This window comes from Chinchilla lanigera, unplaced genomic scaffold (assembly GCF_000276665.1).
Source record: "Chinchilla lanigera isolate Chin_1 unplaced genomic scaffold, ChiLan1.0 scaffold00002, whole genome shotgun sequence".
NCBI classification, from domain to species: Eukaryota; Metazoa; Chordata; class Mammalia; order Rodentia; family Chinchillidae; genus Chinchilla; species Chinchilla lanigera.
The window spans coordinates 42,280,077-42,352,165 of record NW_004955403.1 but is presented as its reverse complement, the minus strand read 5'-3'; the positions used below and the strand labels follow the sequence as shown (position 1 = coordinate 42,352,165).

Below are 72,089 nucleotides of genomic sequence, written 5' to 3'. Positions count from 1 at the left end.
TGGCTGTCTTCATGAAGGCATTTTTATGGCCTGTGTTTGGGTGGGCCTGATAAACAAAACCTATAAAGGTCAATCACTCAGCCAAGGATGGAAGAAATCTCTCTCTCTTATCTGCTTAGGTACGTATGCCTCGCTGAAGCATGTTCAGCCTTGCCTTCCAGTGCTGTGCACTGTGATGATACTTCCTTTGTCTATAAGTAACTTGCCAATAAGACACCCTTTGTTGATTCTCCGACTATCATTATATCGTTCACCTATCTCTCTCAGGCAGGGTCTCCTGTCTACCTGTATCTACCACATACACTCTCACCTGCATCTCCCACCTGTAACTCTGCTATGTAAAATACGCATGCTGCAATATGACCTATCCTCTTAGAAAGTCATCTTCCATTTCAGTATCTGCTTTGCACTTCCAATGATGGCCACAGATTGGAGAAGAAGAATATTCTAGTAAGAAGCCTGCATTTTAAACTATAGCCTACCTCCTAGAAACTGCAATTAAAAAATGAGTTATAGGTAAATAAAGATTCAGATTCTGAAGCACATTCCATGCTCTTAGATCATGGGCATTTGATGTCTTATCAATATTTCATCAAGAATGCAATAGGCACAGGATTTTAAACTAGAGGGAAATAAAGTAAGATGGATAAAAAGAACTTTCATTAAGTGCTAGCCTACTACCAAAACATTATTGTCATTATTATTCATTCATATATCATATAATTTTGAAGACTTTATTCTGAGTATGGTATTGAATTATATAGCTATTAACCATGGCTTACTTTTGAAGAATCACAGACTTAGATGTGTCCTGTGAAACACCAGTACCCACAGCATTCAAACTCAAATAAACATGAAGAACTTCACTGTATGAAAAAGTGAAAGAATGTGACTGGGAGAAGAAGGAGGATGACAATGTAGGGAAAATTTAAATTTATTGCTTTCCATATTCACTTTCAGTAATTTTACTTAACTTTCCAGGTTGAACACCACTGCATGAAAGATGGAAACGGCTGTGAGTGGTCATCATTCTTAGTGACAAAAGGACCATGAGGGGTGGAAGTGATTAGCAAGATTGGACAACAGACATGGGCAATGTGGGGAGATTTAGAGCAGTGCCTCACAGAAAAGGTACTGAGGCAGAAGATCCAGGAAGGTGATGGAGAACAAGAAAACCACTACCCATTTTGCCAAGAATGTGTATTATTTTAGAATGTTAACCATCTTACAGAGATGTGATGCTGATTGACTCTTCATGTAGTGTATTTACAGACAGTGCTGCTCCCTATGTGCAGATATTATGGGCTAACTTTACACAGCCTTCACTTGCTCTGAGTGGACTGGTGGGAATTTCTTGGATTATTTGGGAGACAGTTTTCACTGAGGTGTGGATGGTATGGTTCATGAAAAAGCAAAAATGGAAATAAGAAGTAGGAATGGATGGATTGTGTACGCCAGAGTGAGTGCATTACTACCCCACCTCTACCCTCCTCATTGTGAGCCTCGGTACCTACACTCTCAGAGTGCTGACTTCCTCGTATATAACAGGTAAAGATAATAACAGCATTTACCTCATAGTTTTAAAAAATTAAATTATTTTTACACCAGGGCTCACACATTGTTGAGATTCTAGTAGATTTGGGGGAGGAATATTAATGAATTAATATATGTAGCATAGTTAGAAAAATGCTGAGGACACATTAAGAACATTGGAATAGGGGATCAAAACACTTCCCATGATGAAGATGTGATTTATACTCCTGGAACAACTATAATTCACTGAAAATGTTCAAAGTAGTTAGAGAGTTTATTAAAGTAAATAAATTAACATCAATTTCAAGACATGAGCTATTTTTCTGTACTTTAGCAATAGCTAGGGTTGTGGGCTGAATTCTGTCTTCTCTATCCTTGTATATTGATGTCCCGATGACCTAAACCTAAAAATGGTGAAGTGGATTTGGGCCTGAATAATGAGCTAAAGCTGGAAGAGTTTTGATGTTAGAAAAAGGCCAGCTACCCTGAAAGAGACTGTTATTAGAACATATAGGCTACCAAGGTGCTTTGGGCAAGATCTTAGAAAGTAGAGGAAAAGCAATCCTTTTCACGTGCTGGAAAAGAAATTGCCGGGAATGTATCGTGGTGTTTTGTAGAAGGCGGAACTTGCGTGTGATGAACGGCAATATCCTTCTGAGTGTATTTCACGCTAAATGTTGAAGATAGGTCTGTTTTCTCTGTTCTACTTATAGTACAGTGTGAGAGGAGATGGATGGAGGAGAGAATTGTGAAAGACTTGAAAAGCTCTCAGCCTATCTCTGTCAAACAAATGAGAAAGTGTGTTCGTGAAAGAACACTAAGGGTGTGGGTATATAATTTGATAAAGAATTTATGAACATGGATCATAGTTCCAGTCAACTATCTCAGCAGAAAGGCTGCCATTGTGGACTGATTAAGTCAAGGACAAGATGAAATGAAAGAAGTCTGACCTTTTGGATTCTGGCAGGTGGGCCAGTGTGCTATCTGATGAGATATGCCCTTCAGTTGAAGAGCGAAATATTCCCAGAGCTGACACAGATTGGCAGGATAACCAGGGTTATGATGAGCCTAAAGGACATTGGCTGAGAGAGCAGGGTTATCTCTCCCATGGTTCCAGAGCATGGCCTTCTCTCCTTCTTGGATCCAGAGCCACCTCCTTGGTGTCAGTGGGCCAGGTTGCTGCCTCCAGGTTAAGGTAGTGGGACCATGGCTCTGTTGGCCCAAGAGTTGGGGGTATCATCCTACATGGCCTGCAAGACAGAGAATGGAGCCAAAGATGATCATTCTTGGGGCTTAAAAGATAGTGGGATTTACTATTGTATTGGAACTGCTGCTTTATGAATTCTCCATTTGCAGTGGGAATGTCTATTCTGTGCCTTCCCCAGGATTATATATCGAAAGCCAGCAACTCGTCTGCCTTTACAGGTTTACAGCTGGAGAGGAATTTTGCCTCAGTATGAATCATACCTCCAGTCTCACTTATACCTAATTTAGATGATATTTAGAGGAGATTTGGACTTAGATTTGATGCTAGCATATGTTAGGACTTTTGTGGATGCTAGAATAAAGTGGATGCATTCTGCATAAAAGAACATGAATTTGGGGGGCAGAAGGCAGAAGGTTATGGGCTGAATTGTGTCCCTGTCAAACCCATGTGGCAAACTGTTAACATACATTTCCTCAGTATGCAACTATAGTGGGAGATAAGGCCTTGACACAGATAACTAAACTAAACTTCTGCAATATCAGTAGGTCATAATTCCATATGACTTGCATCATCAGAAGAAGCAATTAGGAACCAACAACACATAGGCCAAGAGGAGTAACACAAGGGCATTGAGAAAAAGTGACCTCTGCAAGCCAAGGACAGAGGGCTCAGAAGTCAAACCAGCCAACACCTTGATCTTGGACTTCTAACCTTCAGAATTGCATGAAAATAAAGTCCTGTTGTTTTAGTCATTCACTATGGGATATTTTTCTCTCCCAAATGAATAGAATCGGTTAGAAATACAAAAAGAAGTTATTATTTTAAATAGCCTCCAATTCTAGATTATTAGAGCAATAGTCTTGGGAGTAGAGAGCATGGCTTGTCCTAAATTCAGGGCCTCATGTGGTCACTTGGGCCCCAAAGCCACTGTGACATGTGAAGCATTCATGGAAATATCCATGAGCTTTTGATCTTTGTTTCTCACCCAAGAGAGTGTCAGGGCCCCACAATCACATGGTCATGCCAAAGTCATTCTGCTCTGGGAGCTGCTCCTGCCCAGATCTCTCCTCTCTGGAAGACAGCTCGGCCTCACATTTGCACATCATGTGCAAGGTCCATATGGGGCTTTTTGTTGGAGCAAAGGATAAAGCTGCCCCAAGCAAGATCTGAATCTCAGCACTCAGGAAGGTGGTGGGGACAGGGGAAAAGTCAACCAGGGTTTTGTCTTAGGACTGACAGCAGCTCGTCCATCAGTGAAGAGTTGCCACATCTTGGTATCTAGGATTGAGTCAGGCATTTGGTCATTGTCGCAGTAGACGTATCATGGCTGGCAGGCTTTCCCCTTAATCTCAGACCTCAAACTTGTAACAGTGTACCATTTTTTTACTTTGCATGAAGATGAAATTCAAGGACAGAAAAAGAAAAATGCACTGAGCTTGTTTACTGTCCAGATGGAGGGACTCACGCGGATGAAGAATTTATAAAATGGTTCCCTGGGGGTTGAAAGGAACTTTTCTGACTAGGAAGGGGAGGGTGGTGTTAGGTATGAATGAAATTTGGACTCATTCTAGTTGGAGTGGCCAAATGCTCACATGAGTTTAGGACAAGTTCTGCTGTTTGTTGGTGAAGGAGACTGCTTAATTAGGTCCAGGGAAGTGCTGGCAGAGCAGGTAGATCAAAGGCCTTAGTTGTTTTCTGTTTTAGTTACAAGTCACAGTTTTTAAATAAATCAATATTGGCTGCTTAGAACTAGTTCTTACAAAACAGCATAGTTTTAATATCTTCTCTGTCACTGTTACTGGAAGTACAGCCTTCTACTCTTACAATGGAGCCTTCCTTATAGCTTAGGAAGGCCAGTAATTCTTGATACTTAGTTTCCTCTCTTTTTGTGCCTCAACTTCAGAGTTTTGGAGAGTGTCAAGGTCTGCGATCGAGGTAGGGATAGTCCTTTGTCTGTTGGGTGCTTGCACTCATAGCTTCCTGAACGTGACATGCACTTTTTCTTTCGACATTGTTTTCTCAGAATTAAGAAGTTCTGCTTCATGCCTTAGACCCAGAGAAGTTCCAGCATAAGGAGAGAGCTCAAAGTTTCTAGATGTTGATTAGCTTGCCAGTTATGCCATTCAAATGTCACACTTTTCTCTCTCAGACAAGGCAGCCTCCTGTGTGAAATGTTTCAGATCACACTTTTTATCAATATGGTCCCCTTTTTCTGCCACCTTATCAGATACACTTTATGTTTGGTATACCCAATGTTAAGATATGTAAGATATAATTGACTCCGTGATTTCTTAGTTGGTTTTTCACCTTCCTTCACTATTAAATCTTCCTGGCCCTTCAACTAAATGACCAGTAAATAACCAGGTAAAAGTTTGGAAGGAAGTGGTTTGTGTATAAATCCTTTACATATGAAAATCTTGCCAGATGTTCAAAACTAAGTAAGCAAGTTTGATCAACAATTTGTGTCTATTTAGAGCTGTCCATCTATCTATCTATGTCTATCATCTATCTATTTATCTATCTATCCATCTATCAATCATCTATCTATCATCTATCTATCTATCTATCTATCATCTATCAATCATCTGTCATCTACTTCTGTTGGGGAGAATGCTGTTTCCACAACATTTATCCACTGTGTTAATTGTACAATTCAATAATAACAATCTGTTACAAAATTGTGCAGCTATCACAACAATTCAAGACTGTTTTCATCTGTGCAAAGGATTCTCTTCTTTCTTGTCCCCAGCCATATGGAACCACCTTAGGTGTCTACAGACTTAGTGTTACTAGACAGTTCATATACATGGAATCACATAGTATGTGATTTTTTGTGTTCATTTTATTTCACTTTGCATACTGTTTTGCAGTTCATTGTGTAGCTGGGATACCCCATTCCTTTTTATTGACAAATAGACCACTGTATGAAGATACTACACTTGATTATGTATTCATTTAACAAAAAATGTATTCATCTTTATATCTGTCATTGGAGCACAGTGCTAGATAGTTGATAACACTAGGAGCTGATCAGCAGAACCGTTTATGAACAAATTGGATATTAATTAAAGCAAGGAAATAATTCACACACCAGGATGGCTTTTGACATAGCCATGCATATTAAGTGCAAATGAAACAAAAGGAAGGCGGCATTATTTCTGTCTTGGAGACTTGAAAGGATTTCACAGAAAAGGAGCATTTTTACAGGAATATGAAAATGATTTTGAATGTATTTATATTCTTGTAGGTCTAGGCTGCCTTTTTTGGGATCTCAAGAGGACAAATTAACATTAAGAATGGAAAAAGATCAGAAGTGACCAGAGAGAAGGACTGGGGGGTAGAATGGAGATGTTCTTCACAGAAGTGACGGGAATCAGGATGTAACAGTAGGGTGGGCAGATTTGTTTACCGCTTTCAGACATTTCAGACTGTGGAAATCCTAAGAGCTCAAACATCACTTCCCTGTGAAGGTGATGTTTGAAGAATCAGTCAGAATTAATCCATTTTCCTTTGCCAGGAGATGGAATGAAACATGCATTACAACATGGACTAAAAGCACTGTGTTTTGAGATAGTTCAAAGTTGGATGTTTCCATATCAGATTCCTCCCAGGTGAAGAAGTCAAGGATGTATCTTCTTTCTTCTTACACAGCTCCCCAAAACAGAAGCTTCACGTGCATTCACAATCTGTTGGATGATTTCTAGGAATTAGCATTTTATTGAGAGGTGCTACGGTTTGTGTCTAGATGTCTCCCCAAAGCTTCACGCACTGTTAGATGGGACTTTTTCAGAGGTGGCTAAACCTAGAGTTTAATTGATGCATGTTTCAATGCTAGGATTAAGGGTCCTGGGATAAAGACTGGGTGATTGGTGGATCAGTCCACTGACTGGATTGGCACTGCCCTAATTCTAGCAGTCTGGAGAAGATAAAAGGGAAAGAAAGAGGCTTGTCTCCTTTGTGCTCTTGTTGCTTTTGCTATCTTCTGCTGCCATGATCTGTTGCTCTCTGCCAAGCCACCCTCCTTGGAGCCAGCCAATTATGGACTGAAATCTCTACAAACTGTGAGTTAAATAAACCTTTCTTCCTTTAACTTTGGGTATCAGTTATTTTGTCTCAGCAGTGAGAAAAGTAACTAACAAGGGATGAGTTTCAGCAACAATTCTTTTGATTTTCCTTACGGGTAGCAGCTCTCTAGCTTCTGACTGTATCAGCCAGACACATTCTTTTAGTCCTTTCCATCCATTTCCCTGTTTCCTAGAACTTTTTGTGACAGAGGTGGGAGCAGAGCAATTCAAGTGACCCACGTGCTTCTGCCTTCTCTGTCTTCTACAGGGTTGTTCGTACCACAATCCTTAGTGTGCAAACTACAAGCTTAGTCCATTTAGTTGGACTGTCTGCTCCTATATGTTAAAATTTTGTATCCAACACAACTCGCAGGTGTGCTAGCAACTCTTCTTTCTACAGGAAGTCAGAACTGTCAGATGAGTAGGCTTTGCTTACCATGCAGGGGCTGCTGGTTTCTCCTCAGCTGGGAACTCAATATCAGGCACCCTGGCTGGTTATCCCTAGTCATTGGTATACATTTCTGCACATGAAAAACATACCCTGCATATTGGCACTATCACACAGTTCATTTATTCTTCCACTCGCTCAGGGATAGAATCTAGTTCCTGGCTATGACTTTGACTGGGAGAAAGAACAAAATGACAATGTCCAACAGTATCTATACTCCAGATGTGAATTTGAGATTCAAGAACGTGAAGGTCTCTTCCTTAACTTGCAAAATGTGGGTGTTGGGGCCAGTTGTGTCTGTAACCCTGCCTCTTTGTACATTCTACCATTTGTCATATAAATGCAACTAAGAACCAGAAAGAGAAAATCTACTTGTAATAATAAGAATGTTCACTGTTAGGTCTTCCTGTAGCAGGACTGTCTACAGAGACAAATCCATTTTATTATTGTCAAGAAGCTAGAATCATGCAAGAAATTACTTTATACCTGGCGCTTTCCAAATCCACTGTGACCTCTGGTTCCCTTCCCAAGTGAATCTCCATCCACCAGTAGCTACCCTGCCCAGAGGCCTCCTGGGAGCTGCACAGACAAGCGCCTCCCTTTATTGCTATCAGGGTTGGTTGTGACTAAGGAGGAAGAGGATTGCAAATGGGCATGAACAGACCAGAACCACGTGTTGCAATGACCTCCACTTGTCTTGGTCTTTGTCTATGGGTTTTAGCTTTTGAGCTTCTTTAGTTTCTCAAGCTTCCTGGGAAACTACATGCTAGGACAGGCTGCTGATGGCCAGCAACCAACATTCAGTGATTGTGAAGCTGATTTGTTTGAATTACTTGTATTTACAATGTCTATGCTTTTACTGCACCTGCCTTTCTGTTCTTTGCCCAAAACTAAACTGAGGCCCTTTCCTGGCAAGCTACTCCCTATCTCACATGGCTCATTGAAATTTCCCTCTCTCATACTAGCAAGTTCTCTTGCTAGTATCTCAGCCCAGCCCTCAACTATGTAGTTTTTTTTAACCAGATATATAATTTTTATTGATTAACAATTCTGCCTAGTCATGTGTTTATTTTTCAACTGCACAAAGAGCAAAGTACATGCTTACACAGAAAAAAGTAAATGAGAATCAAAAGATAATGTAGCTACAACATTATCACAGAGATAACCATGATTAACATTTCAAATTTTATCTTTCCAAGATACTCACATATACACACATAGAGATAGAGATACTGCTGCTGCTGCTGCTGCTACTATTGCTACTACTATTATTATCACAATAGTAGTAGTAATCGGAGAGATGCTACTGCTGATAATATTGGGGTGATACTATTGATGGTTTAAGCAGTTCAGAATCCAAATTGCCCTAGTGTGGGAGGTTCCATTCGTAGTGCCACTTACATTCTTTATAATTAGTGCCTCATTATGTCGCTCTTCTTTTGACCACACAAACTAGCACTTTATAAAAGCATCATTCTACATTCTTTGAAAAAGCTGTCAAGATACAATTTTGGAAAATCTCAAGTATGACAGGATCAAAACATGTCTTTTATATCAAAACTAAGTTCCTGGAGCTGGGCCTGGTGGCACACACTTACAGGAGGTTGAGGCAGAAGGATCACTGTGAGTTCAAGGCTTGGGCTACATAGTGAGTTCAAGGCCAGCCTGAACCATACAACAAGACCCCACAACCCCCACCAAAAAACTAAATTTCTATCACAGTGGCACACACTTGTATTCTCAGCTAACTGAATAAAATGTCTAATATTAATAAAATAAATTACAAAATAGACAAAGACGTTACAATGAAAACAGTCACACTGTTCAACAAGATGCACACATATTTGGTATCACATACCAAGTAATTGCAGAAATTGCTCTAGATACAACGATCAAACTGTGGGATAAACATTGTCCAAACAGAGTGTAGATTATGCAGAAACATGCAAAAAATCAAAACTGGAGAAAATCTACAGTGAAAATATTGCTTTTTCTGGCTGTTTATTTGGGTTTTTGAAACAGGGTCTCACCTTGTAGCCCAAACTGGCCTTCAACTCACCATGCAACCCACGGAGGCCTTCAGTTCATGACAATCTTCGTGCCTCAGCCCTTCAAATGCAGGGGCCACTAGCATGCACCACCAAACCCACTAAATATTTTTGTTTTGTTTTGTTTTTTGAGACAGAGTCTCACTATGTAGTTCAGGCTGGTCCTGAACTTACTAAACAGCCCAGGCTGCCCTCCAGCTTACAACAATCCTCCTGCCTTAGTCTCCCAAGTACTGGGACCACAAGTGTGTGCCACCACACCCAGCCTGTTTTTTTCCCTTTTGTAATTAACCAGCTATGTAGTTTGATTTACTAAAGCTGTCCTAACAAAATAACAGCAGACTGGGTGGTTTACATAACAGAGACTTATCACACTTTTAGAGGCTAAAGTCCAAGGTTAAGGTGTCAGCAACTGGATTCCTCTGAGGCCTGTCTCCTTGACTGTCTTCTAACATGGTCTTCCCTCTGTGCATGCACACCCTTCTTGTCAGTTTTATTTGTTTCTCAATTTTCTCTTCTTAAAAGATCAATAGATATTTTGAATTAAAACCCAACCTTATAACTTCATTTTAACTTATTCACCTCTTTGAAGACCACATCTCCAAATAGACATGATTTTTGGAAGACCCAATTCAGCCAAGCCACTAAGTGATGTTAGTTGACCTTGATATTTACTAGCTGTTTCTCCTTGGGCAAGTCTTTCTGAGTCTCAGTTTTCTCACCCATACAGTGTGGATAAAGAAACATATATTGTAATTTGTCACAGAAATAGTAATAATGTAGGTAATTTCACTTAACCCATTATTAGAGATCCAATCATTTTTTTCTGACTATGCAAACCCATGGCACAGAAGTGGACATGCATGAAGTAGAGGGGCATGAAATGATAAGGTTTTTCTGAGAACTGTCTGGAGAGAGGCAGAGAAATGTTGCCAAGTTTAGGCTTATCAAAGCTTCAGGAGGAAGAAGAGTGAATGTATCTCTGAATGCATTGATAAGGAGAAAGAGCATCAAAATGGAATGTCCACTGCATCTAAAGTCCATGTGGTTTAGTGGTCCTCTGAGACAAGTTGCTTGGATTTTTGTTGGTTTCTGATGGAAAGCGAATGGTTTCTGTGGGGGTAGATAGCAGTTTCTAGAATGTCCACCTATCATGGTTTTGATATCTGCCCCTGATTCTCCTTCAGTGTGGGAAGGGACTGGTAACATACCCGGCACATATGTGGCTTCCTTGCCCATGAGCTGAGAAGTGGAGAACTGGAGACAGAACCAGAGTCAGTAACATGGAAAATAACAATATCCAAGTTTCCCCACCTGTTTGTGCCTAAAGTCCTGTCTGGCTGAGTGACAAAATAAGAAATTGAATCTTCTCAAAGGGAGATATTTGTTAATATATTCTAAATCCTATTGAGAAGGCAACACAGAGGGTTGACTTCATTTGTAAATGAAATTTGACTATGAGAATATGGTGCTATTGCCAGAGAGAGGTTATTTCTTCTGGTGCCACCTGGGGCTGCTATTATTCTTGCCCTTGTAAAGAGTGCTGGACAATAGACATGCTTAGTGACAACTGAAATCCATTTATGACCAGAGTGACCAGTTCTAGAAGGTGGGAAGTGACTTAGACAGTAAACGGTGAGAGAGAATTAACACACCTAGAATTAGAGTTTTATTTGTGTACCTAGTGCCAAACAGACACATTTATTAAGCACCTAGATATTCTTTTTCCCACAGAAACATACAGTTTAGTGGTGCAGACAAAATAAGTGATTGAGAAGCTTTGTATACTGTGACTGGGTTGAGAAGGAGGGTGATCCTAGGGCAATGGGACAAAAGTCATAGTGTTGACACCTCGGCACTCTGGGAAGGACAATGCATGTCTCTCCCAGGACAGTTCTGCTGGGAGGGTGCTGCGATTCCTGCCTCTCACTACTGGCCAAATGCATTGCCCTATTAGATACTCCCGTCCTCGCCTCTCTTTGGGAATCAAGGAACCCAGGCCAACAACCTTCTCTCCATCACTTTCTTAGTAGTGACACCAACCCAGTGGTGTTGCTGCTGAGAGGCAGCCTAGGCCAATGTCTCAGTGAGACTTACTTAGTTTTCAATGTTGCTTTTCTCCAGATCATTATAGAAAGAAAAAAAAAAAAAACTGAAATAAAATCTGTCTCACCTGGGCATAACAGTCTTTTGTATTCACTTTCAGAAGCTGAGAAAGGAAGGGGTCTGTCAGTGTGAGTCTTTCCACCTCTTTGGAGAAACCATATAATGTGAAACCACCTTTTTGAGACAGGCAATGGGTAAATGGAACCAATGGGCAAATGCTTCTCCCCTTCTTCTTTGGGCAGACAATTCCGGAAGTCATTCACTGATGCTCCTTTGTAAGTTCTAGTGTCATGGAGGCATTTGCCAACAGCAGCAAACTTAATGAACTTTCATGTTAATTTTTGTGATTTGCTGTCTCGCTTTCCCTGTCTACACCCTTTCTTGCTTACTGGTGTCACGTCTGAAATGAACTACCTGTGCAATCGCCTCTGAGTGCTGTTGTGGTACAGTTAACTCTCCTTCCCCCAAGTAATCTTTCTTCTTAGCTAACATTCTTCCATTGTAGCCCCCCTTTCTCACTTAACCTTATTGTTGTAGCCACAAGCTAAAGCTGCTTCTGATTACAGGGTACCAAACTCAGGACAGAACATCTGAAAAACACTGCCTCATTATATTAATAGGTTTGCATATTTGTACTTCTCTGTCCAGCGTATCTTGGTGTCTTTTAGGAGACCTATAGCTAGAGTTGCCCTCATCCTAGAGGAGTATCATTAGAGGAACTGTAAGCTCCTCATTAAACAATAGGTTTTGTTATTAGTTGCACTCACTATGAACATATGGAGAACCAGAAACACAGAGAATTGAGGCAAGAGTCATGGAAACAATTCCCAGGAAATATGACTGAGCTGTAAAAAATGAATTGGTCACATGGGCTCAGCTGGAGTTCAGAACAGTTACGGAGTGGTGATTGATTACGGTTTGGTGACCATTATTCAGCTGCTTTGCTTGGAAGTATCCATGGTGGTCATCTTCTGCATCAGAGAAACCTTGTTTGCTTCTGGACTGGATCACAAGTTGACTGGACTTGGTGCTTGGATACTGCTCTTTTGTAGAACAGTTCAGTCTGGGGAAGATATATTTTGCATAGGTAAGAAATATAAATTTTTCGATGTAGGAAATTAACTGTTGAGGTTGTTCCGAAGATGACTATAAAAACACATTACTTCTAAGATAATCTAGAACCTTCTATTTCCACCTTAAGACTTTGGAAGGGCTTACCATTTGTTTATAGACAACAGAAAGTGGCTCAAAAGATGCTACAAACTTTCATGCTAGGTCATAAAAAGTAATCTAAAATTCCTAAATGGAATGGGTGATTACATGGGCTTATTGGGGTAAGTAAAATATTTGAAACTAGATAACAGTGTTGGTTACATAACCTTGGGAATGTTCTAAAAGACAATAGATTGCACTTTAGATAGTTTTGTGTAATGCAAATTTTATCACATTAAGTAGAACAAATAAAAACATTCAGCTTCCATCTTAGAAGCTGAAAGCCTCAGATATAGAATCCAGACTTACCTTGTAAGAAAATATGACTACCCAGAGGCCACCATGCTCACCGGAGGCCACCATGGAGGTTATGTGTAGGGTCCCCCTTGTTAGCACCATTCCAGTTCCACTCATGCTGGTAAAGGTGCTTTTAGATGATTCTAGATCAGAGCCATCAAATAACTGCCAGGAGCAGGAGTCCTCTTTGCTATGACTGTACACTGCAGAGAAGGCAAGAGCTGTCCTACTTTGTGCTTCTAAATTCCAAACTCAAAGAATATATGAATTTTAAAAAATGGTCTTCATACTACTAATTTTGAGGGTAGTTTGTTAAGGTAATTTGTAAGTAGTAGTAACTGTATTCATAATCATTAATCCTTTGAGCTCATTCACCTAGAATTTTAAAGTTTTCTTCTGAATTGACAAAAATCATGTATCTTTCTGTTATAAAATATGTTACTTCATTACAGGTGGGCATTGGGAAATTATCAAGTCAAGCTAATCAGTATATCCGTCACCTTATTTATCATTTGCTCCTGATGAGAACACTTTAAATCTCTTTCTTCTGGTCTTTTGAAATATACATTATTAACTATAGTCACTGTGAGTTTGCTAGGTATGGGTTTTCTTAAGTTGAGGAACATTCTGTTTACCAAAAATACTTAGAGATTTTATCAGGAAATACAAATGCTGAATTTTGTCAAAATCATCTTAGCTGATTTGCATATGTTGAACTATGCTTGCATCCTGAGGAAAAAAATCCCACTTGGTAATGTTGGGTGATCTTTCAATGTGCTCTGATTATTAATTGTGCTATGCCAGCTTGACTTAATGAAGAGCTACCTAGGGGATTAGGAAAGCACACTTCTGGGTGTATCTGTGTAGACCTTGGAATCTACACCTCCTCCCTCAACCCTTCGTCTCTGGAACTGTTCTGCTCAGCTTCCTAGCCACACGGAAGAATGCATCTTTATTCACCTTTCATCCTCCTCCATGATGTTTCCATCTTGGAGTCAATCACTGTGACTAACACCCCTAAAGCCATAAGCCTAATTAAACATCTAAATTGTGGACACTGGGGACTGTTCTCCATTATAACATTAGTACTGAGGTGTTATATTTACCCTGAACATGAGGTGATGAGTGTTCTTTCCTCCTCAACACTTTGGAAGCATTTGAGATGGATTGGTATTATTTGTTCTTTAAATAACTGAAAATTCAGCCATCAACCCATTTGGTTCTAGGCTTATCTTTGATTGAGACCATTAATTAGTGATTTAGTATCTTTACTCATTATTGGTCTACTATGATATCCTATGTTCATGACTCAGTTTTAGTTAATTAAATTTTTCTATAAGTTTATCCATTTTTTCTTTTCTAGGTTAACTAACTTGTAACATAATAGTATCTTGTGATTCGTTGTATTTATACATTATCAGTTGTAGTGTCTCTACTTTCAGTGATGATTTTTTCAGACTTCTTTCTTATTTTCTAGTCTTCTTGAGAATGCATCGATTTTGTTTAACTTTAAAAACCCTTCAGTGTCATTTATCTTTTCTATGGTTTAAGTAGTGTTTATTTAACTTGTTTCAATGCTGGTCATTGTTATTTTCTCCATTCTGTTAACTTTGGACTTAGTCCTTGTTTTTCCAATACCAAGTGGTGTAATATTACATTGTTCATTTTAGATCATTTTTCTATGAATTTGCTATAGAATTTGTTCCTAGAACAGCTTTGGCTGCATGAGGTTTTGCATTCTTCAATGGCCTTAGACCACAGAAAACAAACATATAAATATAAAATGAGTCCACTTCCAGAAACATTGTACCAAAGATCAGCGGTTCCACCCAGCTGTGAGGCTAGGCATTTCTCACAATTCCTCTTTCTGGTTTAGTGTAGACAGGATTGGAAATACACATCTATATTCAGCTTTACCTTGAAAACAGAAAAAACTGAACTATACACTTTTGCTATCCCACCTTTTCCAGAAACACCTGAAAGTTCTGGCTTCTGTGCTACTGGTTCTGAAGTCCTGAATGGAAATGGTACATCCTAATCCCCAGTGATCCATGAAAAGTAGAAATCATATTGAATAAACACAAAGAATGAGTGGCACCTTAAAAATTCTTTGGTGAGACAGATTCATGAGATTCATCTTCTTTATTCATTTAGGTCTCATCTGATAAAAGTGAACCTTATAGTCAGGGTTCAACTCTTAAATCTGAAACCTAATTTTACACCTTTGCTTCTCTTTCAAAATACTTTGTTTTTTTCTCTTGTGTCATATATATAATTAAGAAAGAGCAATTTCACTGGGTTTAGGATACTCATCATATGATGTATTTTTCTTGAGTCTTTGTTATAGGATGTTTCATTTTCCCATTCTATGATTTCTTCTGTTTCTTGTTATTGACATGGTCTTGGTTAGAATGTGAGAAAATAATCTGTCTTCTGGTATACAAGAAACCACCTCACACTGCCAAAACCTGAAACAGAACTAAACAAAGTTAATCCAGTAAGGTAAGGAAAGCAGTAAACTGTCATATACTGGTACACGTTTTCATCTGTCTTTCCCATTCAGGCCAGGTTTTATGTCCACTCCTCTGTAAGACAGCCTCTATCGCCATTTTCCCCTGCCTGTTACTTGACTACATAAAATGCACAAGCTACAACATAACCCATTCTCCTAAAGAACAACCCTTCCTTCCAGCTCCAGTATCTCGTATCACCTTATTACTATGACCACAAGCTGAAGAGGGAGAACAACTTATTAGTAGATCTATGCTACACTATAGTCCTCATACTGGAATCCACAGTCAGAAAACGTAAGTTTTAGAAATATAAAGAGTCTGATTCTGAAGCATAAGCTATGCTTTTAGATATTGGGCAACTCATATCTTGTCATTCTGTCAAGGATAAACCAGGCAGGTGACAGTGGGACAGGGATTTTCAAGCTAGAGGGGAACAGTGAAAGATAGGAAGAACAACTGTAGAAGGCAATAAAACAAGATGGAAGAATTCCGTGAAATGGCCACCTACTCCCCCAAACCTCACTTAGTTACTGATATTATTCACGCATCTATATGACAAATATTTACTTAGTGCTACTCTAGGTTTGATGCTCTGTTGTTTATGTATAGTACTCATTACACCTGTGAGGAATTATGTCCATAGATTCATAAATAATTCACTGTTCCCCAGGATTTGGAAGCTGAGTATAAAAAGAACCTATGTGTTTTTTCTCTATGACAAAATATGGAAGGAAGTAAGTGAATATAACTGATAAATAAGAAATCGTGTGAAAGATTTCCATGCAGAAAACATATATCTCTATAGTATATCCAACAAAATTGTTGATACACATTATATTAGCTAGGAATGTTTTAATACACTTTTGAGAACATAAACATTCTCCATGATATGAATTTCACATTTATGATTATCATTATTTTACACATAAATCACATCAATTTACAAGCCAAAAATTATAAATATCATTGCTCCCACATTTAGAAGAACGGTATATAAAGAAATGTAACTGTTAAAAAAGGATCCTAGAATAAATTATTTTCTTTGTCATTCTCTTAACGCCTAATCACATTGTATTAGAGCTGCTATAATTATCAACTGAAGAGATGTGAACATATCCTCCCGGCTTGAGAGCTGTCTTGAGGACCATTAGATTACTGTGTTTCAATCTTTGTTGTATTTAAATCGTCAGTTTTACAGGTAGTACTTTCTAGAAATTAGACATTAGATACACACTAGTGGAGTTTAGTGGAAGCAATAGTCTTACTACACCCTTAACTACCAGTACAAATTGGCTGTGAATTTAGAAATAAATCAATACCAGAAAGCTTTCCAGCATGAATCATTATGGTTCACAAGATAACCACATCACCACTAAATCACAAGTATGATTAAGTTTGCAAAGGTGGGTGGTTATATTTCTTTAAAAAGTCATTTAGTTTTGTCTGCTGACATTTTTTATGGGTGAAATGGTCTTATGTTGAAAGGGTGGAGGGGATGCAATAAATCATCAGTTAATGATCAGTGATCTGAATGTCCTATATAATTGCTTTTGTTCCTTTAACCATACTTTGCTATAGAAATGTAACTGTTAAAATGTTTGAGATTTCCATGCTAAAGTGTTTAATTATCTATAGCACATTGAGGAACATTTCTGTTGCTTATCTAGATAGAATATTTTAGACCACCATATTTGGGCACAAGTTTTTTCTGTAATGAAATACCAAATACTGTTCTCAGTACTTCATCTATTTCTTCGTCCTGCAGTGTTTTAAACTCTACAAGATCTATGTTGTCCTTATAACTGAATCTCGTATAGGTGAGAGTCCAGCCCACTAAACAGTAAAACCCTTCTGGAGTCTGTATGGAACACACTGACTTGGTTTTGAACACTGATGTTGGGGATGTCTGAAGGTAAGTATTTATTGACTCAAAATCTTCAATTGTTCGAGGTTCCAGAGTAAAAGAATAGATTTTCCGATATTTCTTCATTTCCAGAAGATCAGAATCAAGAAATTCTGGGTTTGAAATGTATTGTTCTCTTCTGATGTGGTCCAGATACCAGGTTTCATTTTGTTCTGTCAAGTGGAAAATGGCAGGCACTTGAGGTTGATCCTTCCCAGAAATTAATTCCAGAGGCTCCCAGAACTGGTAGGAGCGTCCAAACCCAGCGTCAACAATGTAGTTTCTGCCACTGATGGTCACCTGTACTACAAGGTGAACCATATTACTGCTATAATTATCAACTGAAGAGATGTGAACATATCCTCCCAACATTGTGGTCTGAAACCCCATTGTGGTCAGAGCCCAGTACAGAACATGATTGACCTGGAGGCACCAGCCACCCCGGTTCTTTCTCACAATTTGATCAAAAAGAGTCTCTAAATCCAACTCCATGGACTCTCCACAGTGCATGTCAAGGTTCTCAACGGGAACAGCTCTGATGTGGTGCTGAAATACATCAGTTAAGGTTTCCAAGTCCAATTTGCTCTTAAAATTCTTATAACCAATTCTTTCCAAATATTCTCCAATATCCATGGTTTCCTGCGGCAAGGGGAACAAACCAAAAAGGAAATATCATTAAATGTGACTTTGGGCTTTCAGGAGGAGGATTATTATATCTAGAATTCATTTTAAATACATAAATACAATGTTTATTGTAAACATCTGAAATAAAATATATGAATTGATTTATGTTCCTAACTTCATTAAATACTCTCGGTGACCTTAGCATAAATTTATAAGAACTTTCTAATTGCTTTCATGTTTCCAATATCTAAATATTTAGATATTGGAAATCCAGTTTGGACTGAGGCAAATCATGAATTTAGATATGGATTTCTTGTGATGAAAGAAAAGTATATTCCAACTGATATCCACTAAAATAAGCTTCTTAACCACTTCCTTATTTAAACAGGTAATTATCTAATAGAGTAGAAGGCATTTATGGCAACTGATTCAGTAAATTTAGCTATTCACCAAAATTTATATCAACTTCTCCATTCAAAAATTAATATACATTCACCCATTCATTCATTCCTTCATTCATTCATTTGTTTATTTCTTCAACAATTACTGTACTGGGCTTGGGTGAAATTTGTTGTTAGACTGTGTGCTTAACAGATGTGATAGTCTGACTCCAAATCCCAGCACCAAAAAAAGAAAATCACTAAAACTTTAAGGATGTAGGAAATGTGTGGTCAGGATGAACTACCTATGTTTATATTGTTCATATCATTTCCCATTAAGCTAGCATTTCTTCTCTTCCTTAATGGCAGCAGGACATTTTTGTACTTGCACAAGCTCTAAACCTCTGGCACTTAGGCTCAGAAAGACTGAATTGGATGTGGTCAGATTTACCTAGTGCTTTCTTGATTCCTTACCAGAATCTGTGCAGGACATACCTGGAATAGAAAACAATGCTGATGTGGAAGAATAGGGTGACATGCACAATGGGCATTTGTCGTTTGTGACATCAATCCCTGCCATTCTTTTTAAATTCTATAATTTGTTTTCAAGTTTTGTTCTTTCTTACTTGAACCTTCATTGTTCTATCCCACTCTTCCTTACTCTGGTGGCTTTGGTACATCTTTTGTTGACGATAAAATATTGAGATGGAATTTAATAATTTCAGGTCCCTTGGATTGAAATCAGTTTCTGTTAGGAACCTCAACACTAGCAACGTGTTGTAGGCAAATAATGGTATTCTGTGTACAAATTGAAAATATGTTGTACTCCTAAAATGGGATGCAACAGGAAGGCCCTTTGGAAAGTAGCTACCACAGAAAGACGTGAGTGGAAATACCATTTGCTTCCCACTCGGATCGGGAACATCTCTGTGCAGGAACAGGCTTCATTTTAGTTTGATCATCCACACAGGAGATTTGCAGAAAGCAGAGCGAGCACCCTCAGGGAGCCCACTGAAAACCCTCAGGAAGGCAACTTGTACCTGTTTTGGCAAGCTGAAAGTTGCTGATTGTCAGTATTAATTCAGACGTCTCAGAGGATCTCTTCTTCCTGGCATAAATTTTAAAAATGTTAGGGAAGACAGTTTCAAAAAATATGTAAGATTTTTTCTCAAAAATGAAAGGGTAGTTTTACAGACCACTAATTTTGAAGAACATGTTACCAGCAAGAATAGGCAAAGTTCACACAATGGTAAAGTAAACAATTGAGTTTCCTGGCAAGGACATGGGAAGTAAAATGATGGGAGATGGAAGGTACCCTGAAGGGTGTAAGCCTGGGAGTTTGGGAGCCCCTACAAGGCATCGCTGATGTCACCATCCAGATGTTTGCTATGGCAGTGGGAAGGAGGACTGAAGCATGTTCCATGCCCCTGGGTACTACCAATGTATTTAGCAGACACAGCTAAGGGCAGTATGTAGTGGTAACACCTGGCTTCACTTAGATGGGAAAGCAGCTATAGCTGGGAATACAGGGACAGAACACGGAAGAAATGGTCTTAAAGAAAACTGAGTGAAGACAGCTCTAAATACAGGAATACGATGCTAAAACCTATGAAAATATAGTATGACACTGGGATTAAAAGAAAAGATGTAACATGTAAAACTTAAATACCAAAAAACACAACCAGTGCAAGAAGAACAATGAATAGAAATGAATTGAAAGAAGTTCTTCTGAGGAACATGGCAGGATAGGGCATGTAAAATGGATTTATAAACAAAAAATTAAAGAATAAAGTGAAGAAATAATCTGGTTATGCAAAGAATTATTTGGCAACATAGACAATGATTTATACACACCAGAGGTAATACATGATTAATGATAAAGAAAGAACTGCATAGATATACGTAATACCACAGTAATTTTAAGAAAATATATATTCATAGTAAGACATTATGAAAGCGTAGCCATTCCAAAAGTTAACCGGAAACTAATAAAAATGGAAAGAAGACTGTCATATTTTTCCACCACTGAGACACAATACACAATACCCACAAATTAAAGGAAGGAAGGTTTACATTGGGTCAGAGTTTGTAGAGATTTCAGTCCGTAGTCAGCTGGCTCCAAGACAGGGCAGCATGGCAGGGGGGCCTGGCAGAGGACAGAGAGCTCATGGCATGGTGACTGGAAGCAGAGAGAGGGAGAGAGATCCAGGAAGGAATGAGGGAGATGGACCTTTCCCAGCCCGGCTCCCAGTGGACCACCTGCTCCAACCTGGCTTCACCTCCGCGCGTCACACTCGGCTATGACCTCATCAGGGGACTAATGCACTGCTGAACATGAGACACTTATGATGCCATCACTTCCCACAAAGCCCTTGGGGAAACATCTAGAATAAACAATTAAAAGACAATGCAGTTGTTGCTTCCAGAGAAGAAAATTCAAAAGGTGTAACACAAAATACATAAAGGATACATCTATCTCTATCTCTGTCTCTGTCTCTGTCTCTATCTCTGTCTCTATTTCTGTCTCTATCTCTATCTATCTAAATCTACATCTATATCTATATCTATCTATCTGTCATCTATTATTTTCCAGAAATGAAACAGCAAGAAAAGAAGGTGAGATGATTATGGCAAGTTTGATTGTACATGCTTGACACTGAACTGTATTCTTGTTAATTTTTGAAATTTAAAATTAAAAAGAATTACTGAAACATATGCTAGAGAAAGAACATTCTTCACGATGAGGAAAATATCAGGTAGGCAACAGAATGCTCCACAGAAATATCTAAAATGAGGTAAACGAGCAGTGTCTACAAAGCACTGCAGCAAAGTCCAGTGCTCAAGTACTATTTTTACAATTATTTGAATTGAAATGGAGACACAAATACAAAGACAACCTTGAACATGAAAGAGCTTGAGAAGTACTAAAGTTATAATCTGTTCTTTTTTATTCCCGCACCCCTTTTTGAGACAGGGTATCGCTATGCAGTTCAGGCTGGCCTTGAGCTCACTTTGTAGCCCAGGCTGGTCTCGAACATGCAAGGATACTCTTGCCTCAGCCTCCCAAGTGCTGGAATTACAAGTGTGCACCACCATGCCTGGCCTTAAGCTGTTCTTATGAAGTGTTTGCTCTTTAGTGGTCAGTGAAGAAGGAAATCAAAAAGAAAACTAAGGGCCAGGCATATACCTCAGTGACAAAGTGCTTTGCCTGGCAAGTACAAGGTCCAGAGTTCAATTCTCGGTTACAAACAAACAAACAAAAAAAACAAAGAAAAAACTAAGACACAGGCCACCATGAAGAACTGCTATGAGTGTTGGATGATGTATTCATAGGCTGTTGAAAACTGTAGTTCAGCTCTGCAGAGCCAGATATAAGTGAAAATTAAATCTGAAGACCAAGAAAGACCAGACTGAGAAGATCTGATCCAGTACTGTCAACACTGGAACTGTTAAGTGACAAACTCATGTACATGAACATTCTATAGAGCTCACTGGAGTAGACTGCAATTCAGGAAGCAGACAGCACCAGAAACCAGGCAATTCAGTGCTCCAGGTGGGAAAGGAGGGGATGGAAAAGAGGAGCACAAGGGGGAGGAAGAGAAGAAAGACAGACGTTCACAAGACGTGCAGAAACCAACCAAAGAAAATATACTTGGCAGAGTGGAAGTTCCTACAAGTTACTTGGTGGCTTCTGATTGAAAAACTATGGAGTATCCTTTTACTGTTCACCTTGGCAACACAAGCACTGGAAATGTTCAGCCCAATGGCTTTCCAGTGACAATTATGTGTGACCAAACACAGTCACATTAACTTATTGATCTGTAAAGCAGAATCATGTGGGTATAATCAGAGGGAGAAATAGAACCATATAAGAATTAGAGTACACTCCCAGTCTAAAGTACTTTAAGAAAAATCATTAAGTACACTGAGAGTCACATGGAACCCCTAGAGCTTCCTCTCCATCACAGGCACGAAAAGGTAACAGAGTCGTGAATTCTGGTTAGGGGACTGCCGAGGGCATATGGGGGTGATGAATCTTCAGGACTGAAGTTAGTGTGGGGGAAAATGCTTTCTGTTAAGACACCGCAATCCTTTATATTTCTGTTACCACTTGCCTGTTTTCCTGGTCCGGCCTGTCTTGTTACCATGAAGGGCCTGCACATAAGATTCTCTTGGAGGACCAAGCGCTCTTGAAATTGCCTTGCCCTGTTTTGCTGATTGCTGGATGTGCAGAGATTACTGTCCCATCAGAGAAGCCCAGGGACAATAGGTTGTTGGAACAAGGTCCTTTAGCAGAGCTGCTTTGCCTTCAGTCTGGACTGACTTTTTTTTCAATAATTGGTTTTGAACCTAGGTCCTCACATATTCTATACAAACACTTGACCACTGAGCTGCAGCTTCAGCCCTTTTAATTTTTTGGAAACAAGGTCATGCTGAGATGCACCACCTGGGCTCGAACTTGCAACCCTCTCACTTCAGCCTCTCCACCAGCTGGAAGGACAAGAGCATACTACTGAACTGTGTGGAACAAACTTGGAATCAACAATTAACATGCAGGCACAGCTGACTTTCTCCCAGAATTCCCCTCAGTCACTAGGACATTGATCATTGTCCCAGTGTCCAGTGTGGGGGAACTGAACTCAGGTCACCTTGGTGTTCATTTTGGGAGCAGAAATCTGAAACACACAGAAGAAAGCAACTTCTAGAAGGTCTTGCTCCCCTGTGAATGTTTAGCTCACTTCTGCAGATCGTACAAATGTTATCTGGTCCTATGGTTAATATGTAATAGTTAGACAAACAGATGTAATTGATCCCTAAATGACACAGCACTTCCATCATCAGACTGTCAAGAGTAGCTTGACATACAGGACCTATTGTTTGATTCTTAGTTCTAGAATCTCTGCATCTTTCTTGTACAACAGTGGTTTTGAACTTTGGGCTGAAAGAAGAGGAAAGAACACTTGATTTTTCCAAAATGGATTTTTGAGCAGGAGCCAAGTGCAGACTGATCCAGAGGGAGACCTCCTATAAGATGCTGTTGCCATTTCTTAAGGCTGCAAGCAGAACTCATATAGTAGTTAAGACTTGAGATCGAATCTTCTAGGCCTACTGCATGGACTTCTGTCATTACTGAGTAGAAACTCTAAGGAGAAGTAGTGAGTCACTTTTGTCCTCCATGTGTGTTTTTTCTCTCTTCCTTATATGTTTTTTTTTTTTCTTTTCCACAGTGAAGTGCTTAGCAATGACACCACACCAAAAAGCCCTTGGAGTATCTGGATGGAAAAGTTCCAGCTCTGCCGGAGTTCTCTTTACCATATGTAAAGAACATTAGTCAACTGTCTTCAGTGTACAGAGCACCTTCATCTCCCCCATGACTCCCAGCAGCCAGGGTAGTGTTGTGGAGTATTAGCAGCAGACCTATCAGGCACATTGAAAAGGAAACCGCAGCTCAGACTACAGTCAGAGAAGACTACACCAAGGAGGCCGCCTGGCAGGCAGTAGCTAGAAGATAACAGTTAAGAAGTTCCTTCTGGGGCTGGGGATTTAGCTCAGTGGCAAAAGCGCCTGCCTGGCAAGCGCAAGGTTGTGAGTTCGGTTCCAGGTACCGGAGAAAAAACAAAAAAACAAAAAAAAAAAAAAAGAAGAAGTTCCTTCTGAGGGACAGGGTGGAGTCAGCTGTTTTGAATTTAAAACAATTAAAGGAGGGCCCTCAGTAAGGAGAGAACAGTGTATCAGAATCAGAAAGGATCAGGAAGTAGCTAGCAGGGGTACCATGGCAGTTGGCATCCTCCCAGAGCTCAGAGCAATGTGTACTAGGCCCCTAGCTCCTGCAGCTCTTTCCTCGCTGCTATGGAACCTTACAGTCCATGCCCAGGTTGTTGCTTGCCTCTACTGACCTCATGTACTTATGGCCATGATTTTGGTCATTGACAGCTCTTTGAGATCTTCCCCAGTAAGCCTCCTAACAAAGTGAGGAAACTTCCCTCAGGAACTACTCTAGTCATTTCTGATAAAATCAATTAAAATTTGAGGTCATTTGGAGGTTCTGACAGGCTACTTTAGGAAAAGTGGGAATTGTTCTGAATTTTGCCATACCCTGTTGAGGGCAGAGGAAGGTGGACATTGTTAAAAGTGCACCAGGAAAATCTCTTTAAGGAACATACCTTAAACACAGATATTTTTTAAAATATATTTTTTCTTCCTCACAATAAATCTTCTAAGTGAATACTATTATGTGCTATTATTTACTGATGAGGAAGCAGAGTTTGAGAGAATTTAAATGTCTTGTTTAAATTCTCACGGCTGGGAGGTGGAGTGGCTACGACTCCAGCCATGCCAGAGAGTTTGATTCAGGGCTCTGTCATAGTCACTGCTGTACCGCAAATTATTTACAGGATTAGATTCCAAGTTGGTGCCAGCTCAATTTCCTGATCAAATTCAGCATTTGAAATTTAGGGCTACAGTAGAACATAGTCTTTGAGAGTACCTTCTGAGACCGGATTTCACATCAAAGGCACGGGGAGCTCCACTTACCCAGTGTCCTGGAGCTGCAAGCTGGACAGAGTCTGAGTGCAGTCTGTATGTTCTAAGGTCTGCAGAGAAGTGGCCTTTGGCTTTCCAGAGTCCCTGCCCTTTGGCACACAAAGCCCAGAGATCTCCGGGAAATGTTCATCGCAAGGCCCCGTGTTTCTCCTGTGGAGCTCTTGCACTAATTTTTCATGGAAAAGAGCTGAGATTCATATTAACTGCTCATTCTCATGGGTCAGGCTGAGAGGCACAAAGGTAGTGCACAGGGCTGCTGCTCACTGCTCAGGCCAGACTTTCTGTGTGTGATGTGGATGGTTAGAGCTAAAGGGTCAGGAGAAGAATCCCTACCCTGGAGCACACAAAAGAAAATGCAAGGTTTGGTTTACACTTCAGTTTATGACTCCTGTGTCTATCAATTCCCATAAGGTCTCTCTTTGCACTTTTTATTCTTCCTTTCCTCATCCTCACCCTTATTTATCTGTCCACACACAGTCCCGGTGTAATGTCTGAAATTTGTCCTTGCATGTGGTGTGTGTGAGCCAAGTGTCATGTGGTTGTATTTTGGCTTGTTTTTCATGTACATTCATGATATTGGTGCTTAAGTTTTGTTGCTCCCTAGATATTTTCTTCTATTTTTTTTTAAAAGTGTCTTTATAGCCCAGTGACTGTCTGATGCTATCCCTTCTGCAACTCATGTACTAGTATATTCCACTAGTATCTTTCAACATAACCTGAGACTCTCTTCCTGAAGGTTTCCTGGTAGTCTATGCTTGAGCAGGCTCCTTAGACCCACAAAATAATGCCCATGAGATAGGCCCTCATGAGTGATAACTGAGGTTGAGGGATAAATGTTCTTGTTTTTTGTGTGCTCAGTTGGGATTGCTTGCACAAAAGTAACTACTGGTATGGGACATTGTTTTTATGATACCCACATCTACAGGTTACCTACCAAGAAAGCAGGCTTGGCTAATTCTCAATCCATCAATCATTTATCCTTTCTTCCTTATGAAGCATCTTAAATCTACCTGTCTTTAGAATGGCACCCTCACCAATACTTGCCAACTATTAAATAGCCATGTAAATATCTGTTGCAAAATAACCTATTCACTATATCTTCCGGGCCTGACTTTTATCTTTATATTATAATTATAATCACAACTTGAAGAGGGGCAACAATATTGGACTAAGTCTTCAGTATAAACTATAGCTCTCACACTGGAATCCAGAAGCTGAAAATATGAGTTTTAGACAAGTAAAGATTCAGATTCAAAAGCACAAGCCATGACCTTAGGCCTTGGTATCCAATGTTTATTAATATCTCATCAAAGAAGAAGCAGGCACATGACAGTGGGACCATGAAAAAAAAGAGGAAAATAAAGCAAGATGTAGGAGAATTGTCATTAAACACTGACCTAGAAAATATTACTCAAATTATTTACTCATCTACATATATAAATATACATATATGTGTACATATGTACCTAAAGGTATATATAGGTGTATATATATAATTATGTGTGTATTTGTATGTATATGTGTTGCTGGAAATCAAACACAGGGATAGAGTCACAGTAGTGTCCCCTATTTTCTGGTACAAATTCTGTCTTAGTTACTTTTCTGTCATTGTTGGCACAAAATACCTGACACCCAAAGTTAAACCACAACCAACCCTGTTCTTATTCTTGCAAGGAAAACACTATACTGCTGAGCTACATGCCCAGACATGTTTGGGAGATTTTTGCTCCAGGTGTCCTCTGGAATGTATGAGAATTAACTTTGTTTTTATCTTGATGAGTCAGTACCAGAGGTTTATCCAGTAATTTACCTAGCATCCAGAGAAAATGAACTCATATATACATAAAGAACATCATTTTTTTAATGTTAACAAAATGTGGAAAAAACAAGTGAATACAACTGAAAGAGAAGACATAGGATGAGAACAGGCTCTTGCAGAAGCCAGCTAGCCTCGTAATATCCTGATGCTGCCAAAGAAAATAAACTTGGTTCAAATTATATTAGCCAATAATGTTTGATTCTTTTTTTTTTTTTTTTTGTCTTTTTGAGACAGGGTATCACTATGCAGTCCAGGCTGGCCTTGAGCTCACGTTGTAGGCCAGACTGGTCTTGAACTTGTAACAATCCTCCTGCCTCAGCCTCAGTGCTGGGATTACAGGCATGCACCACCATGCCTGGCTAGCCAATAATATTGTAGTATACTTCATAGACAACAAATCTTTCCATATAAGTATTTTATAATTCATAATGATTATTACTTTTAGATATGAATAATTTAATTCTGAAAGGTTTGAATTCTAAATATCAGTGTTCTCATACTCAAAAAATAGTTCATGAAGTACTGTGACATTATAAACTACAAATGTGTGTCTATTCTAAGAAAGCAAAGGGATCAAGAGAAGGTGGAGGGCAGAGAGAGGTGAGGGAAAGGGGGAGAAAAAAGGACTTAGGAAGAATTATATACATGCACCAACTCTATACAAGGGGTGTAAGCATTATGTACTAGTACAATAAAATTTAAAATAAAAGAATTCTAAGAACTGAGTAGTGTGTTCCTCTCTTTGCACCTAGTCACATCTTGCCATTAATTGACTTAAGTCTGGTCTTGAAGACTGTTAGATTATTTAGAACTCATGTCTCATGATTGTTTTTGCATTTGAATCGTACGTTACACAGGCTGTAGTTTGTAAAGGTTATAGATTAAATATATGCTGATTGAATTTATAAGAAGTAGTTTTCTCACTATCCTCTTGACTCAGTTTCATAAATTATCTGTGGATTCAGCAGTAGAGCAAGGTTGCGGGGTTTTCCCTCACATATTAGTATGATTCCAAAGGTAAGAATGTCATCACTAAAACACCGCTAGATGGTAGCTTTAAAAAAGTGTGTGGTTACGTTCTTTTTAAAAAGTCATTTAACATGAGAAAGCCAAAATATGGATGAATTGAATAGCAAAATAAAATATAGATAATAGTAAACAGGGCGATAGACATTTTGCAAATGGGAAGTGAACCAAAAACAGGAAGAAAGAATGGGGGAAAGGAACATAAACAGAATTAAGGTGTGTCACATACACATTCCACAATGAATATATTCCTTGTGTACTGCAAACGCATACTAATAAAAAGTAATTTAATTATGTTTGCTGACAATTTTATGGGTGAAATGCTATGATGTCTAAGATTATCTGTAATATATCTGGAAGTATAGAGGCTAGATGTCATGAATTTATCACTGATGAGTTGGGTGAAATGCATATGAAGGATTATTATTTTATCATCTGTACTTTTGCATACGCTTAAACTTTTTTATAAAGAAAGATTAGCTAGCTTTAGTGACAATGAAAAGCAATTTTGCTGTTTATTCTAAAATAGTAAAAGACTGAATGCCGTGTTTGGGCACAAACATCTCCTCCAGTGACACACGAAATACAGGGTTCAGGACTTCTGATTCTGCCTCATTCAGAGTCTTACACTGTACCAGGTTTATGTTGTCCTTATAACTGAATTCCCCACAGGTGAGGGTCAAGCCTATTAACTAGTGAACCCCAGCGGGGTTTGCAAAGGAAAAACGATGCATTCAGAAACAAAGATGCTAGACAGTTCTGAAGATGTCTATGCACAGACTCAAAATCTTCAATTGTTTGAAGATAGACAGTAAATGTGTAGATTTTCCAGGATTTCTTCCTCTTCAGGAGGTCAGAATTAAATAATTCTTGGTTTGGAATGAACTACCTGCTCTCTTCTTACTTGGTCCAGTACAAGATATCATTCTCTTCGGGAAAATAGAAAATGGAAAACACTTAACACTGAACTTGGGAGCCTGTTGGAAGCTGTTGAGAAGCTGTAAGGAACTGTTGGTTTTCTTGCAGGAGATTACCATGCTGGCTTTCCTGATGAACTTGGCTGTTTTCATTCTCTAAGGAGTTTGGGACCTTATTGGCATTGAGGAATGGCTTCGGTTCATTTTGGGGAAGCTTTGGTCCTCACTTTGAGCATTGCTTCCTGGCTGTAGAGGGGAAGATGCAGCATTGCTCATTCTCATAGAGAAGCTTGTTGCTTTGGCTTTCTTGATAGGAACTCAGCCATCCTAATCACTGGAGGAGCTCAGGACCTCACTGTTGCTGAGGATGGCTGTGGTACTTTTCAGGGGAGCTCTGGTTCTTACTTTGAGCATCACTTCCTGACCCCAGGGCAGATCCCTCAGCCTGCTATCACAGATCCTTCATCTCAATGGCACAGACTTTCTAGATTCCACCACTGATCTTTGGGCCTTTCCAGTGCAGATCTGTGAGACAGGCCTGCATGAGACGTTGTCCTGGGTTCTAGGCCTCCAGTTGGATTCGTGGGAGGCATTTGATATGGGCTCTAGGTCTTCAGCTGAACTCATACAGGATGTTTCCATGGGATCAAGGCTCTCAGCTGGATTCTCTGGTCTTTAGTGTGTGGACAAATTTTCTGCACTTTCTTGTATCTGATTGTTTGGGTAACTACTATAAATAATCTTATAAAATATGTGTCCTGTATTATATTCCTTCCCATTGCAATAAGCCCCAAACTACAACACTCCCCAAAGTTAAAGACCCAATCAAAAAATGAGTAAGCAAGTCAATAGACACATCAGAGAAGAAGTACAAATGGCCAATAAACACATGAAGAAGTACTCAACATTCCTGGCCATTAGAGAAGTACAAGGCAAAAAACACTGAGATTCCATCCTACCCCAGAAAGAAGGGCCATCAGCAAGAAATCAAGTGCTGTAACAACAAATGCTGGGGAGGCTGCAGGGAAAAAGAAAACCCTCTATATGTTGGTGGGAATGAAAATTAGTATAACCATAATGGAAATTAGTATGGAGATTCCTCATAAATCTATAACTAGAAATTCCAATTGACCCAGCTATTCTTTCTAGTTTTCTTTCCAAAAGAGTTATAGATATCATTTTATAGTGATATATGCAGACTCATGTTTATAAATGTAAAATTCATAATAATTAAACTGTGGAAGAAGTCCATATGACCATCAACAGATGAACGCATAAAGAAAATGTGGTATTTGTGCATATTGGGGTACATCTCTGCTATAAAGAAGGATAAACTTGAGTCCTTTGCAGAAAAATAGATATACCTTGAGACAATAATGTAAAGTAAATTAGACATACAAGCTTAAATATCACATGACTTCTCATATGAGAAACAGAGTAAAAATGAAGATGAAAATAAAAATAGCTAATAAGAAGTAGGGAAATAGATCTTTTTTTTTTTTTTTTTTTTTTGGTATGGGGAATCGAACTCATGACCTCAGGGTTGCCAGGCAAGCATTTATGCCACTGAGCTATATCCCCAGCCCAGGAGATAGATCATTCTAAAAGGGAAAAGGGATCTAAAAATGGAGGGAGTGGAGAGAGAGATATAAGGGATGCAAAAAGGAATTAGGATGTGCTATGTACATGTATCAACTCCATACAAGGAATATAAGCATCACGTATTGTAAGCATGTACACAGAAAGGATGATGATCAAAAGATGAGTGGAGGGAAGAGGCAGTGAAGGGAAAGGGGATGAAAAAGGGCTTAAGATGTGTTATGTACATGTACAAAATTCCCACGAGGAACATAAGAATTAGACACTGCGCACATGTACTAACAAACCAGTTACAAAATGACAAGTAAAAAACTCATATTACCACATCATAGCTACATTTTCTGGAGTATGCAAGCTGTAACTATAATGTGTTCAAAATACGTAGAATACAAAGATTGGTTTTTAGTATCTATAATAATGATTCTGTTTATTGGCTTTATAAATTGCTTTTACATGTATAATTTCCTTTCCTCATCTCATTAATCCTAAAAGGAAAGTGTGATCATTTCTTCTGTCTTTCAAGTATCAAAAGTAGAAATCCAGATTAAATGATAAACCAAGTGATAAGAGGTGGTTTTCTATGTAATTTTCTTGGTGAAGAGTAAAAGATATTCCAATTGTTATTCATTAAAATAAGCTTCTCAACATTTGTACATAGGAATGGGGCATTATATAAGACTACCTGATATTCATGGTGTCTGATCCATTTAATTGTACCTGTGAGGGAAACTTACACAAAACTCCTCCTCAAAGGTTTATATTAATTCATTCAATTGTTGCTTCAGTGATGCAGCACATAATTTACTGAATACCCCTATGTTTTTGCTACTAATCTAGGGTTTGCCTGCCCTGAAAAATCACATATGATTTGCCCATTAGATTGACACAGAGAGCTAAGTCAATGAGGAAACCTTGTAATCTGTGAGACCGTGCTATTGCCCAGAGAAAAGTAAAGCCAGAAAGAGGATACCAAGTGCCCAAAGAGCATTTCAATTTCAAATCTGTTGATGAAGGAAAGCCTCATGAGGCTTCATGGATGCTATGCAAGGAACCCAGTGGATATGTGCAGGGAAGATTGTTCTGAGCACAAGAAACAAATTGCAAAATCTCTGTGGTGGAAGCTGCCTAGAGAGGTCAAGAGATTTCTAGGCAGAAATGCCTTCAAATGGCAGCAGATTGTATGGAAGATGAATAGATTGAGATCAGATCAGATAGGTAACAATTTGCTTATGACCAAGCTAGCCTTTTGAACTTACTGAAAGTGAAACAAAAGTCTAAACAGCAGAGAGGCAAGTAGATGGTTATAACATGACAACATTTACCATGATCAAAGTCATCCTTCTGAATGATCACATGAAGTAGAAAAGGACAATGAAAAACAATTATGTATAGGATCAATGCTCGGTCATGAATGCCGTGTGATTCAAATAGATCAGTGAGACTTTATTGAGAAAACTTCATGTTGTGATACAGAGCCAGAAGGTCACAAGATATTAATCCAAGGCTACTGAGAAGAATTTACTGGAAAAAACCCACTAATAATGAAAACAGAAGGAATCATGGGGAAGGACTTTGACAAATCCCAATGCTTTTTTTAAAGTGTTATGTAATGTCAAGAAAAAAGTAGCAAAAACTGTGACACGCCCTCCCTAAAAAAAAGCCATCTGTGATACCACTTCAAATCCAGTGAGGGTAGATTTTATAAGATTCTATCCAAACCTTCCTCTATTGAGACTTTGACAGCAACAGGAATGCACACACCTCAATATTAACTCCTTCAAGATGAGGCAGGCTGAGATGACATGGTACAAAGGGACCTGTCCCTAAGTTGGATGGTGATATGATAAACATCTATATTTTCTTTCTTCATACTATTTCGCTTTTTTAACCCACACACTTCTTCTATATTGTTAGGGTTATAAACAATTTCTCTACTTGATGACTGCAAAACTTTCCCTAAATTTGTGAGGTCCTTTGCACTTCTTCTCATCCTAATTTGCAGTAGCTACTAGCCTGAACATCTAGATACCTTCTACCACGTCACGACTCAGGAACAAAGGGAAAAAATGGCACATTGTCGAGGTACTTCAAATCCACCTGTACTCAACCTAGAATCTGCATTAGGTATATAAGAAAAATGGGAAGACTGTGTTGAAAGGAAATATATGGTTTATTCATCCCTGGCCATTTGCTTATGGCTTAGACCACTGTATCTCCTAGTAAGAAATTTTCTTTTCAAATGCTGCTGTCTGTTTTAATGTCTCCTTTTTACTTCCTTCTCCTCTTTTTTATATGTCATTCTCTGTCCATCCCTCCCAACATCTTCCCTTTAGTTTTTTTAAAAGGGAATTTTTCTTTTCCCTTTAGTTTTTTCAAAGACAGTGTTGAGATGCAATGGAATAACATTGAACTACTAGGAAAAGACACTTTTGTTAGGGGCCTTGCTAGTAACAGTATGCTATGAGCCAGCTAACACTTGGATTATGAAAAAATGTGAGAAATTGAATATTAGCAAATGTGTGACACAAGGTGGGAGGCTGAGAACACTTGGAAGTAGCGACCAGGGAAAGAGGTGGCTGAAAATGCTGCTAATTTTTCATGTTTACCTGTAGCAACTCCGTGCAGGATTAGCCCCTCCATATCAGCTTGACCGTTCATGTGGGAGACAAGTGAAGGGAGATGCAGTGAACGTGTTCCAGGAGCCCATTGAGAATGTGCAGGAAGGCACTTTGTAACTGTCGTAGCTGAATGTAGTTTGACTGTCAATTTAAATTCAGAAACCATAGGATGTTTGTTCTTGGGGGAAATGCTAGAAATAACAGAAATAATAGTTTAAAAATATATAAAAACCCTTTTCTTTTTTATTTTAAAGATAAAAGAATGAAAACGTATTAACAAACATACATACATTTAGAAAATAACACAGAAATACTACAAGCAATATATAATTTTAGACAAGGTGATAGGAAATTAACAGTGATTGTTGTATTACATTTGATATCTTCAAATTGGATACTCAGATAAACAAATATAGATATGCAAGATTGATCAAACAATTAAACATTATTCCTTTCAATAGAGCAATAAAAGTCAGTAGTACAACTATGTTAGTTATCCTGTGTATACATATATACATATTTTCCCCTTCTTTCTTTTCTTTTTTCCTTCATTCCATTTGGTCTCTCCTTTTGAACAGTTTCCTTTCATTTCACAATGTCTATTGTACCTCCTAGATTTTATTCACTCTTTCAAGTTCTTACACTAGTGAGACAATATGGTGTTTTCACATGTGGGTTTGATTTATTTCACTTATGAGTACAGCCTTTAGTTGTGTCCATTTTCCTATATAAGCCTCAAGATTATCTTTCTTTATAGCTGAGTAATATTAAATCATGTAAAAATACCACAACTTTTTTTATCTATTCTTCAGTTGATGGGCATTTGTGTTGATTCCATGATTTAGCTATTAAAAAACTCATTTCTTGAAAGCAAAGGGTTGTTTAGTAGATCACAGATTATGAGGAGTCCCTATAGATCACATAGAGTGTGAGTATTCTGCCTGTTTGATAGCCCTCATTACTACCAATACATACACCTGACACAGGAAAGAGCAGGGGATAGTGGTAACACCTGATTTTCCTTTGGGTGTCAGCACAAACATAGCTGGGGGCATAGAACAGAAAAACAAAACCAGGCTCTTAATATAGGGCCTCACCAGAAAGGAAGAGGAACCACTTTCACATGGGGAAAGTGTCATCAGAATGTTTCACGTCATCAGAGTGTTTCCTGTCATCTTCATTTCATCTGAGATCAAGGAGCCCAAGCCACAGCCAAAGCAGACCCCTCACCAGGAACACTAGGTTCAAGAAAGAAAGAACAGGGGAGACACAGCTACACATACATGAGTATGATGGTGAAACACAGGAAATATACTATGAGATTGGGGTTAGAAGACAATACGGAACATGCACAAATTATTTTCTAAAAATGATGACCACTACAAGAAGAAAAATAAATTGAATAGAAAGTTCTTCATAGGAACTTGGCAGGACAGAGCATGTAAAATGAGCTCAATAACAAAGAGCTAAAGAATATAGTGTGGAAATAGTGTAACTCAGGAAGTAAGTAGAACAAATACACAATCAGTGATAGACAAGAAATATATATCATAATATCACATAAAGTATGATAAGAAAAGCTTGATATTCATAGTAAAAGCTACCGAAAAGACAATGTAATTGAAGAGTTAAGGAGAAGGTAATGGAAATAGACAGCAGACAAAGACAATCCACTTTTTGTGTCTGAAGAAGGGAATTTTAAAAATGTCATAGAAGATGTAATAAGATTAAGGAAATATAGTCCTGTGATGAAGCAGGAATTAAATCAGAAATATATGAAAGTAAGATTCTTGGAATTTTGTTCCCATATGCTTTATACTGCAATGTATTCTTGTTAAAATTTTGAAATTCCAAGTGAAAGAAAATTACTAAAGCCTCTGGCAGAAAAGGCAAAAAAGCACACTGCCTAAAGAACAAAACATCAGGTTGGCAAAAGAGTATTCCACAGAAATATCCAAAGGTGAGACAAATGACCTATGCCTACAAAATATTGCAGGAAAATATAGCCCCCAAGTATTATTCTGTAATTAGTCACAGAATCAGAAAAGAAGCAGTCACACCATCTCCAACATGACAGAACTTGGGAAATGTAGCCAGGAGCTGTCCTGATGAAGTGTTTGCTCTGCAGTGGCTACTGAGGAAGGAAATTAAAAGAAATCTATGAAATAGTCCACAGTGAAGGACCACTGTGAGCATCAGCTCTTTGTAATACAGAGCACAGGGTAGAAGCATGACAAATATGATAGTTATTAAACAGTGCGTTTCTGCTATAGAGAAATAGAAATAAGAAGCAAAAACTTAAATCTGAAGATAGAATAAAAAACAGATCTAGAAAGAACTGATCCAGTATCCTCAACGATGGAACATTCTAATAATAAACTTAAGGACATCCAGATTTTGAAGATTTTATTTGAAGAGACAACAGATTCACGTATCTGGAGCCATCAGACCTGAAATAGTTCACGTTCCTGTGGTGTCATGGTGAGAGAGGAACTTTTATAAGACAATGACCGAAGCAAAACAAAATATGTTTAATTCTCGAGTGTGTCCTCACTTAGAAGTCAGTCCGTGGCTTCTGACTGCTAAATCTGGTTTCTTATTGTTTAACTGAAGAACATGAAGTAGTAGAACTGTCTACTCCATGGTTACTTAGTTATATTTTAAAATTTGTAACAGATCACATTCTGGCTTAACTACTAAATGAAAGTTAAAAAGTATTGAGATGTAGTGAAATAGGGAGAGGTAGAACCTACACTTACATGGAACCCACTGGCCTGATTGGTCTCCACCACTGGTCTAGAAGGATCTAGAGAGTATGCTTAGCTTACCTGGAGGACCCACAAGGAAGTCCTGAGGGTTCAGGTCCTGGCTAGTGTGGGGATAATGCTCTATGTTCAGTCACGTAGATCCCTTTACTTTCTTCTACCATTTGGCTGTTTCTAGCTTGGTCTGCGTCCTTATATTTAGGTTCCTGCACTCTAGATTCTCATTAGAAAACTGAGGGCTGCAGGACCTTTCTCCCTGTCTTTGCCAAAGGCAAAAAGTCCCAGGAAGATATCCTGCTGGAACAGCTCTGAGTCAAGGGCCTGTTTGTGCAAGATCCTAAGAGCCCAGCTGCCTTGCTTTGAGTCTGGACAACTTGGGAGTTAGAATTTGCATCTAGTCGTGGATGTGTTTCTTGTAACATTTCATGGAGTCATATGCATGTGTAACTTTTTCTAACTGCCTGGTATTGGGAAATCTCACTTAGGTCACATTGGTGTTCATTCTGGGGAGTTGTATAAACGAAGTGTAAGAAATACTGACTGAGACAACTTCCAAGGGCCTTGAGCACCACAGAAAAACCTTGTTTTTTTCCCCTGCAGATCACATGAATGCTTGTTGCTTTTGCTGTGTTTAATACCCAACAGTTACAGCGACTATTGTGATTTATTCCTAGACGATATGATTCTACCACAAGCCACCATATTTGGATGTACCTTGGAGAGGACAGTGATGCACAGAACTAATTGTTTAATCTAGTCCTTATGGTCTCTGCTTGTTTCATGTACTATGATGTTTTTCTCTTCCTCCTTTCTTTTCTTTCTGTAGAAAACCAGTATCCAAAAGATAAATATTGGGAAAAAGGAAGCCATGTGTAAGGAGGGCACCGACAACCTACAAGGAGGCCGACTAATGTCTCAAGTTCCTCTTTCCTTTTGGGGGGGCAAAGTTGGCAGTACCATATGAGGATCAGATGTGGGGCTGCGTGCAGAAATCGGTATGTATCCAGGAGGTTGAGCTAGACAGTCTGGCTCCACATTAGGTGGTGAAGTTTTTATGATAATCTAATGTTTTAATCTTGAGGACAGGACATTCCCGTTTCTGATCAGATTTGTGGTCAACAGTGTGTTCCAGGAATCAGTGCAGGAAAGCAAGCGTGATGGCAGGAACGCAGAATGATGTCCAGTCTCAGAATGAGACCAGGAATAATAATTAAGCAAAATGGAACCATTAATAGCAACAGGCTGTTACTCTTTCATCCTCACTCCTGTTTAGCTGCCTACCCTGTCCAGGCATATATGAGTGTGCCATGTCTCATGCGGTTTTATTCTGCTTATTTTGCATGTACATTAATGACAACGCTCTCTAAATCTCTGTATCTTACACAGTGCCCTCTACACTATATTTAAAAAGCTGTCTTCATGCCCAGATTGATGCTTGGTGCTATGCTTTTGGCATCTACTTTTCAGTGCATTGCTACAGGTTCCTACTCCATAACCTGGGGCTGTCCTCATGAAGGCTTTTTTGTGGCCTGTGCATGTGTGGGCTGAATACACTTTCAAACCTACTAAGGTCCACAACTCAAGCAAGGAAGTGAGGAATTTGTCTCTGTGCTGTCTGTTGTGATTTTGCTTTCTTTTTCATAGGTAACCTGACAATTGCATACCTTTGTTGATTCTTTTACTACCTTTATCACTTTCATCCTTCTCACTCAGGCAGGGTCTCCTCTCCATGTCTCCCAGGACATTGGCCCTCACCAGTATTTCCTACCTGTTATACATGCTGCAACACAAGCTATTCTCCTATCAAAAGATTCTGCATTCCAGTTCCTCTTTTTCTCTTCACCTTCTTATGATCATCACAGTGTGAGAAGGAAGAGTAATTATTAGCAAGTCTGCATCTTAAATTATAGCCTTCGTGCTAGAAACCACCAGTCAGAAAATGTAAGTTACAGATGAGTGGAGATTCAGATTCTGAGACAAAAACCATACTAAAAGATCCAGCAGAAGAAACTCACCAGGCAAGGTGAACAGTGAAGCAGAAGGGAAATCAGCAACAGGAAAATTATGCAATGACAGGAAGGGCTTGGATATAGCTCAGCAGCACAAACGCCTGCCAAGCAATGACAGGAATAAGTCAATAACCTTCAGTAATGATTCTCAACCTGAATGGTCTAAATCCCCCAATTGAAAGAGACATTGATTGGCACAATGGACAAAGAAACATAAACCAACAGTATAATTTGTACAAGAAGCATGTTTAAACCAAAAAGAAATTCATAGATTAAAAATCAAATGATGGAGAACAATATTCTATGCAATAGGATCCTGAAAATAGATAAGAGTATCTATCCTAGTTTCAGGAAAAGTGGAGTTAAACCACAACTGATCAGAAGAGGCAAAGCACATTCCTACATATTGGTTAAGGGAACAATTCAACAGGAAGAGATAGCAATTATTAATATATATATAATATATATTTTATATATATATACATATATATTTATATCCATGGTGCACCCAACTTCATAAAACAAGTATTACTGAGAACACATTATTAGTATTAGAATAGTGGCTTAAAAGAAATATCTGTAGATATTAAACTGATAAGAACAGGTACTACACTTGATCTTAGCCAAAAGGTCAAGAAGTGATATATCTGCAGATATGATTGTGTTGTATACCTGGAAGATCTATAATTCATTGAAAACCATTGAAAGATATAAGTAAGTTGACAGAAGTGGCTAAGTTAAAATCAATCTCAAGATACTGACCGTGTTTCTATAATTCAGCAATGGCCAGTGTTAAGGGCTGAATTTTGGATTCTCTGCACTAGTTCATTGATGTGTTAACCACCAAAGCCTAAAAATGAGGAAGTGGCTTTGGAGCTGGGTAATAGGCAGAGGCTGGAAGCATTTTGAGGTGTGTGTAAGAAAAAGCCTAGACACCCTGAAGAGAATGTTGGTGGAAATACGGGCAACAAGGTTGATTTGGGCCAGGGTTAGAAAGTAGGGAGAGGCAATCTTTCTCTTCTATTGACAAAGATCTTGAATGCATTGTATTCTAGTGTTTTCTAAAGGGGGAGTTGTGAGTGATGAACTTGATTACTTTCCTGAGTATATTTCAAGCTAAGTGTTAGAAGATGGCTGCTTTTTCCTTTCTTCTTACAAGGTGTGAGGAGACAAATGGAAGAATGAGGTGAAAAGGAATCGGAGACTGAAAAGTTGTTAAATTCTCAGCCTATGTTGACAAAGACATGAAAATTTTGTTCTGGAAAAAACACCTTGCAGCTCTACAACTATTTTATAAAGAAATTATGAGTGTGGCTTATAGATGCAATCAACCATCTCAGGAGAAATACTGCTAGCTTGGATTGAAAGGCTCAAGGAAAAGAAGAAGTGAAAGAAGTTTGACATCAGGATGAGCCGATAGTGTTGTCTGCCTCATACTTGCACTCTCTTCAAGGGAAAGGAAGAAGATCCCAGAGATGACTTAGAAATTGCCAGACCTAAGACTGCCACCATATTCCTAAAGGACTCAGGCCAGGAGGGCAAAGTGGTCTTCACCAAGGCTCCAGAATGTGGGGTCCTTTCTAGTCCCACATCAACAACTAGATGTCAGTGAGGCAGGTTTGAACTTACAGGTTAAGGGACAAGGCCCATGCTCTTCCAGGTCAAAAGTCTGGTGACTCCATCCTAGTGAGCCTGCAGGACAGGGAAAAGGCCAAGGAAGATTTTTCTGTGGTTTTAAATCTAGAGGAATTTCCTTTTCACTTGCGGTTGCTTGGGGTCCCTTCCTTTGTGACTTCTCCTTTTTGCAGTGGAAACGTCTATTCTGTGCCTCTCCCACGACTGCACATTGGAAGCTGACAACTTGTCTGGCTTTTCAGGTTTACAGCTGGAGAGGAATTTTGCGTCAGAATGAATCATACCTCCAGTCTCACTTATACCTAATTTAGATGATGTTTGGGTGAGATTTTGGATGTAGTCGATGGTGGAAAAAGTTAAGACATTTGTGGATGTCAGAATGGGAGGGAGGCCGATTGTATAAAAGACCATGAGCTGGGGGGCCAGAAGGTAGACAGCGATGTGCCGCATGGTGTCCCTGTCAAATCCCCAAGGCAAAGTGCTAATCTATACTACGTCCAAGTGTGCTGTACTTGGAAACAGGGCCTCTGTAGAAAAAGTACAGGAAAGTTGTGAAATATCAGTAGGTCATAATTCAGTATGACTTCAGCATTAGAAGAAGAGATTAGGATACAACACAGAGGCCAGGAGGAGAAACATGATAACACCGTGAGAAAGAGACCTCTGCAAGCCAAGGAGAGAGAGGCCTCAGGAGAAGGCAAGACCGACAGCATCTTCATCTTGGACTTCTAACCTTCAGAACTGTGCAAAAATAAAGTCCCACCATTTTAGTTGTTCAGTGTGGGATACTTTACTTTAGCAGAATAAAAGAAACATACTGTTATCTTCAACCAAGTTGCTCAGTTCACCAGACATAATGTAGCAACCCTTGTAAATTCCTATCATTTTGTTTTGAGGTCATGTTTCATTTTTGTTGTTTTGATTTTGTCTTCATTGTTGTTTTGTCAGTTTTTTAACTTTTAAAATAAAAAGAATCAAAATGTCATCCATTGATCATTGGTGATCATGATAGCCAATACACAAGGGCTTATATTTCCACAAATCATACTTTTCATGTTTCAAACTTTTGTTGCAAAGGTTTAATTACATATAGTACATGGAGGACCACTGCTGCTGCTTACCCTAAATAGTAAAAAATAGATCACCATGTTTGGGCAAGAGTTTTCTTTCTAATGAAACACCAAATATGGTTTTTAATACTTCATCTATTTCTTCCTCCTTCAGTGTCTTAAACTCCACCCGATCTACGTTGTCCTTATAACTGAATCTCCTAGAGGTGAGGGTCCAGCCCACTAAGCAGTGAACTCCTTCAGGTGTCTGCAAGGAGCAGAGAGATATGCTTGTAAACAAAGATGTTGGTGATGTCTGAAGGTAAGTATTTATTGACTCAAAATCTTCAATTGTTCGAGGTTTCAGAGTAAAGGAATAGATTTTCCGATACTTTTCCTTTTCTAGAAGATGAGAATTAAGAAATTCTGGGTTTGAAATGAACTGCTCTCTTCTGATTTGGTCCAAATACCAGATTCCATTTTCTTCTGTCAAGCGGAAAATGCCAGGCACTTGAGGTTGATCCTTCCCAGAAATTAATTCTAGAGGCTCCCACATCTGGTAGGAGCATCCAAAGCCAGCATCAACAATGTAGTTTCTGCCACTGATGGTCACCTGTACTACGAGGTGAATCATACCATTGCTGTATTTTTTGGCTGGGGGGTTGTAGACATATCCGCCCAACATTGTGGTCTGAAACCCCATTGTGGTCAGAGCCCAGTATAGAATATGATTGACCTGGAGGCACCAGCCACCCCGGTTCTTTCTCACAACTTGATCAAAAATGGTCTTTAAGTCTAGCTCCATGGATTCTCCACAATGCATGCTAAGGTTTTCAAAGGGAATGGTTCGAATCTGGTGCTGAAGAATGTCATTTAATGTTTCCAAGTTCAGTTTCTTCCTAGAGTTCTTATAACCAATTCTTTCAAAATATGCTTCAATATCCATGGTCCCCTGAGCAAGGAAAGGAAATCAAGATGAAACATTACTACTTTTGTGCTAGGATTTTCAGGAGAAGTATAATTATAGCTAGAATGCATTTTAAACATGTAAAAATAAGCAATGGTTACAAATATCCATAATAATTTTATATGAATTAATTTGCATTTCTAATTTCACTCAGTATTCTCAGTGACCACAGGACAAGTGTTTTATAATTTCCTTCCACTTTCCACTGCTGTCTTTCCACTGCTTACCCTATATCTGATACCCAGTATCAGATATTATAGATATAGGTGAAATAATGAACAAAAAGATAAATATGTTATATGTGGTTTTACTATTGATAAAAGAAAATTTAAAAATATATTCCAGTTTGTATCCATTGAAGTAGGCTTCTAAGCTAGGCAAAATGGTACACACCTGTATTTCCAGCATTCAGGAGGCTGAGGCAGGAGGATCACTATGGGACTGAGGCCAGCCTGCGCTACATACTGAGATTAAGGCCAGGCTGAACTACACAGACAGACCTTGTCTCAAATAAATGAATACATACATACATACCTACTTGTATACATCAGGCTTCTAACCACTGCCTCATAGGAGCAGGTAAGTTATTCAGCAGAGTAGATGGTATTTAGGGAAACTGACTCACTTAAGTTATTCATTAGCTAAAAGAAACATACAGTTCTCCACTTAAATGTTTACATTCATTCGGTCACTGGTTGATTCATTCATTCATTCACTCATCAAGTACTGTTTGGACCTTTATGCTGGAATCTAATCCACAGGACCAAAGGGGGGTTAAAAGCGTCATTAAACTTTGAAAAGTTAGTGAATGACCTCTGAGGATATATTCCTTATGCTTGCATTTCCCATTCATCTACCAGATCCCTTGCATTTCTTTTCAACCTTAATCACACCACCACCTCTTCACATTTGTGCAAACTAAATCTCTAGCAATCTGGCTCAGAGAATAAGAACACCACACTTCCCCAGTACCTCTTTAGCTTCTTCACCAGAATCTACACAATATAGGTGGAAAAGAGGTGAAATTGATCTAGAGAAAAATGTGCGTTATACACAATGGGCCATTTACTGCTTAAGCGACCATTTCCTATTATTTCTTTCAGATTATATAATTTGTTTTCAAGCTTTTGTTCTTTCCTCCATGAACTTTCATTGCTCAATCCCACTCCTCTTTACTCTAGTGGCTTTGACACTTTTTTTTTTTTTTGATGATAAAGTATAGAGTTGTAATTTAATAATTTTAGGTCCCTTAGGATGAAATCAGCATTTGTTAGGAAACCTCTATACTAGCAACATGCTGTAGGCAAATAATGGTATTCTGTGAATAAATGTTAAACATTTTGTACTCCTAAGATGTTATTCAAAGAGTAAGTACTTGGAAAGTAGCTGCCGTGGAAAGAGATGAGTGAAAACACTATTTGCTTTCCACACAGATTGGTAACGTCTCTGTGCAGGAACAGAGCTTTGTTTCTGTTTGACCAACCACACAGGACAGCTTCAGAAAGCAGAGCAAGCGCACTCATGGAGCCCATTGGGAACCCCCTGGAAGGCATTTTGTACCTGTTCTGCTAAGCTCAATGTAGGTGGATTGTGAATGAATAAAGTCTCAGAATATTTCTTCTACCTGACACAAATTCTAAAAATGATCAGGAAGGTAGTTGCAAAAAATACATACGATATTTCTCTCAAAAACTAAAGGGTAGTTTCCCTGACCACTACTTATGAAGAACAGGCAATCAACAAGGACAGACAGAGCTGACAAAATGGTGAACAACCGAGTTTCCCTGGCAAGCGTGCAGGAAGTAATATGATAGGAGATGGAAGGCACCTTGAAGGGTATAAGCTAGGAGTTCGGAAGCCCCTCGAAGGCATCACAGAAGCCATCACACGGATGTTCGCTATGGCAACAGGAAAGCAGAGTGAAGCATGTTCCATGCCTTTGGGTAGTACCAATGCGTTTAGCAGATACAGCAAAGTGCAGTATGCAGTGGGAACACCTGGCTTCACTTAGATGGGAAAGGAGCTATAGCTGGGGATGCAGGGACAGAACATGAAAGAAATGGTCTTAGAGAAAACTCAGGGGAAATACAGCTCTATGTACAGGAATATGGTGCTAAAATGTATGAGAATACGGTATGACACTGGGATTAAAAGAAAAGATGTAACATGTAAAATTTACATGCCAAAAAACACAACCACTGAGGGAAGAAAAATGAATAGAAAGAAGTTCTTCTGAGGAACATGGCAGGATAGAGCATGTAAAAACGGACTTATTTTAAAAAGTTAAAGAATAAGGTGAAGCAATAATCTGGTTTGTGAAAAGAAATATTTGAGAACATAGGAAATACATTGAGCACAGAAGTAATGCAAAAGTAATGACAAAAGACAACTTTCTGGATATTACATAATATCACAGTAATTTTAAGAAAATATATTTATAATGAAAGCTTATGAAAAGATAAAGCCATTCACAAAGTAAAACAAGGGCTAAGAGAAATGGAGAGAAGACTGTCATATTTTCCTATCACTGAGATACAATATACAACATCCACAAATGAAAGGAAGAAAGGTTTACATTGGGTCAAAGTTTGTGGAAGTTTCAGTCCATAGTCAGCTGACACCAAGACAGGGCAGCATGGCAGAGGGGCCTGGCGGAGGAGAGAGAGCTCATGGCGTGGTGACTGGAAGCAGAGAGAGGGACAGAGATCCAGGGAGGAAGGAGGGAGATGGACCGTTCCAGGCCAGGCTCCCAGTGGACCACCTGCTCCAACCTGGCTTCACCTCCGCATGTCACACTTGGCATGACCTCATCAGGGGACTAATGCACTGCTGAACATGAGACCCCTATGATGCCATCACTTCCCACAAAGCCTTAGGGGACAGCTAGAGGAAACAATTACAAAAACAATGCACTTCATCTTTCTGGAGAGGAGAATTCAAGAATTGTAATAGGAAATATACAAACGATCTAGCTCTAGAGCTATATATAGATGCAGACCCAGATATCTATCTGTCTATCTATCTATCTAGATAGGTAGATATATAAAATTTTCCAGAAATAAAATTAAAAGAAGGCAAGTTGATTCAGGAAAGTTTGATTCTATAAGCTTGACACTGAGATATATTCTTATTACATTTTGGAAATTTAAAACTAAAAAGAAGTGCCGAACCGTAATGTAGAGAAGGAACATAATTCATGATGAAAAAAATATCAGGTAGGTAATAGAATATTCCACAAAAATTTCTAAAATGAGGTAAATGAGTTACAACTACAAAACGTTGTAGTAAAGTCTGATCTGCAGTTATTATTGTGTTCTGATTATTTGGAATGAACTGGAGACACAAATGCAAAAGCAGTCTTAAACATGAAAGAATTTCATAAATACAAAAGGTATAAGCTGTTCTGGTGGAGTATTTGCTCTTTAGCAGCCGGTGAAGAAGGAAATCAAAAGGAAAACTAAGAAATGGGTCACAATGAAGTACCGTTATGAGCATTGGATGATGAACCCATAGGCTGGTGAAAAATCTACTTCAGCTACGCAGAAGCAGAAATAAGTGAAAATGAAATCTGAAAACTGAGAAAGACCAGACTGAGAAGATGTGACCCAGTATCGTCAACAATGTGACTGTTACATGAGAAACTCAGGGACATGAACATTCTAAAGAGCTTGTTAGAAGAGACTGCAATTCAGGAATCAGACGGCACCAGAAACCAGGCAATTCGGTGCTCCAGGAGGGAAAGGAGGGGGATGGACAAGAGGAGCACAAGGGGCAAGAAGCGGGAAGAGAGACTTTTGTAAGACATCCACAGAAACCAACGAAACATGTCCTTGGCAGAGTGGAAGTTCTTAGACAGAAGTTGGTGGCTGCTGATAGGAAAGTGATGGAGTAGCCTTTTATTGTTTACCTTGGTAATACAAGTACGGGAAATGTTCAGCCCAATGCTTGTCCAACTAAGATATGTGTAGCAGAACACATTTAATGACTGACATACAAAGCAGAAGTAGTGTGTCACTTTTGACACGCATGTACATTTTTCTCACTTCCTTCTGTATTTTGTTCTTTTTCACAGTGAACTGTGTAGCAGTGAGACCACACCTAGCAAGCCCTTGGAGTATCTGGATGGAGAAGTTCCAGCTCTGCTGGCGTTCACTTTGCCGTATGTAAAGAATGGTAGTCAACTGTCCTCAGCGTACAGAGCGCCTGCATCTCCACCGAGACTCCCAGCAGCCAGGGCAGTGTTGTGGGGTATTAGCAGCCGATCAGGCAGGCAAATCGAAAGGGAAACTGCAGCTCAGGCTGCAGTCAGAGAAGAATACACTAAGTAGGCCTCTGGGCGGGAAGTTGACGGAGAATGACAGTTAAAAAAAAGTTCCTTCTGAAGGACGGGGTGGAGTCAGCTATTTTGAATTTAAGGCAATTAAAGGAGAGGCCTCAGTAAGGAAAGGACAGTGTATCAGAATCAGAAAGGATCAGAAAGGAGTCAGCAAGAGTACCGTAGCTCCGGGCTTCCTGCCAGAGCAGAGCGTCTACCAGGCCCCTAGCTCCTGCGGCTCTTTCCCTGCTGCTATGGAGCCTGATAGTCCACGCCCAGGGTTCTGCCTGCCTAGACTGACCTAACGTACATATGGCCACGGTTTGGATCACTGACAGCTCTTGGAGACCCTCCCCAGTAAGCCTCCTAACAATGTGGCGAAACTTCCCTCGGGAACTCCTCTAGTCATTTCTGAAAAAACCAGTTAAAACTTGTTGGATAGTTGAGATCATGTGGAGGTTTCTGACCAGCTGCTCTAGGAGGAGTGGAAGTTGTTATGAACTTGGACACACTAGAGACAGAGGAAAGTGCACATTTTTAAAAGTACACAAGAAGAAAATCTATTTAAGGAACATACCTTAAACACAGCTATTTTTTTAAATATATTTTCTTCTTCCTCACAACAAATCTACTAGGCAAACATCGATTTGCTCTTATTTTGCAGATGGGAAGCAGAGTTTGAGAGAATTTACATGTCTTGTTTAATTTCTCACGGCTGGGATGTGGGGTGGCTACAACTCCAACCAAGCCAGACAGTTTGATTCAGGGCTCTGCTGTAGTCACTTTTGTACTGCAGAGTATTTACAGTGTTAGTTCCCAAGTAAGTGCCAGTTCAATTTCCTGATCAAATTTCAGCATTTGAAATTTAAGGCTAGAGTAGAACACAGTCTCCCAGATCACCTTCTGAGATCGGATTTCACAGCAAAGGCGTCAGGAGCGCCACTTACCCGGTGCCCTGGAGCTGCAAGCAGGAAAGAGGCTGAGTGCAGTTCTGTCTGTTTCAAGGTCTGCAGAGAAGTGGCCTTTAGCTTTCCAGAGTCCCCGCCCCTTGGCACACACACAGCCCGGAGATCTCTGGGAAATGTCCCTGCCCAGGCCACGTATTTCTCCCGTGGAGCTCTTGCTCTAATTTTTTATGGGAGCAGCTGAGAGTCATATGAACTGCTCATTCTTGTGTGACAGGCTGACAGGCACAAAGGTAGTGCACAGGGCTGCTGCTCTTTGCTCAGAGCGGACTTTCTGTGTGCGATGTGGACTCTGAGCTAGAGGGTCAGGAGAAGAATTCCTAACCTAGAGCGCCCAAAGGAAAATGGAAGGTTTGATGTATACTCCCAACTTACGACACCTGTCTCTAGCAATTCCTATAAGGTCTCTCTTTTCACTTTCTATTCTTCCTTTCTTCATCCCCATTCCATTTCTCTTCCCACACACAGTCCCTGTGTAATGTGTCTGAAAATTGTCCTTGCATGTGGTACGTGTGAGCCAAGTGTCATATGGTTGTATTTTTGCTTCTGTCTTTCATTTACATTAATGATATTGGTGCTGAAGACTTGTTGTTCCCTAGATGTTTTCTTCTATATTAAAAAAAAAAAGTCTTTATAGCCTAATGAATGTCTGATGCTATCCCTTGTGCAAATACTGTACTAGTAAATTCCACTAGTATTTCACAGGGTAACCTGAGACTCCCTTCCTAAAGGCTTCCTGGTGGTCTGTGCTTGAGCAGGCTGATTAGACCCACAAAACAATGCCCATGAGATAGGTACTCATGCATGGATAACTGAAGTTGGGGGATAAATGCTTTTTCTTTCTGCTCAGTTGGGATTGCTTGCAGAACAGTAACTCCTGGTATTGCCCATTGTTTTATGGCACCCTTGTCTACAGGATACTTACCAAGAAAGCTGCCCTTGCTGACTGTCAATCCATTACTCATTCATTACTTCTTTTTCTATTAGATTTTTATACTGGCACCACCCCCAAGAGACTGTCGAGCTTCTCTGAGGATTCCCACCACGTGGTCATCCCAAAGGCATTCTGCGCAGGGAGCTGCTCTTGCCCAGATCTCTCCTCTCTGGAAGACAGCTCGGCCTCACATTTGCACATCATGTGCAAGGTCCATATGAGGCCTTTTCTCGGAGCAAAGGATAAAGCTGCCCCAAGGAAGATCTGAACCTCAGCGCTGAGGGAGATGGTGGGGATGGGGGAAGAAGCCAGCCAGGGCCTTGCCTTAGGACCGAAAGCAGCTTGTCTATTGGCAGAGTTTTCCCACCTCTTGGCATCTGGGACTGAGCCAGGCATTTGGTCACTGTAGCAGTAGACACGGCGTGCCTCAGTAGGCTGTGCCATGAACGCAATGAATCTCAGACCCTGAACTCCAGTTTGTAAGGATAGACCATTTCCTTACTTTGCATGAAGGTGAAATCCAAGGACAGAAAAAGAAAACTGCACTGAGCTTACTTACTGTCCAGATAAAGAGAATCACATGGATGAAGAGTTTACAAAATGATCTGTGAAAGAAAAAGGAACTTTTCTGGTTAGGAAGGGGAGGGTGGCACTAGGTATGAGTGAGGTTTTGATTCATTCTAGCTGGAAGGGCCAAATACTCATATGCGTTTAGGCCAAGTTCTGCTGTTTGTTGGTGAGGGAGACTATTTAACTAGATCCAGTGAGGTCCTGGCAGAGCAGACAGGTCAAAGGCCTTAGGTGTCTTCTGTTTTAGTTACAAGTCACGGGTTTTTTTTTTTGGTTTTTCTCCGGTACTGGGAACCGAACTCACGACCTTGCACTTGCCAGGCAGGTGCTTTTGCTGCTGAACTAAATCCCCAGCCCCAAGTCACAGTTTTTAAATAAATCAATACTGGCTGCTTAGGACCAGCTCTTCTGAAACACGACATTAGTTTTATATCTTCTTGTGCTGCAAGTGCAGACTTGCGCTCTTACAATCACACCGAGCCTGCCTGGCTGCATATGAAGCCATTTACTCTGGCTACTTAGTTTCTTTCATTTTATACATGAATTTCAAAGCTTCACACAGTGTCAAGGTTTGTGTTTAAGGTGAGTGTAAGTCCTTTGTCATTGTTTGCTCTTTGCCCTCACCGCTCTCTGAGCGTGATAGGACTTTCTCGTTGGCTTTCCTTCCTCAGAATCCACAAACTTTAGTACTTCAAGCCTCGAACTAGGAAAGTTGCAGCGTCAGATGAGTGCTCCAATTCCTAGGTATTGATTAGCTTGGTGGGTAGATCATTCCAATGTCATACTTCCCTGTGTCAGACAAGCAGTCTCACATATGTAGTCTTTTAGGTCATAACCTTAAAGCATACATCCATATGTTACCTACACTGGCCACCTTAGAGGCCCACCTACTGTTAGGTGTAAGCAATGTTAAAATAGGGCAGAATGGACTCCATGATTTCCTAGTTGGTTTTTCACCTCCCTTTACTACTAAAATTTTCCTAGTGCTTCAGTTGTGACCAGTAAGTAACCCGCTAACATGGTTGAAAAAATTGGTCCATGTGTAAAATCTGAGAGAAGTCATTTGACCAATCATCTCTAATTATTTAGATCTATCTGACATCTATCTGTCATCTACCTAATTTATATTTTTTTGAAAATTTAAAATGCCATTTTGACCATACTTAGCCATTGTTTTAAGTGTTTATTTCAATCATTGCAAATTATTTATGATATTGTGCAGTGTTCACAATTCTAGATCCTTTCCATCTGGCAAAAAGAAGCTTTCCTTTCTTCTCCCTAGCTACTAGGAACCAGTTCAGGTCTCTATAGATTTAGCTTTTCTAGACATTTATATATACGGAGTCATACAGTGTGCATTTGTGTGTTGAGATTCTTTCACTTCGAATACTGTGTTGAAGTCTATCCATGGTGTGGTTAGGATATTCCATTCTTTTTTATTGAAAAACAGACCTTTATATGATTATAATACTTTGTGCATTCCTTTAACGATGATGTATTCATCTCTATATTTTTCAGTGGAGCAGAGTGATAGATACATGATTCACAATCAAGACTGATAATCAACTGAATCAATTATAAATAAGTCAGAGATTAAATATGGCAAGCACATAATCCACACACCAGGACATCTTTGGACATAGCCATGCATTTTAAGTGCAAATGACACATAAAAGAAGGAGGCATAATTTCCGGCTTGCGGACTTGGAAGTGTTTCACAGAAAAGGAGCATCTTTACAGGAAAATGAAAATGATTTTGAACTTATTTATATTCCTCTCGGTCTATGCTCCCTTTCTTGGGATCACCACAGCACAAACGAAGGTCAGGAATGGAAGCAGAGGGGCCAGATTTGATTATCGCTGTCAGACACTTTTGACTCTGGAAACCCTAAGAGCTCAAGTGCTACCTCCCTGTGAAGGATTCACTCAAAGTTCAGTCAGAATTAATCCATTTTCCTCTTTCCAGGAGATGGAATTAAACATTCATTAGAACAAACAGTACAAATGCCATTTCCCAACATAGATCCATGCTGGATGACTCCCGGTCAGGTTCTCCTGGAGGGGAAGTCAAAGCTGTGTCTTAAACTAGTTTCCCAGTGTCCCACACAGGAGCTTTGCATATGTTCTGCCTTTCAGTGTCAATTCTTTTGAAGTTCCTTACATTCACCAGCACTGGATTTCAACTTTATTTCATCTGGACACAATCTTCTGGTCCTCACCATCCACGTCCCAACTTCTAAAACCATGGAATGCCAGAAATGTTTTATTACTTTGTTTTCGTTGTAGTTCTTGCTGTTGTTGTCGTTGTCTGTGGTGTCCTTCAAACTTACTGTGACCTCTGATTCCTTCCTCCAATCTCAGTTCTGTCCACCAGAAGCCACACAGCCTGGGAGTTTGGTAGGAAGTACATGGGTCAGGAATTCCTTTCTTGCTCTCAGAGCGGGAAGAAATTCAGGAGTGGACTGGGGGTTGGAAATGGACAGGAACAGTCCAGAACCCCTTGTTATCAGGGACATCCATTTGCACTGGAACCTTTCCCATGGACTCTATCTTTTGGTCTTGCTTTTATTTCCTAGTTTTTCTGAGAAATCCCTGCTAGGACAGGCTGCTGCCTAGACAACAAGCCAAGTCCCCATGACTGTGGAGCTGGTTTGTTTGTGTTCCTTGTGTGTGTTCAACACATACACTTCCATTTCACCTTCCTTTCTATTCTTCACTCAGAACTAAACTGAGACCTTCTCTTGGCAAGCTATTCCCTGCCTCACATGGCTCAAAAAACTTTCCCTCTGTCATGGAGCTTCAATGGCATGACAATGAGGTGTTGAGCACCCTGGGGACCTTGTGTGCTTCTTTGTCCTCACAACCTAAATGCATTAAGTTTTACCTCCATAATCTCTTCCTCATACTTCTCTTTGCCATAACCCTTTGTGATTATCTGGTACCAGTGCTCATGCCTACTACCAGCCATTTGAAAAGCTCAGACCCACACGTGTAAACATCCTATTGTCTCCCTAGTATAAGAAACTGAAGGAGTAAATAAAATCTGAAAGGTACAATAGATATTGTGAAAAGGAAGGAAACTGCTGAAAAAGAGAGAACTGGGATGAGAGAAAGGAGAAAAGAAAGAGAGAAGGAAGGAAAAAAGTATGTATATATATTCATAAGATAACTATGATAATAGTACTAAGGATTTTTTGATCAATTTTGCATGCCTATATCTGGTAATCTGAGCAACTGTAGGGGGTCAATGAATCTTAGCATATTATTTTGGATAAAATAGTTTTGGTAAAAGCCTACATGGCACCTTAGGAAGCCTCCTGGGATAGTGTAAGAGCTAATTCCCCAGATCAACACTGCCCAGGAATGTCTCCCCAAGATACGGGGGCGCCTACGCCTAGGTAACCCTCCGTGACCCTGCCTGGACAGTTCCATCTCCTGGCCTTAGGTAAACATTGTAACCATAAAGTAAATGTATGGTTATCTAAAGGGAGACATATAAAACAGAGTACAAAAAGTATATATCACTGTGGTTGGGCTCATGACTGGAGCCTGACCTGGTTACATGGCAAAAGGAAAACAACATGTGGCAGGGCTATAACATTCCTATCTGTTACTATGGAAACCAAAAATGTATATAACCTGGGAACAAAGACAGGTCCATGCCCACTTCCCGGACTTGCAAGTCGGGATGAGAGGTGACCGGTCTAAATTAAAAACTTTGTCTGTTCTCTTTGGTCTCTTGTGGAATACAGCCCAAATTTTTGCCGTAACACAACTACTTTGAAGATAACAATGTATAATATGACAAGCATTGTTGTATTCATACCATCTTGTTTTGAATTTCTGTATCATTTGTAATGTTTTTTTTAAATTCTCTTTATCATAAAAAAGCTGGGTCCTCTAGGAAATCTAGATGTGATTCCTTTGGGAATAGCTTCGTTCTGTGCCTTCTGTTTCCATTCTCCCTCTTAAATGTCAGATACCATGGGTAGATGTCCAGTAGATATGTTGTATTTTGATAATGCAAAATACGAGGTGTCTTCTGAGGCTAGCAGAGCAAACAGACAAAGAGTGCAGATGCTGGTCCCTTGGGAGTGTGGCTTATCCCTTGGGCTCTTACAAGCCCAATACCAATATTCCAAGCTCTGGACCTAGGTGTGAAATATTAAACCCATATTTGCTTAAAACGGTGGTCACCAGCTGCTACTATAAGACACCACGTAATGACTGTAACAAATTATTCAGTAGAATAAATGTATAAGAAAACTATAAAATATTTAGGATTTGGGGGCCACGTGTTTTGCTCTAAGTGCTAAATTGCATTTGCAGATTGAAAAAAGCCCTAGATAATACATAATCAAAGGAGCATGGAAGTGCTTCTGTAAAAATTTACTCACCAAAAGAGGCATTGGCTAGATTTGGCCCATGCCATTCTCTGTTTTCTAGCCCTAGTTTAAGCCAATCCTTATAGTTCTATGTTACTAGCACCTAAATCCACCGCAAACCATATAGCTTGATTTGCTAAAGCTGCTCTAAAAAAATAACAGCAGAATGGGTGCTTTATACAGTAGAACTTGATTTTTCCACACTTCTGGAGGTTGAAAGCCCAAAATCAAAGTACCAACACTTGGATTCCTCTGAGGCCTTTTTCCTTGGCTTTGTGTCACATGGTCTTTCCACTGTGTGCACACTCTTGGTGTTGATTTTGTTTCACAAATTTCTTTTCTTAAAAGAGCAGTGGTCATTTTGGATTTCCGTCCATTGAAATGGCCTCACATTAGGTTGTTCACCTCTCTGAAGGTCTCAACTTTAAAAATGCTCATATTATCAGGTGGGGATGGGCTTCAACCTAAGAATTTTAGGAAAACACAACTCAATCCAGAGCTTTCAGTGATAGAAACTGACTGATATCTACTAGCTGTTTTACCCTGGAAGGTTATTTAGTCTTTTGCAGTCTCAGTGCTCTGACATACAGAATGTAGATAAAGAAATATATTTTGCAGTTTGTAAGAGAATTCGGGGTAATATAGATAACTACACTTACCCCATTGTTGGAGATTCTGATCATTTTTTTCTGACTCTGCCAACTCAAGAGATAGAAAATGGGTGGGCATGCATAAAGCAAATAGGCAAGAAATGACAAGCTTTTCCTGGAACTCCACTCTCTAGAAGGAAACAAAAATTCTGTCAAAGCTTAACCTTATCAAAGTTTAAAGCAGACTAACAGTACCTGTACATCTGAGAAAATGCATTGCTAAGAAGAGAGCAGATCAGAGGTGGAGGCCCACTGCATCTCAAGTGTAACTGTGCCAAATGACTTGCATTTTTTGTTGATTTTTAATGAGGAAAGGGTGAATAATTTCCTCTTGTGTAGGCAACCATTTCAAGAATGTCCACATGTCAAGGTTTGAATGCCTGCCCATGATTTCCCTTGAGTGTGGGACACACCCTGCACATACATGGATTTCTTGACTTTGAGCTGAGTTTTCAGGGGGAGGATTGGTAAACAGATGGAGGTCATAACCAGAGTCAGTAACAGAGAAAATAACAACCGCCACGTAGCCACAGCTGTTGATTTCTAAGGCCCTGTGTGGCTATGAAAAAAAATGATAAAATTGAATCTTTTAAAAGGGAGAGATTTGTTAATATATTTTAAATCTCTTTGGAAAAGGACTACAATGGATGGGCTTCACCTGAAAATGAAATTTCCCTTAGAGATTCTAGAATAGCAGGCATTTTTAGTAGCTGTTGAAAATCACCTCTGACTAGAATGACCAGTTGCAGAACATGGGAGTTGGCCCATGTAGTAAACGGTAAGGAAGAATTAACACACTCAGATTTGAGTTTTATTTTTGTATCTAGTGCCAAAGGTATTAAATCACTGAGCTACACTTAGAAAGCACTAGATATTATTTTTTCCTACAGGAACTGAAGTTTAGTGGTGGAGACAGAATAAGTGGAAAGCCAACTCACTGAGAGCTGAGTTGTGGGGCGGGGCATGAGGACCACAGAACAAGAGTCATAGAGGGAACCTCTTGGGTTCTCTGAGGAGGACAGAGCAGGCTGCTCCTGGGATAGTGCTGCTGAGTGTGTTGCGGGGAGGATGCTGTTCTTCCTGCCTCCCGGCATCTCTCTGACCAAGCACATTGCCCTCCAGGAAGCTCCCTTGGTCTTTATCAGCAGGAACCAAGGAACCCATGCCAAAAGCCTTTGCTTGGTCATTTTCTTTGTATTCCCACCAACCAAGTGAAACTTTTGTGGAGATGCAGCCTTTTCCAATTTCTCTTTGAGGGTTACTTGATTGTCTGTGCTGCTTTGCTGTAGATCATAACAGTCAGCAAAAAGTAAGTAGCAAAAGCTGTCCCACATGCACATAACAGTCTTCTACGATTTGTTTCCAGGAGCTGAGAGAGCAAGAGACTCCTGAGTTGTAGTCTTTCCAGCAAACCCTTTGGGGAAAACTCCTTCCAATCCTGCCCGGTGGGTAGGGATTTGAGCCATGCAGTCTGATCGCTTGTGTAGAGCATCTTACACTGTGGGAACGATGGCCAGGGCAAAAGCTTGCTTGATGAGAGTGAGTCATGGCGAAGAGTCTACTCCAGTAGCTTAAGTATGTGCAGATTATATCTAGTGATAAAGTATGCATTTATACCTCATGCCATCATTCAACAAACAAATATTGAGCAGTACTACTTGTCAAACACTATGCTAGACAGAATCTGGTGATATTCATTGAGTTATTTCACTAATGTTTACTCAATGCCTAGAGGATAAAATGTAAATGAGATAGAGTCGCTGTTGTGAACTTAGTTTAAACCTTCTTCAGAAGGGAAACTCCTTTGAGCTAACAATCTTCCCAGATCTCTGTTCAGAGCTCCTGAGTTATAAGGGCCCCTATACGTACTTACAAAACTCCATGCAGATTGTCTGTGCTAGTTGTACATCACACAGCACAATTTTCACCTCAGAATTTCCTCGTGCATATTGTTGTCTCATAATCATCTGTAGGCATTTTATGGTCTTCACCAATTTTTGTGAATAATGTAGACTTTCAAAATCCTTCCTTTATGCATCTAGTTCAGTGGTTCTAGTTACTGTCCCATAATCCAGAGAAGATGACAAAACCCTGGAAAACACAGTGTAATAAGAAAACTGCAGAATTTGGAATATGGGTTAAGGAGAGATGAAAAACACATGTTTAATAACCCACTCAAGAATTCCACCTCTGCTTCCCTCAGTGTATCCCTACACTCCATGCAGTGCTGATTTATTTGAAAGTATTTCTCAGGATGGGTTGGAGCACGTTGGACTGCACAAAATCTAGTACCTACCATAGTAGAATTGGTTTGGTATTAAATAAAAGAATTTAGGACAAACTGGGACCTCTTCTGTCTCTCTCTCAGACAGCTGTATTTCCCCAATAAGTATTTTCTGCTCTTCACCTGTGTTGTTCCTAGAATTCATTCTTCAGTTTTAGAGAGGACTAACTTGTGCCAGACATCTCAGAGGTTGGATGTTTCTTTCCCCTCTATCTTTGAAGGTCTTCCACTCAGACCATTGGATGGAGGTAAGAGTTGCTTTTGTTTTATAGATTTTGGATTGGGACTCATTTAGGTAACCAAAACTTGTTACGCTTCACATTTTGTTATGTCTTTACGCATTGCTGATAACGGCTTATGCCTTGTCTCTTGTATAGTTTTGTTAAAATGATGATAAATGTAAGTTAAAAACATGGAAAAGTCATAGATTATGATGCTTCTTTAATGGGATATTTTTATTCCTGTTTTGTATATGTTATATTCTAACTAGTTGTTGAATTTATTGATATTCCTTGCTTGACTTTAGACCGTGGGGCCAGAAAGAGTAACGTTAGAGCGCCCCCCAGTGGACTTTAATATGAAATTCTGTAAAATGGGTCTTAATAAAACCTGTATAATAAACCATGGGACTCCTTCCATCAGGTAAATGGTGGCAGGTCAGTGGCTGTTCTTAAGACTTGCAGGACAGATTTCACTGAGAAAAACTGGCCTACACTCTAGTGGAAATGTTGAGCCTGTTCTGCCTCAGTTTCCTTTCTGGTATGATCTTCTGCTGGTGAGGAGGCAATCTTAGCTTTTGAGATTTCCCATTCTTGCCTCTCCAGGGTGAGAATGAGGACTCATGGGCAAGTTGCTTCAATAACTCACTGTGAGCTTGAGAAGAAAAGACTTCCTTTCTCTGAGCTTACTTCTAATCTTTTCCAGAATTTTATACTTTTTTTTTTTTTTTGGAAGCAGGTAAGATTACAGAGGAAACAGCTCTAAACTGTTCCAAACTTTTCCTCTTATCCAACAACAAAATTAAGAACGAAGAAAATAAGTGTCTGCTAATGCTGAAGACAGGAAAATAGAAGAGGAATAAGTATATCATTTCTGGGTCAGAGACATTGGAATTTTGCCCATCCAGGATAACACACATATAAGCCATGTCCCAGCTTAGTATTCTGGGCAACAGTCTTCCTAGAAAGACTAAACCTGAGACGTAATGGAAAGAATCAACTTCTCAGAATGCAGAAAGCAGAATGAGCTATTTCCAAAGTACGCCACTCAAGGGACCAAAACACAGTTGGCCTAAGAGGGGATCTTCAACTTTTCCCCTCCCATCCTAGTATTATAGATAGCTAAATTAGGTGGAAATATTACAGACACTCAGACAGAGCTGGGCCCTCATGATGTCAGTGCAAAAGACAACTGTGACTACAGGTGCATTCACTGAAGACCAGACTTCAAGAGGAACTATTCACCCATATACTTTCCTTAGGGATGAACAGCAGTGATTGATATTCTAAGTAGACCTCAATCACCTTGGGGTGGAGGATCATACCTTAACCCACCTCTTCCAGGATAGTCCTTATTTGTCCCATGTGTGCTTGCTACATGACTTGCTTCCTCATTTGATGCCCATTTAATTAGTATTACCCAAGTTACTATATTTGTTGTAATCTTATTGGTTGACCATAGTTTTATCCCACCTCACTTATCCTATGATTTTCCATTGAATCAATACTGAGCTAAGCAAAAATATGTGTAATCTCATTGATTGATTACAGTTTTGTCCCACCTTAAACCTATTTCCCTTTACTCCTTAAAATTCCCTTGAGAAGCAGGGTTAGTGGGCAATACACTTTTCTGGTCCCATTCTGCCCCTCTTAGATAGAAGCTTTCTGTCTGTCAATAAACTGTTCCTACTCTTAATATGCATTGTTCCTAGAATTCATTCCTGGATTTCAGAGAACACAAATTCAGCATTTTGGATATCTAGCAGATTGGAGTTATGTGTCTTCTCTATCACTTGGTCTAGTTATCATTTATGTGTATAGAAAAAATATTTTGATAAACTGTGGACTTTGAGACATTTAGTGTAAATTTATAAAGCACTAGGTAATGATTTTGCTCAGGCTTTTACCCATCCCTTGTAGAACTCTGACAAACAGTGGTTACTCTGCCACCTAGTTAAAGGCTCTTAGAGAAGCTGTGACTCTTAAAGTAGAGGACAGGTTTCCCCAGCATCTTTTGGTGAAACCTCATTGAAGCCAATGGCCAGTGGAATGTTTACCAGACAGAGAGCTGAATTCTTGTCTGGAGATTGATCTTTGGTTGGTTGGTTCAATAAAAACTGAGAGCAACTGAGGTGTCATAGCGAGGGATGCTCGCTAGTGTTCCTAGCGAGGAATGTTCCTCGAAAATGTTCCTCAGTGGAAACTGACTTCCAACCACAGAAAAATCTTCCCTTGTACTTATCTTTCTCTGCTAGTAAACTAGAAATTCTCACTAAGCTTTTGAGTTGACTTTAGAAGCACTTTGTCTTAGAGTACCCCTTCCTCCAAATTATTTCTTTTTGCATTTCAGACACTGGGAGCTCCATGTCCAAGTCTCTTACTCCCTTGAAATGTATTCTTAACCACTGGATGATGTTTGACCCTTACATGTTGAAAAAGAGTCATTTGATATTTTTCTGCACATGTGCATGGCCTACCTGCCCCCTAGAGCCAAAATGAAATACAGAAGGAAGTATTAATTATGACACTATTTTACAACCAGAAGCATACTGTGGAAAAGAGGAAAAATGGAACTGTCTTATGTTCAGACTTCCTTTGCATTAAGAAATAGTCCTTACTTACGTTCAAAATGTAAATGTGAGCCACAGGAAAACCTGGTACCTCAGACCCTTAAGGCCCCCACTGTCCCTGAGCCTGAGATTGCTTGTCCCCAACCTTTGGAACCTGAAGACTAGGTTTCCAAGACAACCTTAATCCAAACCTTACCCACTATTACTGAGTCTAAGGCTCACCCTACTTGCCCTTCCGGTCCTAAACGTGGGACTCAACTCTGGCCCTCCTTCTAGCTATCATACTTCCATAAAAAGTCATGTGCATTCTTTTCTTTCAGAAAAGAAAATAACTCATTTAAGCTGTAACTTGGATGATTTTTTTCACCCATTCATTTTAATTATGCCTAAAAGCCCAGCTCTCATCCTGGGCAAAGATATTTTATCTCATCTAAATAGTACATATACACAGGTTGCCAGATGATCATAATGATGCTGAGACTGATCTTACAACACAACACCCTCTGAAGTGTATCTCTGACTGCCGATCACAACTACAATCCCCTTCAGACTGAAGAAGCCAGATCAGTCATTGCTCATTGCTCCCTCATGGCAGTTTATGGTGCTTCTTCAGAGGGGGAAATGTTATATGCAACTAACTTACGTATAGAAATATTATAGGATATCAGACAGGGCTAGACCCTCAGAGGAGCCAGTGCAGAAGACAAGATACAGTGCAATGATATGGGAGACACGGACACATCTGCTGAGAACCAAACCACAAATGGACCCACATACTTCCCCTAAGAATAAACAGCAAAAATTGATATTCTAAATATATATCAATCACCTTGGGAAAACCAAGAAGAGATATCGACCACCTCCTCCAGGAGAAGCCCATGTTGTGTTTCATGGCTGTGACTTGGTTCCCAATTTGATCCCCATTTGATCAATATTTGCTGAGCAAGTATGCTCATAATTTATTGGTTGACCACAGTTTTGTCCTACCTTATGGCCACTTTCTGATTTTCCATTTTTCCCACCAGAGACCCACCTCATCTTGTGGTTTGGCTCAGTAAAAATCTCTAGAAAAGACAGGGTCTTTGGCAACCCAATAGAATCATAACAGTCTGTCTGTTATGATTCTGTCTCTCTCACACAGAAGCTTTCTTTCCCCAAGAAATATATTCTTCAAAAAATAGACAATATAATTGTCTCTCTATAATTCTGAAAGAACAAACAATAACTAAGAATTATGGATAGGAAAAGTGGCTAAATGTTGTTACAGGTCACGAAGGAGCATATGGACTCTCTGTGTCTTTCAGACATGAAGATAAGAGAGGTCTTTGAAAGTTGTTGTTAAGAAGTGCACCTTTCGGTTGCTAGAATGACAGCTACTCTTTTGCTGTAGGGGCTCCTTGTGTATTGCTTCTTTCTTATTTCTCTTTGTTTCTAATATTTACTATCTAGAACCAATAGCAGACTAAACTTCTCCCCAAGGTTGAATCTTGGCATGGCCAGGGTGCTTTTGCCTCCCTCCTAGCATTTCCACATCTCTCTACCCCTATAGCTTTACTGCTTTGGCCCAGTCACTATTTCAGCCACAAAGGCTTCCAGTGTCTTAATACTTCTTATATACATTGACTGAATTTGTTTTCGGCCATGGGGTTTCTCCAGCAGATACAAATAGGAACTAACTCATATGTGCATTTTGGAAGTGTGGGAGAGGTAAGACCTCAGTCAAAATGAGAAGTGAATCAATGGATAAATGCTCTATTTTATCTTGTCTGCCTTCACCAGGCAATTCTGGCTTATCCTTGTCATATTATTTGCCTGCTGTTGGTTCCTTTTCTTTCCTCTTTTTTTTAATTGCTTACCTTGCCTGGCAAGATAGGGAGTTTTTTTTTTTTTTTATTTTGAAAATGTCATTTAACTTTTATATTATTTGTTGAGGGAAATAATGTTAGCAATGTTGAATAGACTGGCTGTACATAGAAGTAGAGGTTAAGGATGGCTATTATAGCTATAAGTGTGGGTAGAATAGAATGATGTTATTGTTTTTTGTTATTTCTTGGATAATAATTCATTTAGGTAGGAATATTTCTATTGGTGTTCATGAAATTGTAGTTTTCCTTATGTTTTTCTAGTATATCCTTCAGAACACCTTGGAGTGCGTTCTTTGTCAATTTTGAAAGTTTTGGGGGGTACATTCATCTGGATTAGAGGTTGTTTCTTTAGGACTTGAAATATTTCACTCTAATTTCTCCTTGACTTAAAGGTTTGTGTTGAGAAGACTGTTATGATTCTGCCAGGCTTTCCTTTATAGGTGATTTGTTCCTTTTCTCTAACAGCTTTTATTCCTCTGTTCTCATTCTCAATTTCTGGAATCTTGACTATTACATGCCTTAGTGTAGATTTTTTTTGGTCATGACTAACTGGAGTTCTCTATGGCTCACTTATCTACAGGTCAATTTTTTTTTCCATGCTGGGGAAGTTTTCTGCCATTACTTCTGTGCACAGTTATTTTTAAAATGTCATTTGCACTGTCTCCTGTTTTGTTGACTCTGATCAATGTTATGTTTTTCTTCTTTGCATCACCTTGCAGGTGTTGGATTGGCTTTTTATGGTACCTTGTTGTTTTTAAGAAATCTTTCTTTTTTGTGATTGTTATTGCAATCCTATCTTCTAGAGCTGATATCCTGTCCTTACATTGGCTCATTCTGATGGATACACATTCAACAGGATTTTTATTTTCCTAAAATTAGTGTTTTGAATCTGTTGTGTGGTTTCCATTTCTCTCCTAAGTTGGGAATTCATAGTTTTCATAAGCTAGTCTATTTTTTTTTTTTAATTTGTATCTACTCTAGATTCATTAGCCAAGTCATTCACTGGGATCATAATCTCTTTTTTAAACTAAAAATTATTTCTGACCTTATTTTTTCTATAGTCTCATTCATTCATTTTGTTATTTCCACTACCACCATTTCAGAAATTTCAGGTGGGTATCTTCTGAATTACTTCCCTTCACTGTCCCCTGAACATGCCTTGGGTGGGCTGGGAGTATGGGGTTGCATCTTGCTTCTGTGTCTTGTCATTTTCTTTCCTTTTTAATAATTTGTCTTGTTTGTTGATGACTGTAAATTGCTTATGGTGAGTAAATTTATCACTAGTATCAAGGCTTCTCTAGGAAAGGACTAGTTTTCAGAGATATCTGGCTGGTTCTTGGCCTTTGTGTCTCTCTCTACGTCCTACATGCCCAATGCATTAGGGATGAGAAATTGCTGCCATAGAGAGGAGAGATTTGGGGAGCATTTTGGAATGGTGAAAGTATATTTTATATATGTGAAAAATGTAAATTTTTCTCAGTAGAGAATTGTCTTTCACAGGTTACTCCAAAGATGACCACAAAAAAGTCTTACTTCTAAGATAATCTAAACATATTTTCAAATTAAAAATGAAGACATGTTCCCTGTTCTTCACTCTAGAAGGCTGTGTTGTTTGTATACAGCCAAGAGAATGGGGCACAAATGATGTTATATAAGCTATATCATAAAAGATGATTCAAACCTATTCATGGAAAGGAGTCATTAAATGGACTAAATGGTCAGATTACAGTGTTTGAAACAAGACAGAGGTGGTGGCTGCACTACCTTGCAAATATTCTAAATACTGATTAGTTGTTCACTTAGAATAGTTTTATGTAATGTGAATTATATAATATTAAGTAAAATAAATAAAAAGATTCACCTTCTACCTTGTAAGGTGAGAGAATCAGATGTAGAATCCAGAATTACATCTTAGAAAATTTGACTACCCTCAGGCCACCTTGCTCTGAGGGAGCCCACAATACCTGGAGGCCACATGGAGCATCTCCCATGCTAGTTCAATCTTAGTGACACTCATGCTGGTAAAGATGCTTCTAGATGATTCTAGAGCAGAACTATAAATCACTGCCAGTAAAAGGAGTCCTCTTTGCTCTGCCTGTACACTGGAGAGAAGAAAAGAGCTGTCTTATTTTGTTCTTCTAAATTCCAGAGTCCAAGAATATGTGAGCAGAAAAAACAATTATTTCAAGGTACTAGCGAGGGCAATTTCTTAGGGAGTAGTAGTAACTAGATTCCTAATTATTAATCATTGAGATCATTCATTTAGTTTTAAAGTTTTATTTTAAATTGATAAAAATTGTATACATTTATGGGGCAAAATACATTGTTTCATTACATGGAGACATTGTAGAATCATCAAATCAGGCTAATTAACATATTCCACAGCTTAAATATGTATCACTTCTAGCTGGTAAAAACATGTAAAATCCTTTTTTTTTTTTTTTTTTTTTTTAGCTCTTTAAGAGATATACAGTATACAGTCACTTTGGCTTTGTCATGTATGGCTTTTTACATGTTGAGGAACATTCCTTTTTACCAAAATTGTTCAAAATTTTTTATCAGGAAATATAAATGTTGACTTTGTGGTTTTTCCTTTACTATTTTCTAGTCTTCCTATGGATTTATCAATATCATTTAACTTTTCAAAAAAAAGACTCCTGTGACTTTTTTTCTTGTTCTATTAATTTTGGATAAATTTAATTTTCTTGTTCTATTAATTTCTATTAACTTAGTTCTTGTTTTTCCTGTACCAGGTCATATAATACTGGATTGTTCATTGCAGTCTTTCTTTGTTAATGAAGGCACTTATTGCTACAAACTTTGTTCTTAGAACTTCTTTGGATGCATGAGGTTTTGCAATCTTGAGTGGCCCTATACCACAGAAATAAATGAAGCAAATATAAAATGAGTCCATTACACGAAGCTCTGTTCCAGGTGTCAAAGGGTCCGTCCAGGTGTGAGGATACGCATTTTTTACAGTTCCTCTCCCTGGATTAGTGTAGACAGAATTGGAAATAAACACCCAAACACAGCTTCATCATGAAAACATAAGGAACTGAGAAGCATCTTCAACACCTGACCCCTCCTAGACTCATCTGGAGGATCTGGCTTCTACGTTACTGGTCCTGAGATTCTGACAGGAAATCACATTCTACACCTCAAAGATCTGCCAAAAGTAGAGATAGCTGTTTGCATAAATACAAAGAATGGAGAGGCACCTTAAAAAATTCTGGCCAGATTGACAAGACGTATTCTCTTCAATTACTTATGTCTCATCTGAGTCTCTTTAAAAATGCTTGGCTTTTTTCCCTTATGCAATACATATAGTTAAGAAGGTTTAGGATACTCACCGTATAAAGCAATGGGCTTAATTCTCCCTGAGCCTTTCTTTGATCTCTTCAGTATGTCTTTTTATTAGCATGCTCAGAATGTAAGAAACTGATTTCTCTTCAAGTATACAAGAAGCCACCAGAAATTGCCAAAAGGGTGAAGCAGAACCCAAGGTCTGTCCGGTAAAGAGTCATATATGAACATGTTTATCATCTTTCTTTCCCATTCAGGCTATTGCTCATGTGCATTTCTCCTAGGAGATCTCCTCCCCACCACTATTTCCCATCTATTACTTGACTACACAAAATGCACAAGCTTCAGCATAACCCATCCTCCTAATAAACAATCCTCCATTCTAGTTCCTGATTCCCACCTCACCTCACTAATACGACCACAAGTTGAAGAGAGTAATGTATTGACAAGCCTGCACTAAACCACCTCCTCACTCTGCAATCCATGCTTAAACACATTAATTTTATTAAAGTATTATTCTGATGCTGAAGCGTAAGTTATGCTCTGAGATGCTGGGCATCTCGAATCTTGTCAATTTGTCAAGCACGAAGCAGGCAAGTGAGAGTGGTATCAGGAGTTCAAGTGAGAGTGAAATAATGCACTAGAGACATACAGTTACAGATGCGATACAGCAAGGACAAACTTCCATTAAATGGTCACTTACTACTAATACATTACAAGCATACTGATGTTATTCATCTGTACAAAAATGTTTACTTAGTGTTTAATCTAGGTCTGATACTCTGTCATACATGGATGATACTCATTATGCCTTGGAGGAATTTTATCTGCAGATTTAGTGAATAATTCTCTCTATGTCCAGAGTATTTGGAGGCTGGGTATACACGAAGAACTGATGTATTTTTCACCTATGGCAAAATGTGGAAGAAAGTAAATACATAACACAAGTACATTAAAAAGAGCATGAAGATTTCCTTGTATTGTTTTTTTGTGTGTGTGGTTTTTCTCTGGTACCGGGAACCGAACTCACGACCTTGTGCTTGCCAGGCAGGCACTTTGCCGCTGAGCTAAATCCCCAGCCCCAAAGATTTCCTTGTAAAAGACACTTACTACATAGTTTCCTAATATTTTCAAATAAGAATCTTATTTCACATATTAGCTGAGAATGTTCTAATGTACTTCTTAAAACATAAATTGTCTAGGTGATATGTACTTTGTGATTTATAATTATTATTTTAGACATAAATTATTTCAATCTAGAAGTCAGTAATTCTAAACATTATTGTTTCTACATTAAGAAAAATGGTATATGAAGAAATGTGGTTATAAAAACTCCTGGGAGAAATTATTTGCTGTGTCACTCTCTTGAAACATAATCACAATGTCTTATTTATGATTTCATTATGTCTCATTCTTTTTTATTGCATTTGAATCTTAAGTACACAGGTGCTATTTTTAAAAAATTAGATTAATAAATATAATTGCTTGAACTTAATAGAAACAATTTTTCTCACTGTTTTCTTTACTCAGCTATCAATATATATTGTTGTGAATTCAACAATTAACCAGTGTTAAGAAATTTTCTAGTGTGAATCAGTGTGGGTCACATGATAGCCACATTATCACTAAAAATATTCAGGTATAATCTTACAAATGTGTGGTGGTGTTCCTTTAAAAAGTTATTCTATCAGTGACTTGACCTAGCCTGATCTCCTAAAACAAGTGTCTGATGAATGGCTTAAATAAACAGAGACAATGGAATATGATTTAGGGGCTCCAGGAAGGACAAAACTCTCTGGGAGTAAAGACAAGAGCTTCTTGCTTCACAGCTGGGTGTGGTGGCTCACATTGTAATTGCAGCACTCAGGAGGCTGAGGCAGGAGGATCATTGTGAGTTCAAGGCCAGCCTGGGCTACAAAGTGAGTTCAAGGCTGGCCTGAACTGCATAGGAAGATCCTGTCTCAAAAAGACGACAAAAAGAGCTTCCCATTACAGCTCATAATTATTTGATTTTCAAACAAAGGAAGAGGATACTGAGGCCAGGTAGGAACTGATCAGGACATTGGGAAATTTGTTCAAAGACTTCTCCAAACGGTAACTTTTGTCATTTAAGACAACTGTCTCATCACTAAGGTTGACAATTTTATTGCTCTTCTATAGGGACTGTCATGAGTCCAGTGCTTGGCTGTATCAGCTGTGGTATTATCTTGACTTCAGAGCTCTCTCAGTAGGAGCTTTCCAATATATTCAGAGAGCACTGTGTTCAGAAGCTTAACCCTTACACAGCCTGGTCTCCAACATCATTCCTTTATGCATGTTGACATTTAATGGATAAATTGTACCATGTCCAAAGGGTGGGGAGGAAACAACAAATCATCCATTCATCATTGGTGATCTTGATATTCAACATACCAGGGCCTATTTTTCCATCAATCACACATTTCATGTTTGAAATTTTTATGACAAAAGTTTGATTATATATAGTGCATGGAAGATCACTGCTGCTGCTTACCCTAAATAGTAAAAAATCGATCACCATGTTTGGGCACAAGTTTTCTCTCTAACGAAACACCAAACACAGTTTTCAATACTTCATCTATTTCTTCTTCTTTCAGTGTCTTAAACTCTACCAGATCTACATTGTCCTTATAACTGAATCTCCTAGAGGTGAGGGTCCAGCCCACTAAGCAATGAACCCCTTCAGGTGTCTGCAAGGAACAAAAGGATTTGCTTGTAAACACAGATGCTGGTGATGTCTGAAGGTAAGTATTTATCGATTCAAAATCTTCAATTGTTCGAGGTTCCAGAGTAAAAGAATAGATTTTCCGGTATTTTCCCATTTCTAGAAGATCAGAATGAAGAAATTCTTGGTGTGGAATGTACTGTTCTCTTCTGATTTGGTCCAAGTACCAGATTCCATTTTCTTCTGTCAAGCGGAAAATGGCAGGCACTTGAGGTTGGTCCATCCCAGAAATTAATTCTAGAGGCTCCCATATCTGATAGGAGCGTCCAAAGCCAGCATCAACAATGTAGTTTCTGCCACTGATGGTCACCTGTACTACAAGGTGAATCATACCACTGCTATATTTATTGGCTGGGGTGTTGTAGACATATCCGCCCAACATTGTGGTCTGAAACCCCATTGTGGTCAGAGCCCAGTATAGAATATGATTGACCTGGAGGCACCAGCCACCCCGGTTCCTTCTCACAACTTGATCAAAAACAGCCTTTAAGTCTAGCTCCATGGATTCTCCACAATGCATGCTAAGGTTTTCAAAGGGAATGGTTCGAATCTGGTGCTGAAGAATGTCAGTTAATGTTTCCAGGTCCAATTTCTTCTTAGAGTTCTTATAACCAATTCTTTCAAAGTACGCTTCAATATCCATGGTCCCCTGAGCAAGGAAAAGAAACCAAGAAGAAATGTTACTACTTTTGTGCTAGGATTTTCAGAAGTATAATTATAGCTCGAATGCATTTTAAACATGTAAAAATAAGCAATGGTTACAAATATGCATAATAATTCCATATGAATTAATTTACATTTCTAATTTCATTGAATATTCTCAGTGACCCTAGCACAAATGTTTTATAATTTCTTTCAACTTTCCAGTATCAGATATTACAAGTAGAGGTGAAATAATGAGCAAAAAGATAAATACCTTATATGTGGTTTTCTCATTGATAGAAGAAAATAAAAAAAAATATTCTAGTTAGTATACATTAAAATAGGCTTCTAAAGCAGGCATAGTGATGCACGCCTATAATACCAGCACTCAGGATGCTGAGGCAGAAGGGCCACTGTGAGTTCTAGGCCAGTCTGAATGATTCAGAGAGACCTCATCGCAAATAAATGAATGAATGAATATAGATGAATAAAAAATAAATAAGGCTTCTAACCACTACCTCAGAGGAGCAGGTAAATTATTCAGCAGAGTAGACGGTATTTATAGAAACTCACTCTCTTAAGTTACTCTTTAGCTAAAAAAAAATCATTTCTCCACTTAAAGATTTACACTGATTCAGTCATTGATTGCTTGATTCATTCATTCATTCACTCATCAAGCACTGTTTGGGCCTTTGTGCTCGAATCTAATCCACAAGACCAAAGAGGGAATAAAGCTTCATTAAAATTTGAAAAATTAGTGAATTACATCTGAGGATATGTTCTTTATGTTTACATTTCCCATTAATCTATCGGAACCTTTGCATACCTTTTTATCCTTAATTACACCACCTTCTCTTCACATTTGTACAAACTAAATCTCTAGCAATCTGGCTCAGAGAATAAGAATGGCCAAACTTCCCCAGTACCTCTTTGGTTCCTTCACCAGAATCTACAGAATATATGTGGAAGAGAGGTGAACACTGACCTAGAGAAAAATGTGCGTTATACACAATGGACCACTTATTGTTTCAGCGACCATTCCCTACTATTCCTTGCAAATTGTACAATTTGTTTTCAAGCTTTTGTTCTTTCCTCTGTGAACCTTCATCACTAATCCCACCCCTCTTTACTGTGGTGGCTTTGGTACTCTCTTTTAATGATAAAGTATTGCACTGGGGAATTTAATAATTTCAGGTCCATTAGATTGAAGTCAGTATTTGTTAGGAAATCTCTATACTAACAACATGCTGTAGGCAAATTATGGTATTCTGTGAATAAATGTTAAACATTTTGTATTCTTAAAATATGATGCAATGAGAAGGCACTAGGAAAGTAGCTGCCACGGAAAGAGATGAGTGAAAACATTATTTGCTTTCCACATAGATTGGTAACATCTCTGTGCAGGAACAGAGCTTCGATTCAGTTTGACCACTGACACAGGACAGTTCTGGAAAGCAGAGCGAGCGCACTCACAGAGCCCATTGAGAACCCCTAGGAAGGCATTTTGTACTCTTCTGCTAAGCTCAATGTTGGTGGATTGTCAGTATTAGTTCAGAAGTCTCAGAATATTTCTTCTATCTGGCACAAATTCTAAAAATGATCAGGAAGATAGTTGCAAAAAATACATATGATGTTTTCTTCAAAAACTAAAGGGTAGTTTCACTGACCACCACTTATAAAGAACATGTAATCAGCAAGAACAGACAGAGCTGACAAAACGGTGAACAACGGAGTTTCCCTGGCAAGGGTGCAGGAAGTAATATGATGGGAGATGGAAGGCACCCTGAAAGGTGTAAGCTCAGAGTTCGGGAAGCCCCTCCAAGGCATCGTGGAAGCCACCATTCAGATGATTTCTATGGCAACAGGAAGGCAGATTGAAGCATGTTCCATGCCGGTGGTTACTACCAATGCATTTAGCAGATACAGCAAAGTGCAGTACGTGGTGGTAACACCTGGCTTCTCTTAGATGGGACAGAAGCTATAGCTGGGGATGCAGGGACAGAACACAGAAGAAATGATCTCAGAGAAAACTCAGTGGAGACACAGCTCTATGCACAGGAATATGATGCAAAAACCGATCAAAATATAGTATGACACTGGGATTAAAAGAGAAGATGTAACATGTAAAACTTACATGCCAAAAAATGCAACCAGTGCAAGAAGAAAAATGAATAGAAAGAAATTCTTCTGAGGAACATGGCAGGATACAGCATTTAAAAATGGACCTATTTAAGAAAGTTAATAAAAAAGGTGAAAAATAATCTGGTTTGTGAAAAGAAAGATTTGAGAACACAGAAAATTCACTGAACACAGAGGTAATACATAAGTAATGATAAAGAGAGTACTGTATCTATATCTATACATATGTATAGATATAGATGTGTATACAAAGTATCCCAAGTAATTTTTTCTCTTTTTTTGTTTTTTTTTGTTTTTCTCCGGTACCGGGAACCGAACTCACGACCTTGCGCTTGCCAGGCAGGCGCTTTGCCGCTGAGCTAAATCCCCAGGCCCTCCCAAGTAATTTTAAGAAAAAAAAATATATATTGAGAGTAAAAGATTATGAAAAAGTAGCCATTCCAAAGGTCAGGCAGAAGCTAATAACAGCGGAAAGAAGACTGCGATACTTTCCCATTAGTGAGACACAATACACAACATCCACAAATGAAAGGAAGGAACGTTTACATTGGGTCAAAGTTTGTAGATGTTTCAGTCCATAGTCAGCTGGCTCCAAGACAGGGCAGCATGGCAGGGGGGCCTGGCAGAGGAGAGAGAGCTCATGGCATGGTGACTGGAAGCAGAGAGAGGGAGAGAGATCAAGGGAGGAAGGAGGGAGATGGACCGTTCCAGGCCAGGTTCCCAGTGGACCACCTGCTCCAACCTGGCTTCACCTCCTCACATGACACCTGGCTATGACCTCATCAGGGGACTGATGCACTGCTGAACGTGAGACCCCTATGATGCCATCACTTCCCACGAAGGTTTGGAGAAACATCCAGAATAAACAGTTACAAAGACAATGCACTTCGTGCTTCTGGAGAGGAGAATTCAAAGGTGTAATACAAAAGACATAAAAGATATAGCTATATATATAGCTATATCTCTATCTATCATCAGTCAGTCTGTCTGTCTATCTATCTATCTATCTATCTATCTAAAATTTTCCAGAAATGAAACAGTAGGAGATGACAAGACAATTCAGGAAAGTATGATTATACTTGCTTGACACTGAAATACATTCTTGTTAAATTTTTGAAATTTAAAATTAAAAAGAATTACTGAAGCATATGGTAGAGAAAGAACAGACTTCGGGATAAAGAAAATACCAGGTAGGCAGCAGAATGTTCTACAGAAATATCTAAAATGAGGTAAATGAGCAATGTCTACAAAGCACTGCAGGAAAGTCCAATGCTCAAGTATTACTGTTAGGGTTATGTGAATTGAGATAGAGACATAAATATAAAGACAACCTCGAACATGAAAGAATTTGAGAAGGACAAAAGCTATAAGTGGTTCTGATAATGTGTTTGCCCTTTAGTGGCCAGTGAAGAAGGAAATCAAAAGGAAAACTAAGACACAGGCCACCATGAAGAATTGCTGTGAGTGTTGGATGATGAATTGATAGGCTGCTGAAAAATCTAGTTCAGCTCTGCAGAACCAGAAGTAAGTGAAAATTAAATCTGAAGACTGAGAAGGACCAGACTGAGAAGATCTGATCCAGTACTGTCAGCACGGGAATTGTTAAGTGACAGACTCAGGTACATGAACATTCTAAAGAGCTTATTGGAGTAGACTGCAATTCAGGAATTAGACAACAGCAGACTCCAAGCAATTCAATGTTAAAGGCGGGAAATGGGGATGGAAAAGAGGGGGACAAAGAGGAGGAGAAGAGGAAAGAGAGACTTTTATAAGAAATCCACAGAAAGCAACAAAAAAATGTACTTGGTAGAGTGAAAGTTACTTGGTGGCCTCTGACAGGAGAAATATCGAGTATCCTTTTATTGTTCACCTTGACAACATAAGCAGTGGAAATGTTCAGTCCACTGGTTTTCCAATGACAATTTTCATAACAGAACACAGTCACGTTAAATTATTGAACTGTAAAGCAGAATCACGTAGGTATAATCAGAGGGAGAAATAGAGCCATGAAAGAATCAGAGTACACTCCCAGTCTAAAGTACTTTAAGAAAAATAATTAAATACACTGAGAATCACATGGAACCCCTAGAGCTTCCTCTCCATCACGGGTATGAAAAGATAACAGAATCATGAATTCTGGTTAGGGGACTGCTGAGGGCATATGGGGGTGATGAATCTTCAGGACTGAAGTTAGTGTGGGGGAAAATGCTTTCTGTTAAGACACCGCAATCCTTTATATTTCTGTTACCACTTGCCTGTTTCCCTGGTCCGGCCTGTCTTGTTACCGTGAAGGGCCTGTACATAAGATTCTCTTGGAGGACCAAGCGCTCCTGAAATTGCCTTGCCCTGTTTTGCTGATTGTTGGATTTGCAGAGATTATTGTCCCGTCAGAGAAGCCCAGGGACAATAGCTTGTTGGAACAAGGTCCTTTAGCGGAGCTGCTTTGCCTTCAGTCTGGACTGATTTTTTTTTCAATAATTGGTATTGAACCTAGGTCCTCACATATTGTATACAAATACTCGACCACTGAGCTGCAGCTTCAGCCCTTTTAATTTTTTGGAAACAAGGTCATGCTGAGTTGCGCCGTCTGGGCTCGAACTTGCAACCCTCTCACTTCAGCCTCTCCACCAGCTGGAAGGACAAGAGCATACTACTGAGCTGCACGGAACAAACTTGGAATCAATAATTAACATGAAGGCACAGCTGACTTTCTCCCAGAATTTCCCTCAGTCACTAGCACATTGATCATTGTCCCAGTGTCCAGTGTGGGGGAACTGAACTCAGGTCACCTTGGTGTTCATTTTGGGAGCAGAAAGCTGAAACATACAGAAGGAAGCAACTTCTAGAGGGTCTTGCTCCCCTGTGAATGTTTAGCTCACTTCTGCAGATCTTACAAATGTTATCTGGGCCTGTGGTCAATATATTGTCATTAGACAAACTGATGCAACTGATCCCTAAATGACACAGCACTTCCATCACAAGACTGTCAAGAGTAGCTTGACAAGCAGAACCTATTGTTTGATTCTCAGTCCTAGTTTCTCTGCCTCTTTCATGTGCAACAGTGGTTCTTAGTTTTGGCTAAAAAAACCCCTTGATTTTCCAAAATGCAGGTGTGAGCAGGAGCCAAGTACAGAGGAATTAAAAGGAGACTGATCCAGAGGGAGACCTCCCATAAGATGCTGCTGTCAAATTAAGGTTACAAGCAGCACTCATGTAGGAGTTGG

General features: G+C 39.3%; 3 protein-coding genes across 9 annotated transcripts in view; all 3 read right to left on the bottom strand.

Annotated features, from left to right (window-relative positions):
• Positions 1-16,247: 16,247 nt before the first annotated feature.
• LOC102018050 (arylamine N-acetyltransferase 2-like) lies at positions 16,248-40,141 on the bottom strand. Of its 5 annotated transcripts, XM_005373605.1 has the most exons (4): positions 39,261-40,141; positions 32,846-33,048; positions 19,376-19,443; positions 16,248-17,970 (listed from the first exon to the last, which is right to left on the bottom strand). In XM_005373605.1, the coding sequence occupies exon 4, from the start codon at positions 17,962-17,964 to the stop codon at positions 17,092-17,094; it is 873 nt and encodes a 290-aa protein (XP_005373662.1). In that variant the 5' UTR covers positions 17,965-17,970; positions 19,376-19,443; positions 32,846-33,048; positions 39,261-40,141; the 3' UTR covers positions 16,248-17,091. The 5 variants fall into 5 exon arrangements, with proteins under 5 accessions (XP_005373662.1, XP_005373661.1, XP_013369049.1 ...); XM_005373604.1 differs by lacking the exons at positions 32,846-33,048; positions 39,261-40,141 and adding an exon at positions 24,870-24,954; XM_013513595.1 differs by lacking the exons at positions 32,846-33,048; positions 39,261-40,141 and adding an exon at positions 20,409-20,428.
• A 110-nt stretch (positions 40,142-40,251) lies between these two features.
• LOC102017731 (arylamine N-acetyltransferase 2-like) lies at positions 40,252-46,649 on the bottom strand. Its single transcript, XM_005373603.2, has 2 exons — positions 46,545-46,649; positions 40,252-41,267 (listed from the first exon to the last, which is right to left on the bottom strand). Exon 2 carries the CDS (start codon positions 41,259-41,261, stop codon positions 40,389-40,391), a length of 873 nt encoding a protein of 290 aa, XP_005373660.1. The 5' UTR covers positions 41,262-41,267; positions 46,545-46,649; the 3' UTR covers positions 40,252-40,388.
• An 18,821-nt stretch (positions 46,650-65,470) lies between these two features.
• Positions 65,471-72,089, bottom strand: part of LOC102017185 (arylamine N-acetyltransferase 2) — an 8,004-nt gene continuing 1,385 nt past the window's right edge. For 2 of the 3 annotated variants that reach the window (XM_005373601.2, XM_005373602.2), the window contains exon 2: positions 65,471-66,733. In XM_005373601.2, the coding sequence (XP_005373658.1) occupies positions 65,855-66,727 (873 nt within the window). In that variant the 5' untranslated portion in view covers positions 66,728-66,733 and the 3' untranslated portion in view covers positions 65,471-65,854. Of the gene's footprint in view, positions 66,734-71,120; positions 71,489-72,089 lie in introns of those variants that run through there. The other variant, XM_013513576.1, reaches the window with a different exon arrangement.

What these genes read in the sequence shown, in the direction of transcription:
- LOC102018050 (XM_005373605.1), bottom strand. Translation starts at nt 17,964, where the DNA reads ATGGATATTGGAGAATATTTGGAAAGAATTGGTTATAAGAATTTTAAG.
- LOC102017731 (XM_005373603.2), bottom strand. Translation starts at nt 41,261, where the DNA reads ATGGATATTGAAGCATATTTTGAAAGAATTGGTTATAAGAACTCTAGG.